We start from the raw sequence: 72,089 nt of genomic DNA on the forward strand, positions 1-72,089 counted from the left end.
AAGCTGTGGGTGGAGAGGTAGCAATGACCCCTGTCAGAAATTTTGATGGCCTAGCCCTTTTCTATCTGTTTTCCCGGTTATCGATATTGGATTAAGGTTTCCCTGAAGAAACTTTCTCAAGCCTTTCCAGCTCTGATATCCCATTTCCTTCAACATTTTTAATCCTGGGTTATCAATTTTTTTCATTTGCAAGTCTCATATCCTATGCTGTAAGTAAATCTCAGCCCCCTATATTAACAGCTATATTTGTGACATAAGGTTGAAAAGTACATGGTTGTCCATCCAGACCGAGACAGGGTAGAATCTCAGCACTGTTGAACAGCTTTGAGCTGTTCCTACTCCCACCAGGGATGTAGAGGTTAATTGCAGGGGTCAATAGGGGCCAATTGTTTTTGGATATTACTGACACATCAACTTCCATATCCATAAGCCCATAGAATTTCTTTCCTTTAATTTGCAAAGCACAGGTGAGTCAATTAGATGCTATGGGTTGTGATAGATAAAGTTCCTGCATAGCTGTACTCCAAAATCCTTGATTCCCTCGTTTCTCCTTTTGTGGAGAAGAGTGTAAGTTGCAGGGCATAAGCAATAGTTGAGCAATATATTCCCCCAGTTCAAAAACCCAAAGATCTGGCAACATTACATCTACTTGAATTTCTCCTTTATAATCAGAGTCAACAACCCTGGGAACCACGGTAATGCCCTGTAAGTTGACTTTTGCCCAAAATTAATCTCATATACCCTGTTGGTAAAGTCCCCAAATGCTGGTGGGAATCTTAGTGGGTTTTTCTCCTCAAAGTAATGTAACCCGTTCTCTGACTGAAAGATCTAGTCCTGCACTCCTGTGTGTTCCGGGGGAGAGGGAATAAATGTTCCTCCAGGAACCCACCCCTGAAGTGGGGTTGTGGCCTGGATGGGGAATGCCCTCATTGTTTGAGGGGCCCAGGTCCAGTCCCTCTTCTCATTTACCAACAGAGGCATGCCATTCTGATGAAATTCTGACCAGCATTGATTAGCCCAATGATTTTCTTTATTACAATAAGGGCAGAGTCCTGGCATTTTTTTCTGTCACGGGGTGTGGCGGGTAGGGGTACTGCATTATAAGGTCCCTTCTGCCCAGAAGTCTGAAGGCATTCTTTTTTGAAATGTCCATTTTTTCCACAACTATAACATTTTCCCACTTTAGGGCTCAACCCTTAGCCCTTTCTAGATTTCCCCACTATTAAACTAGCCATTGCTTGAGCCAACATTGTAGAATGAGGAAGTTCAGTTCCCACATCCTGACAGGCTTTGAGAAAATTTCCCAAGCTCTTCGTGGATCTCACAGGTGCCAGTGCATGTTTACAATCCACATTTGCATTTTCAAAAGCCAGAATTGAAGTAAGCACTTCTGCAGCAGCAGCAGGAGGAATCTGACATTGCACTGCCTCTTGTAACCGTGCAATAAAATGTGCATAGGGCTCGTGTGACCCTTGCGTAACATGCAGAGAAGATTGCACTGGGATCACTTCCTCAGGAATTGTGACCCAGGCATGCTTAGCAGCCAGGGCACACTGCTGGTAAGCAGCATCTGCGAGTGTCAATTGCTTCACCAGATCCGAATAAGGGCCACTACCCAATAGCATGTCCTCTGTAATGTTCCCATGTCCAAAAGTACAATTCTGCCTAGCCTGGTCTGCACATATTTCTTGCCAATTTAAGTTTCATGTCAAGTACACACTAGCGGACAAACAAGTGTGAGCTAGGTGCTTTATATCAAAGGATGGGAGATGCATAGTACTGAATACAGATTCTAGCAATCCTAAAGTAAATGGGCTCTGTATTCCATTATTAACCACACTAGTTCTTAATTATTTCAATAACTTAAATTCTCCTAGGGTGTGTCTGTGAATAAACTCCTGTGGATTGCTCTGATCAGGCCTTACAGTAATAAAAAAAAGCAGAATGTCCTAGTGGTTCCCCAGCTATGGCAGGGGCATGCAGAAATTTGGTCTCTGTTTCTGCTACTACTGAAGGAGGTGGTACAGGCCAGTTATCATCCTCTCTCTCCTATTTATCATTTTCAATGGGCACTGTTGGTGAGACAAAAGATCCTTTCAATTTTTTGAGACTTGGAACATGGCTAATGCTATCCAGCAGAATAAGAACAGGACAATAGCAGGAGGACAGTACGGACTAAACCCCAAGGAGAGAAAACAGAAGGGTCCACTTTAAGACTTTTTTGATGAGCTCGTTTCAATCCTTCTCCTACTCAGTCCCAATTTTCCACATCAAGGGTGCCTGTCTGTGGAAACCACAGGTTATGTGTAATAACCTCCTGCAGAACCTTAGTTAGTGTTTGATAACTAATCTGAGCACCAGATCGTTTAAGTAAAACTTTAAGCATCTGCAGATAATGTTGCTCCTCAATAGACAAATTCTGCTCCATGTTACCCTGATTCAGAAACTTCCCACTCCAGTACCTCTTCAGGGCACTGACTTTATATGCTCTGCTGGCAAACTTGTCCAGGGGCTCCTTGTTCATCTAATCAGTTTCACTTTCTCTGCTCCAGCAGATCTTCTTCATTCATGTCCCTACTCAGGTGCCACTTGTGGCTGTTACTTCAGGACTGAACGAAGGAGGGTGAATGCAGAAATGAAGACAAAGACAAAAGGATTTGTTTGAAAGAATGGGTCAGGGGCTCCTTGGAGACCAAGGGCCCTAAGCTTCTATAACCCTTTGTATTTATTGGGTAGGGGGAACAGGGAGGAAGGAATAACTGTCAGTCAACTATTTGATTTAACAAAGGCACACATGATTGCTTTCTGTGTTCAACAGGCTCCAGATGTTTCTGTAGATAACCTCAAGAAACATGGTGCCTGGAATGAGATTGCTCTCAGCATTCCTTCTGGTGGCAAACACACTTGTCAGCTTGTCAACATCCTGCTTTCATGAGGACAGTTTACTGTTTGCTCATATAGCCTCCAATGGTATACTCAGTTGGTCATGACCCTCATTCCTTCAGCCTCCAACAGGATTACAGGCATACACCATAACACCTGGCTAATTTTTTAGTAGAGACAGGGTTTCTACATGTTGGTCAGGATAATCTCAAACTCCTGACCTCATGTGATCCATCTGTCTTGGCCTCCCAATAATTTTTGTATTTTTAGTAGAGACATGGTTTCACTATGTTGGCCAGGCTGGTCTTGAACTCCTGACCTCAGGTGATCTGCCTGCCTCAGCCTCCCAAAGTGCTGGGATTACAGGTGTGAGCCACCAACCTGGCCTAAAATAAAATATTTCTTAATCAAACTTTACTTAAGTTTATCTCCCTCCCTCAGGCTCCTGAACTTTGAGCTACCATCAGTCTGAGTCAACATACAACCCCATTTTAAGCCCCTCCTAAGAACATGCTGATTTCAGTATAAAACATTCTCTGATCAAAGATCTGACTCTTCCACCCTCTATTCACCATTCCCCTCCCACCTCCTTTCTAATCTTGTTTGCTCCTCCCTAGGAAAGACAGTCCTTTTCTGCCTACATCTTTGCAAGCCATAAAGATCTTTTAATTAGTTGGCACTTCCTCCTGTTGCAATACATTTTTGGAATTCTTTTTTATATAAATCTAATGTTTTTATTTTACAAATTCTAGAAAGTACCTCAAAACAACAACAACTTCATCATCAGTAAGACCCTCTCAGTTTCTTTTCATCTTAACCTCCACTGTATCTGCCTGCGGAGCCTCAGTTTTCCAGGGCTCTGTGGTTTCTCTCAGGATAAAGGCTCCTTTTATGGCTGGGGTGAGCAGCCTGGGACATCTGCAGGAGCAGCTGCCCAGAAAGAACTAACTGGGCTTTTAATAATTTCCTGTTGCTGGCTTAATACTAGCCTTAGCTTGGAGTCACTAAGTTCAAGCTTTAATTTCCATGTCAGAGTTACTCACTTGGATTTTGAAACTGTTTTAAAAAACCAGGGAAATTACTCAAACACAGTGTTTACGTAAGAAAAGGAAATTTAAAGGTGAATACTTTTTTTTTTTGAGATGGAGTCTCACTCTGTCACCTAGGCTAAAGTGCAATGGCACAATCACAACTCCCTGCAACCTCTGCCTCCCAGGTTTAAGCCATTCTCCTTCCTCAGCCTCCCAAGTAGCTGGAACTACAGGCATGTGCCACCACACCTGACTCATTTTTGTATTTTTAGTAGAAATGGGATTTCACCATATTGGGCAGGCTGGTCTCGAACTCCTGACCTCAAGTGATCAATGACTGCCAGCCTCCCAAAGTACTGGGATTACAGGCATGAACCACTGCACCTGGCTAAGGTGCTTGCATTTTATACCTCCATAAGTAAAGCAAATATATCTACTTCTTTCAGACAATACATGTATTATTTAATTATTTATATTAAAAATAATGTAGTAAAAATTAGTCATATGGGAACACATCTAGAGGGTACCCATTTCATCACATATAATTTAGCATTAAACTCAGAAATCAAGACAACAGGATATAGAATCTAGATATTCATGGTCACAAATTTACCCTGCAAAAAGAGGAACTGATGTTTTGACAAATCTATGTAACTCATCAATTATCTACCACATTTTCCTGTGGAAATACATTCGTTGTCTATGGCCAAAATGGAAGAGAAATTTTCCCTATTTTTTTCCTTGGTAGCTACCATTCTTTAAGCTGAGGCTTAGAATTCTGTTTGAAATCACTCAGCGATAAAAAACCGACCTGAAAAAATTCCTAAACTCACTCTGGGAAATAAAAAGGTGAATGAGAATTATTAACAAATGGAATATATAATTAAATACTAATTTTTTTTGAAATTTATGTCCTTTGTAAATATTTTGTTACTTTCAAGCCCTACTAATAAAATGCAAATTACAGTTAAAAAAATGATGCAGCTGGGTGCAGGGGCTCACGCCTGTAATCCCAGCACTTTGGGAGGCCAAGGCAAGTGGATTACTTAAGACCAGAAATTTGGAACCAGCCTGGTATATCTCGACTAAAAATACAAAAACTAGCCAGGTGCAGTGGTGCGCACCTGTAGTCCTAGCTATTCAGGAGACTGAGGCATGGGAATCACTTGAACCCATGAAGTGGAGGTTGCAGTGAGCTGAGATCGAGTCACTGCATTCCAGCCTGTGCAACGGAGTGAGACTGTCTAAAAAACAACAAAAACAATAAAAAAACAAATAAACAAAACAAACCTGAGGTTAAAATAAGCGAACAAATCTTTTCAAGGTATAGATCCACTCAATAACCACCCTCCCAGGAGACACTGTGCTATGCCCCAGTCAATGCCTCAGGTGCATTTTACTTTGTAAGTTTTATGCCATCCCACTAGGGTCAGTATATTGTCTTTTGAAGTGTTTTTTTTCCGCAATTTTTTTACTATTTTTCTTTCACTATTTTTCTGCCCCCACCCCACATAGAATCCAGGGAGCAAAAATTATTTGTTTTTCCCTCAATACCAGCATGTGATTGACTGACTAGCAATGTGTCTCCAAGAAAAGGAAGGAGGTTGGATGAAGACAATCTTCATGTCTCAAGGGGTTAGCTTTTCAAAAAAAAGTGAACTAAAAAATGCCTTTCGGCCCCAAGGCTGCCACCCCACCTGCTCCCTTCAGAGGCTACACCCTATACTTCAGGTGGTCCTATGGGAGAAAACGATCCAAGAGCTAATGTTCACTAGACACTCTAGCAGACATAGCCATAGTGGGTATCTTAGTTTATCCCCAGAAAGTACTAAAACCCAGGACCAGAAAAAAACTGAAGGTTGGCTGAGGACACATCACCCTATTAAGTTTCCAAGGGGTAATCTTGACCCAAAAACATTCCAGTAAGTTCTCTGGAAAAATAAAAAAAGAGAGGTACAGACATTTTTTTATAATACAGCGTCAGGGGATTATTTTTTGCTTTCTTCTCAAGGGAAATATTTATGAACAGAAAACAAATCTTTTCAATCGTGTTATGCAATGCTTTTTAAAAAATGATTAATTGGCTGAGCATGGTGACTCACACCTGTAATCCCAGCATTTTGGGAGGCCAAGGTGGACAGATTACCAAGTCAAGAGATTGAGACCATCCTGGCCAACATGGTGAAACCCCATCTCTACTAAAAATACAAAAATTATCTGGGAGTGGTGATGCACACCTCTAGTCCCAGCTACTCGGAAAGCTGAGGCAGGAGAATTGCTTGAACCCGTGAGGCAGAGGTTGCAGTGAGCTGAGATCGGATCACTGCACTCCAGCCTGGCTACAGAGCGAAAGTGCGTCTCAAAAAAAAAAAAAAAAAAAAAGAATGATTAATTGAAGAACATGGGATACACTTGAGGCCCTTTTGGGACACATGTGAAAAATGCCAGGGAAAATCTGTCCCCTGTGGGGTGTGAAAATAATTAAGTGGCAGGCAAGTAGACTGAGGAGGCTCTAGTCCCTGGATTCCTACTTCTAAAAAATAAAATCTAAACTCAAGTGCATTTTTTAGCAAATTACTACACTGAGGAAACAAAATTCAGGCTTAAGCCACTATAAACTGCCAGTTAAACTCTGATTACATAACCAGGAAATTTTCACCTCGATTGTACAAATTAAGAAACTACATAACTAAACCTAACCAATTATTGAATTTGGTTTTCTTCATCATACACCTTATAAATGGTTTTCCTTCAAGCCCCTCCCATGGACCACAAACTACAAACTATAACTGGGTGCTCTATGATTCTTGAATCATACTTTGATTAAATTATTTGATAGTTTTTCAGTGAGTCCCTTTTTTTTTTTTTTTTTCCTAAGAGAGAGTCTTGCTCTGTCACCCAGGCTGGAGTGGTATAATCTCAGCTCACTGCAACCTCCATCTCCGCCTCCGGGGTTCAACCATTTCTCTCACCTCTGCCTTCCTAGAATCTGGACTACAGACATTTGCCATCACAACCAGCTAAGTTTTGTATTTTTAGTAGACATGGGTTTCCCCATTTTGCCCAGGCTTGTCTTGAACTCCCGAATTGAAATAATCCACACGCCTCAGCATCCTAAAGTGCTGGGATTACATACATGAGCGACCATGCGCGGCCCCATAAATATTTAATAGGAGAAAAGAGAAACTGCAAACACCAGGGACCAAAGCTCTTCCCATTCATGAACCCGCACCCTGAGTCAGGATTCTCCCCGATGACTCTCCCCTGGTCCCTGCACAATCTGAGTAACACCTGTGGGTGCACAGATGCACAGAGAGGGCTCCAGGCCAAGGCACAGTCACTGTGCAGGGAAGAGACAGGACACCCGGTGGCCCGGCTGTGAGCGCAGCCACCATCTTATGGCTAAAGGGGACTGAGGTCGCGCTGGGCAAGGAGAACTCCGGGCGCGGATTGTGGAGTTGACTGCAGGTAGGCCTGAGTCCCACCACAGGGGCTCCCCACCAGCTTCAACCAGCTCCTTCCCGCTCTTGGGATGGCGGACCCCGCACTCTCACCATTTCTAGGCTTCCAGGTGGTCTTAGCTGTGGATCTCCCAATACCCGCAGGACACAGGACCACAGAGGCTGGGCCTGTAGGAGAAGAGGACACAGAGCAGTGATGAGGTGACCTGGAGCTCTGGCTGCAGTGAAAGGTAAAGGCTCCGCCAAACCCGGAAGCTGTCCTGTTCGCTCCAGCTGTGTGCCTGATTGGACAATTTCCAGCCCAGCATACCTGATTGGGCAATACTTAAGGCCCTGCCCCCTCAGGCATTGAGTGACAGAAGATGTGATCAGATGCTGGGCTAAATTAAGAAAGAGTAACAGCCTATGCTGCAGCCTTTTGCAACAGGACTTCCTTATCTGACCGGAGCCGGGCCCACCCCAGAGCGTGGGAAAATTCTCTTTTCTACTCTCTCTCTTTTTGAATGTATTCAAAAGGTGAACAGAAGTATTTTGCTGTCATATTACTACATAAAATCTTCGTTCAAGAGAAAATCAATTTTATTTGATAATAGTGCATTATCAATTAAAGCTAATTTTAATAAAACCGTTTAAACAAATTTGTCATTTTTGACCACTCCAGATTTACATATGTATTTTGTAATCTCTTGTAATTTTTTAAACATTTTATATTTTATTTTTATCCACATTCTTTTTATTTTTCCATTTGAAACAACCTTCAAGTAATTTCAAACTGCTATAGAAGGTAGAAATAAATAATTTAGGGCTGAAAGGAATCAGACACACTTCTCAGCTTCCTGGGCCCAACACTAACACATTCCTCCATACATCACAACTTCCAGGGCCCAGTGTAAACATTCCAAACTTCCAGGGCCCAGTGTAAACATTCCAAACTTCCAGGGCCCAGTACAAACACCACCTGGAGAGTACCGTTTGTACTGAAAGCCCGGGAACCAATTGTAATGCTGTAACCTAAAGAATTCCCTTGTTTCTCTGTAACCTTACATATCCTGTTTTCATCGGGCTATAAAAAGCAAGTGCACGCATTGTTCGAGGCCCTCTTGTATGTTATGGAATGGAGGGACCAAGTTCGAACTTGCAATAAAGATCCTTGCTGCTTGGCTTTGACTCTGGACTCTGGTGGTCTTCTTTGGGGAATAAACGGTCTGGGCATAACAGGGCCAGGCGTGGTGGCTCACATCTGTAATCCCAACACTTTGGTGGGCGGATCACTTGAGGTCAGGAGTTCAAGACTAGCCTGGCTAACGTGGTGAAACCCCATCGCTACTAAAAATACATAAAGTTAGCCAGGAATGCTGGTGCACACCTGTAGTTGCAGCTACTCCAGAGGCTGAGGAAGAATCACTTGAACCCAAGAGGCGGAGGTTGTGTTACAGACCAAGGGGTTCACCTTGCCCTTTGCCTAGACAGAGCTGTTTTATCAAGACAGGAGAATTTGTGGAGGAAAAGTTAAATATTAAATTTGAACTCAGTTGAATGTGGACACTAACAATGGTCACCAAGTCCTGGAACAGGTTATGTGAGCCCCTTGAGGCATTTATCCAGCGCTGATTTAGAGAAATCTCTCTTTCAATCTACTCCTATACGATGGTTATTGAAAAAAAATTAGACAATCGCAGAAAAACAAGTTGACGATTTTGTGCTCCTTGAGCACAATCACAAAGGGCCCCCGTGACTGGGCCTCATGCCAAGGGACTTATTACAAAAAGAGCTAGGGTCCCAGACTGTGCCGAAGCTTCATGACACCTCTCCTCATCTGTGCACTGATGGGTGTGTGCACTGATGGGTGGCCGACTCTGGAGCCCAGGCTGTTGCTTCCCAGTCTGGTGGTGAATTCTCCATAGTCTGGTGAGCACGAATATATATATATATATATTCCCATCTCCTCTTCCCATTGCAATTTGCTTATTTAACAATCTCTATATTATATTTATTTGCTTATTGTATCATTTGCTTATTATACCTGCATTGCCATTTACATGGAATAAATGTTGTTTAACCTTAAAAATATTGTGTGTGTGTCTTTTCTTCTTTCCTCATACGTTTCCTGCACAGAACATTTTTGTCATCACAAACAAGATTAGAAAACAAAATGTGCCATTTTTTTGTCCAGAACGACTGAGCTGGAGGCTCAGGGACTTCCCATATCCCAGGATGGGGACTCCCCCAGTTCTCCCTCTTGGCGATTGAATATTCCAGGGGAACTGGCCTTTGTGAGAATTGGGAATCTAAATTAGTGCAATTTAAACCTTTGACTGTGCATGAAGTGCTGCAGGGGCTCGCAGTGAGCAAAGGACACGCTGAGGGGATCTCCCAAAGTGGATAGTGTTTTCTTACTGCTTGTAACTTAATGTATCAAGATGTGGGCTGGTTGCAAAAAGAGAAATGTAAGTTGGAAAAGGAAAATGCTAATCTGACTTCCAGACTGGCCCTGGCCCAATGCCAGGCCTATGTCTCCACTGATCAGGCTCAAAGCTATCAGCATATTGCTGAAAAAAGCAGCTGTACAATTGGCCCAATCAGGGTAAAAACTGAAGAACTAGTTAGCCGGGGCTTGGCACAGGTAAAAACCCAGCTCCTATCTCAAAAATGGGAAATTAACCCTAGTGAAATTCAAGGACCTGAACAAACTGTAAAATTCCTTGGCGTCCTATGGAATGAAGGTAAATAGTCCATTTTACCAAAGACTAAAACTAAAATACTAGAATTTGCAACCCCTACCTCTAGAAAGGAGGCCCAGAAATATATTGGCATGTTTGGATTCTGGAGACATCATATTCGCCACTTGGGTAACATTTCACAACCTCTGCATGTGGTCACTGAAAAACACTATAACTTTCACTGTGGAGAGAGAGAGAGAGAGAGCATGACTTCTGAGCAAGTTAAACAAGCAGTGCAACCGGCCCTGGATCTATGACCCATATGAGATGGGCCAGTAGAATTGCAAATAACTGTCCTAGATCAACATGCTAATTGGAGCCTTAGGCAGTTCAGAAACAAAATGGGAAGAGGGTACCTTTTGGGTTATTGTGTGATATGATGAGGTTTCTCTTCAAATAGCCTGATTAATACTTTATTCTTTAATTCATAATATCCCACTCCTTTTTTCTTTTTTCTCCTTTTCTTGCTTTCTTTCTGCCTTTGTTACATGCCCAGACACGCAACAATACCAGGTGCTATCAATACCAGCTAACATTTCTTTTCTTATTTGGAGGAAGACTAGCTCTCAAGATCGTTGCACACACCCCTTCCCCTTTCCCCTCTGTCCCTTATGTGTCCATCTTATCTAAAGAAAGTTCAAAGGTTTAGCCAACCAGGACTAGTTTAGATTGTGTGGCCTGACCCCAGCCAATGGAGAAAGGGTACAGGAGCAGGACTTGCATCGGGAATAAAGGCTATTGTGCCCCTTTGTTTAGGTGTGCTGTCGTGGTGACTGGCCAAGAAGAAGCACCCCTCCGTGCAGAAGTAAAATTGCTTTGCTAAGCATCCTTTGAATGTTCAATTTCCTTACAATTTGAGTGTTATTCCCAACAATTCTGGTGCCCAAATGTGGGCCTTGAATATTCCCCTTCAGGAAGGGGATCTTTGCTCACCTCACCCGGGGGTACGCATCCAACTGTCAAGTTATGGTGACCTGAGGGTGAGGAGGATCAGGAATCACCCATTGTGATGAATGAATCTGGGTTCTCAGCAAAGCGGGGAGGAGAGGCTTGGAAGACCATGGGAATAAGAGGACCAGGTAATTCTTGTGCACCGAATAAGGTAGGAGACTTTGCAAAGGCAACCAAGTATTGCCTTGATGGTCGGGAAAATTTAAAGATTGAGAATGTGTGGATGGGGCTAAGCATTATGGTTGTGTGGAGTGAGTGAGTCTTCTCTGTGTTTTTTTTGCTGCCATGTATCAACTAGAGGCAGGAACAGTCAGAGTAGACAAAAAGAAAGAAGGGTGCAAGGAACCTCCAGGAGGGTGAGCTATAGGATATGCAGGAAACCCCTAACGGGAGGGGCTGAGCCTCCAGAAAGGGGGAGGTAAGACACCTGTAACACGAGAGGTTGGACCCCCTCTTAAAGCTTCAGTAAGCCTCCAGAAAGGGGGCAGTAAGACATCTCTAACACGAGAGGCTGAGCCCCCTCTTAAAGCCTCAGTAGAGAGAGGTGGTTAGACTCCTCTAACAGGAGAGGTTGGAGCCCACTTATAACCCCTAAGATGGAGAATATTTCAAGTAAGACAGGAAAACTAAAGAGTCAAGAGAGTGATGAAATTCCTTCTAATAGCCCCTTGGGGCTTATGCTAAAGTATTGGAAAGATAATGAGAGAACCAAGTATAAAGGTAAACAGCAGATGATAAAATATTGTTGTTTTATTTGGGTTTGAGAACCCACCTTTAAACCCTCACTTTTCTGGCCAAAATTTGGGTCTAATGAGGAGCGGATTAGTCAGCTCTTAATCTAGCATGTTAATGATAAGAACCCTGTCTCCCAAGAAGAAATCGATTACGCCCTCTGTTGGCAGCAGATACCTGTCCTCCTTTACCCTTTAGACTCTGGAGGGAGAAAGCCAGAAGCCAACCCCTCTGGAAGGGAAAGAGTTCCCATGTCTAGACAATCCACATCCACTAACACTTGGGACCGTCTAGATCATCTTCCTCCATGCAGTGTCCCGATCCTGCCCCTCCAGTTTCCATTTCAGGTCCCTCCCCTGCTTGCATCACTCTTCCAGTTGTCCCCATGCCGCTCCTCTGGTTTTCTTCCCTCCGGCTGCGGCTGCGGTGTCAGGTTATTCCCCAGCTGTTTCAGGCCACTCCCTCACCTGCGTCACCTGCCCGTGTTCCATTCCCCCAGCTGCTGATGCAGATCCCTTCCCCACTTGTGGTGCGTCTACTCATATTGCTCCTCCTCTCTATTGTACTGACTTTGCAGAATTACCGTCTTGTGAGCCTGCCCCCAACCTGTTAAGTATCCCTCTTTAAAGGGGTTTCAACATAAGATAGAGCAATGTAAAAAAGATAATCAAAACTTTCAATTTCCCTCCACACCTAAAGAGCCAGATCCAACTTTCTTTCCTATAAGAAAGGTACCACAAGGAGAGGAAGCTATTGGCTTTTTAAATGATCCCTTAACTAGTTCTGAAGTCCAGAATTTACAAAAGAAGATTAAGCCATTAGTAGACGACCATTATGGAGTAGCGTATCAAATTGGTCAATTTCTAGGGCCTCAGATATACACTTGGGCCGAGTCAATATTCATCTTGGGCATCCTCTTTTCAGGAGAAGAACGAAGTATGATTTGTTTGCCATGGCGGTTTGGGAATGTGAGCACACTCCCAGTCAAAATGTTTCTCCTGCAAACTATAAATTTCCCACCCAAAATCCCCAGTGGGACAATAACAATGCAAATCACTGAGAAAGCATGCAGGATCTAAGGGAGATGCTTAAAAAAAAGGAATTCGAGAATCAGTACCCCAAACTCAGAATCTTTCTAAAGCATTTGATATTCAACAGGGAAAAGAGGAGGGACCTGCTAGATTCTCAAATAGGTTGAGGGAGCAAATGAGACGGTATGCAGGCCTTGATTGGAAAAATCCCTTGGACAAGGAATGTTAAAACTTCACTTTGTTACTAAAAGTTAGCCAAACATTTCAAAAGAATTAAAAAATTGGGAGGACCGTCCCCTGAGTGAACTGCTCAGGGAGGATCAAAAAGTATATGTAAGAGGAGACAAGGAAAAACAAAAACAAACGGCAAAACATATGTTATCTACCTTCCAACAGATGGCTCCAAGTCCATATATCTCTAAGCAGGGCTTTTAAGGGGCCAGAGATCATAAGGGGCCTAAACCCTCCTTTAGAGGACCCAAGCCTCCATCTGGATGATTGAGGTCCTCATTTAATAAGTCCCCTAAGTGGCAAAGGAGAGCAAGGGCAGGGAATGCTAAGACTGAGAAGGAAGAAGGACAAGATAGATGCTACAGATGTGGAAGAACAGGCCACTTTAAGAGACAATGTTCTGAACTAAAGAGGGAGAGAGAAACTTTCACACTCATGACTTTTGAAGAACAATAGGGGAGGCAGGGGCTCTGCCTCTTTTATTTTGAGTCCCACCAGGAGCCCTTGATAAATTTGGAGGTGGGACCTAAACGTGAATTTATCAGCTTTTTAGTAGATTAAGGGGTTTCACGCTCCTCTGTTTGTTTCCCTCCACCTGGTCCTTCCTGCTCTTGAGAAGAACTTTTGGTCACCAGGGAAAAAGGAGAAGGATTTAAGGCAAAATTTTAGAAAGCACAGAAGTCAGATATCAAAATCCATTTACTCATATTCATTTTTTATTAATTACTAAAGCGGGAACTAATCTATTAGGAAGTGACTGAAGGTTAAGTCTAGGCATAGGCCTTCAAGTGGGCCCTAAAGGATTCCTCACTTTACTACATTTACTCACTGCTGAGGATGAGAAACATATTCATCCTGATGTCTGGTCAAAGGAAGGAAATGTCAAAAGTCTGAAGCCCAGTCACTTGTCTGTGGCCCCAGTGTATCCAATCCATCATGGCTACAGCAGTATTAGTTGAAGAAACTATGAAGTTAACCTTTGGAGGTAAGTTAACAGTAAGCGCATCCCACCAAGTTAGAACTATTTTAAATCAGAAAGCAGGAAGGTGGATCACTGACTCAAGGATTTTAAAATATGAAGCTATCCTACTGAAAAAATATGACTTAATATTAATTACTCATAATTCACCTAATCCAGCAGGCTTTTTAACAGGGGATCCAAACTTAAAAAGAGAGCATGCATGTTTAGATCTGATTGATTACCATACAAACATTCTACCAGACATAGAAGAAGCTCCTTTCAAGACAGGGTGGCACTTATACATAGATGGGTCCTCCCAGGTAATTGAAGGAAAAAGACATAATGGGTATTCACTGATTGATGGAGAAACGCTTGAAGAAGTAGAGTCAGGAAGATTACCTAATAATTGGTCTGCCTGGAGGTGTGAATTGTTTGCACTCAGCCAAGCTTTAGAACATTAATAAAACCAAGAAGGAACTATCTATACTGACTCTCAGTATGCCTTTGGGGTGGCACATACATTTGCAAAATTTGGATGGAGAGGGGTCTTATCAATAGTAGAAGCCAAGATGTAGTTCAGAGAGAACTAATTGCTCATGTCCTCCACAATCTCCAGTTGCCCAGTTGCCGGAAGAGATAGCTACTGTACATGTCCCAGGACATCAAAAGAAATTGTCTTTCACAAGTTGGTGAAATAATTTCACAGATCAGATAGTAAAGGAAGTTGCCATTTTTTTCCAAAATGCCTGTTTTTCATTTAACTCCATGCCTTCCTTCTCCTACTGCAACCCCATTTTCTCTTCCATTGAAAAAGAGAAGCTAATAAGAATAGGAGCTAAAGAGAATGCAGAAGGGAAATGGATATTACCAGATCAAAGGGAGATGTTGTCAAAACCTCTCATTAGGGAGGTCTTGTCTCAGTTACATCAGGGGACCTACTAGGGATGCCAAGCAATGTGCGATGCAGTTTATGGGTGTATAGGAATTTACACCCTGGTGAAACAAGTTCTAGATAGTTGTTTAATATGTAGAAGACTAATAAACAGATTCTAAGGAAATCGCCACTTGGAGGAAGGAATCCAGGGCCGAGACCATTTCAAAGTGTTCAGATTGATTATATTGAAATATCCCCAATTGGTCGTTTAAAACACTGAGTAATAATAGACCACTTTACTCACTGGGTAGAGGCTATCTCGTTCTCAAGTGCAACCATCGATAATGTAGTTAAAACATTAATTGAAAACATCGTACACAGATTTGGACTAATAGAAAATATTGATTCAGACAATGGAACTTTCAGTACACATGTCATTAAGAAGTTAGCCCAGGTTCTAGATATAAATTGGGAATACCATACCCCTTGGTATCCACCCTCCTCAGGAAGAGTAAAGTGGATCAATCAGACTTAAAAAAAATCCACTTAACTAAGTTAGTTTTAGAAATTCGATCGCCATGGGCTAAATGTCTTCCTACTGCTTTGTTAAGAATCTGGACTGCCCCTAGGAGACATATTGGCCTTTCCTCTTCTGAAGTGCTCTATGGATTGCCCTACTTACACTCCACTGGTGACATTCCTACATTTGAAATAAAAGATCAGTTCCTCAAAAATTATATACTTGGTATATCCTTTACCTTCTCTTCCCTTAAGGTAAAGGTCTCCTACCACAGATGCCGCCCCTGGAGCTTCCAGCACATCAAAATCAGCCTGGAGACCATGTCCTCATCATAGAGTGGAAGGAAGGGAAACTTGAACCAGCTTGGGAAGGACCCTACCTCAGGCTCCTAACTACTGAGACTGCAGTCCAGACAGCGGAAAGAGGATGGGCTCATAACACCCAAGTCAAAAAGGCGCAACCACCTCCAGAATTATGGACTGTCACTCCAGGGCTCGGTCCCACCAAACTAACTCTAAAAAGAGCTTAATAATCACTTGTTTATTTTCTCTTTTCTTTTCAACAGGTCATCTTATCATCAGTGTAACTTGGGCTAGCCATTCTTTAACCCTTCAATTCGAAGCCTGTTCAGTCATCCCTTGCAGAGGTGAGCAAGGTCAAAAGACGCTATCCCATGTTGATAAGCATCTATGTCCATACTGCAAAGAGTCAACCAAGTATAAGTATGGAGCTTTAAAGAGGTCCTTGTAGTGACTGTGCAGATGTTTGGTGGACCACTAAGTACAAAGGGTGGACAGCCAGGCCCCCTGCTTCAAATAGCTTATAGGAACTAAAACTAAAAGTCCAACCAGAACGTGGTCTGTAAGCCATTTTACTGTATCCCGTTGTTGCTGATTATAAATAATCCCTGGACAATGGCCCAAGAACTTTCTATATTCGAATGGTATGGGTAAGAACAGACGTTGCGGACCCTATAGGAATCTTCTCCCTAAGGTTAGTTAAACCACTGGTTAACAATAATAAAGGAATTCACCAGAGTCCAGGAGACGCGTGGAAACCAATGCTCTCCCCAAGTATAGCGAGTTCAACGTCCTCCTCCCATCTCCAAAATGACCCAACCAAGGTAACTGTTGTGGAGGTAGAAAACTTCAGAAAAACTATAGCTCTAGAGGCATGATATCAAGATGCAAATGTTTGGCTGGAATGGATTAAATATTCCGTCCACACTTTAAACAAAAGTGAATGTTACACTGGTGCCCACGGTGGATCAGAGACCCAGATTGTCCCCTTTCCACTTGGATGGTCTTCCAGTTGACTGGGCATGAGCTGTAGGGTAGCTCTCTTCCAAAACCCCTCAGCCTGGGGCAATAAATCATTCCAAGCTCTTTCTCTGCTGTTCCCTGAAGTTCAACAGCCTGCGGGTCAGCCCCGGAGGGCCATTCAGTGTCCATTTCCCAATGTCAACTTTACTTCGTGTCTCTCACGACAGGGAGAAAACTTGGCATTCTTGGGAGCCTTAACGGGATGCAGTGAGCTTAAGTCCTTCCAAGAGCTTACCCATCAGTCAGTCCTTAGCCATCCTTGAGCAGATGCACAGTGGTATTGCGGTGGACCAATAATGGACACTCTGCCAAATAACTGGAGTGGAATTTGTGCTCTAATTCAATTGGCCATCCCTTTCACCCTGGCATTTCATCAATCAGAAAGGGTAGAAACCAAATATTGTCAAACAAGAGAGGAACCCCATGGGTCCTTCGATTCTCAGATTTACATAGATGCCATTGGGGTCCCAAGAGGAGTGTCAAATGAATCTAAGGCCCCAAATCAAATAACTGCCAGATTTGAATCTACATTCTTCTGGTGGTTAACTGTAAATAAAAATGTGAGTTGGATAAATTACATTTATTACAATCAACAATGGTTTATTACTTATACTAGAGATGCTATTAAAGGGATAGCTGAACAATTAGGACCCACCAGTCAAACGGCCTAGGAAAATAGGATAGCATTAGACATGATATTAGAAAAGGAGGGTGGAGTTTGTGTCATAATCGGGACCCAATCCTGTACTTATATCCATAATAATACTGCTCCCGGTGGGACCAAAACTAAAGCATTACAAAGTCTTACTGCCTTATCAAATGAGCTAGGCAAAAATTCTAGACTAAATGACCCCTTCAGAAATGTAATGGGAAATTAGTTCAGTAGATGGAAGGGACTTATGTCCTCAATCCTCATCTCTCTGGCCATCGGAATAGGGTTGCTTATTCTTGTAGGATGCTGTATTATACCCTGTGCCCGAGGACTAATACAAAGACTTATTGAAACAGCTCTCGTGAAACCTCTTATAATCCTCTTCCCCCTTATTTGAATGAACTTTTCCTTCTAGAACACCAACGGAGCCAAATTATGCTAAAAAAAATTTGAAGGAAAAGAGTTAGAAGAAGGGGAAGTCTGTGGGATATAATGAGGTTTCTCTTCAAATAGCCTGATTAATGATTTATTCTTTAATTCATAATACTCCCACCCCTTTTTCCTTTTTCTCCTTTTTTTCTTTCTTTCTGCTTTTGTTACATGCCCAGACACTCAACAGTACCAGGTGTTATCATACCAGCTCACATTCCTTTTCCTTATTTGGAAAGAAGACTATCTCTCTAGCTCATTGCAGACATCCTTTCCCCTTTCCCCTCTCTCCCTTACATGACCGCCTTATCTAAAGAAAGTTCAAATGTTTAGCCAACTGGGACTAGTTTAGATTGTGCGGCCCAACCCTGACCAATGGGGAAAGGGTACAGGGACAGGACTTGCACCAGGAATAAAGGCTCTTGTACCCCTTTGTTCAGGTGTGCTCTTATGGCGACTGTCCAAGGAGAAGCACCCCTCTGCGCAGAAGTAAAATTGCTTTGCTAAGAATCCTTTGAGTGTTCAATATACTTAGGATTTTAAGTGTTATTTCCAACATCATGGTCCCAGAAACTGCCAGAGTCTAGCAAAGCATATACCCTTTTTGAGAAGCAATTGTTAGCTTGCTATAGGGCTTTACTGGAAACAGAACACCTCTGCTACAACCATAATGTATTTATGAGGCCTGAAATTTCTGTTATGACTTGGATCATGTGTTCCCCCAAAACTCACCAGAGAGGGCATGCCCAAGTCCTTTCTGGAAATGGTACATACAAGTCCAGCTTAGTCAACACCAAAGGGGGTATCACTTTTGCATGAGCGTGTACAAAATTTGCCAGCTCATAAAACCACTGAGCAAGCTCTACAGATAGGGAAGGAAACCTCCCCTCCCACACAATGGGACAAACCTTTTAAAGAACTAAGCCCAGAGGATCAGAAACATACTTGATTTCTGATGGATCCACCAAATACATTGGTGGGACCCGATGCTGGAAGGCTGTGGCTTTTAATCCTGTTAAAAACATAAGCATTTCTGATGAAGGAAGGGGTGAGAGCAGCCAGTTAGCTGAACTACTAGCTATCCTCCGAGCTATTCAAGCAGAGGCCAAAGGAATTTGTCATTTGTATACCAAGTCTTGATCAGTAGCAAATGGTCTTATTACCTGGATACCCCAATGGTAACAAAACAAATGGTTAATTGGGAATAAAGAGGTTTGGGGAAAAAAAGTACTAGGAGGATATCTGAATCCTGGTGCACACTACCATTATCACTGTTTTCCATGTTGATGCTCATGCATCTCTGCTTTCTCTTGACAGACTGCTTAATCAACAAAAAAAGATCAACAGTCCAAAATTTCTACCGTAACTGCAAACTTGAATAAGGATGAATAGACTACAACGTGTTCAAACCTTGCAATGACAGGCATTATAATGTATGATGGTATAATTGATAGTGATTATTGGCCTAAATGATACTAATTTAGTGGCCTAAATGCTCCGCTTAAAAGATACAGAATGGCAGAATGGGTAAGAGTTTACTAGGCCAGGCGTGGTGGCTTATGCCTGTAATCCCAGCTCTTTGGGAGGCCAAACCTGGTGGCTCATGTAAGGTCGGGAGTTTGAGACCAGCCTGACCAACATGGAGAAACCCCATCTCTACTGAAAAAAAAAAAGCAAATAAATGTAGCTGGACATGATGGTGCATGCCTATAATTCCAGCTACTTAGGAGGCTGAGGTAGTAGAATTGCTTGAACCCTGGAGGTGGAGGTGGTGGTGAGCCAAGATCACACCATTGCCCTCCAGCTTGGGCAATAAGAGTTAAACATCAACTAAAAGAAAAAAAATAAAAATTTTACCAGCCAAATATCTGCTGTCTTCAAGAGATTCACCCAACACATAAGGAGTCGCATAAACTTAAGGTAAAGAGTTGGAAAAAGATATACTATACAAATGTACCCAAAAAGCAAGCAGTAGTAGCCATTCTTACATCAGATAAAATAGACTTTAAAGCAAAAACAGTTTTAAAAAATACAAAGAGTGACATTATATAATGATAAAAAGACTAGTCCAACAGGAAAATATCACAATCCTAAGTATACATGCACCTAACCCTGAAGCTCCCAAATTTATAAAACAATTACTACTAGACATAAGAAATGAGATAGGTGGCAACACAATAATAATGTGGGACTTCAATACTCTACAGGCAGCACTAGACAAGTCATCAAGACAGAAAGTCAACAATAACAACAAAAAAACACAATGGACTTAAACTATACCCTAGGACAAATGGACTTGACAAATATTTAAAGAACATTCTACCCATACATTTTATTTGTCAGCACATGGAACATTCTCCAAGATAGACATAAGATAGGCCACAAAACAAGTCACAATAAATTTTAGATGATCAAAATTATATCAACTACTCTCTCAGACTACAGTGGAATAAAGTTGAAAATCAACTCCAAATGAACCATCGAAACCATGCAAATACACGGAAATTAAATAAATTCTAGAAATTAAATAAAAACATGGAAATTAAATTAAAAAAATTTAATATCAACCTGTTTCCGACTGATCATTGGATGAAATCAAGATTGAAATTTAAAAATTCTTTGAACTGAACAATAATAAATGACACAACCTATCAAAACGCCTGGGATACAGCAAAAGCAGTGCAAAATGGAATGTTCATAGCGTCAAGTGACTACATCAAAGAGTCTGAAAGAGCATAAGTAGACAATCTAAGATAACACCTTAAGGAACTAGAGAAACAAGAACAAGCCAAACCCAAACCCAGCAGAAGAAAAGAAATAACAAAGATCAGAGCAAAACTAAATGAAACTGAAACAACAACAAAAATACAAAAGATAAATGAAATGAAAAGCTGGCTCTTAGAAAAGATAAACAAAATTGATAGACCATTACCAGCATTAGCCAAGAAGTGAGAAGATCCAAATAAGCTCAATTAGAAAAGAAACATAAGATATTGTAACCGATGCCACAGAAATACAAAACATCCTTCAGGGCTACTGTGAACACCTTTATATGCACAAATTAGAAAACGTAAAGATGAATAAATTCCTGGAAATGTACAATTCCTAGATTAAAAAACAACAACAACACTGAACAGACTATAACAAGCAGTGAGATTAAAATAATAATTTTTTAAAATTGCAAACCAATAAAAAAGTTCAGAACCAGGTAGATTCACAGCTGAATTCTATCAGACATTCAAATAAAAATTGGTGGAGGTGGGGCCAAGATGGCTGACTAGAAGCAGCATACCATAGAAAAGAACCATAATAGCATGTGAATCCTCTAACAGCACCTGAGGTACTCAGGTTCTCTCATCAGAACTAACTAGGTGGCTGACATGACCCCTGGAGAGGAAGGAAGAGCAGTGTCATGCTGGGGACCACTTGACAGCCACATGGGGCTGGGGAGCCCCCACACCCCAGCCAAGGAAGATGGTGAGTGAGCATGTTAACCATCCCAGGAACCTGTGCTTTTTCTGTGGAACTGTGCGACCCATGGATCAGAACTTTCCACTCATGAATCCACACCATGAGAGCCTAAGGTCCCAACTATTGAAAACAAGAGCTTCTTGGAATTGCAAGGAAAATGAGTGCTCAAACAAGGAAGTTCTCAGCAAGGCAAATTTACTTCTGCAGAAGGGTGCACAGGATACCAAGGCTTTTGACAGAAGGTGAGGATGGAGTTCACCTTTTGTCTGACTTGGGCAAAGATAGATTGCTTATTGTGGTCAAAGGAAGTCCAGGTTGGATTGTAAGTGTTGTTGTTGTGGCCCCATCGGTAATGACATAGCCATTCAGAAATGTTGTTGGGGTGATTCTCCAAGGTAGCCCATTCCTGGCGGCCTCTGGCAACTCAACGTATAGCCAACACTGTCTGTTGTTGGCTTCAGTGGCACCAGTGGTTACACAGTTGATAAATTTATTCTTGGCCTCAGACACAAAGACACAGGTTCTGACCATTAGTAGATTGGTTATTCCCTGTAATAACAAAAACAGAGGGGAACATAATATTGTTTCTCTTCTCTAGGAAATTGTACTCTGCCTGGATTTTCTGCTTTCATAGCTACAAGGTCACCAGCATTAGGGGCAGGGTCTGATGGATGCTGTACCCATATATTGTCTCCAGGATTTCAGCTAACTGTACCAGTGGATCTGAATTTCCCAGTCCTGTATGTAGGCTCTGTTGGGGCAGAGATTTCCTCAGGAGTTAGTTGTTGACAAGGTTCCACTAACAATTGAGCAACCCGCAACTCCGGTTTTATAACAAAAGAATCTGGAGTGGTACGGCCAGGTGCGGTAGCTCATGCCTGTAATCCTAGCACTTTGGGAGGCCGAGGCAGGTGGATCATGAGGTCAGGGGATTGGGATCATCCTGGCTAACACAGTGAAACCCCGTCTCTACTAAAAAAATACAAAATATTAACTGGGCATGGTGGTGGGCACCTGTAGTCCCAGCTACTCATGAGGCTGAGGCAGGAGAATGGCGTGAACCCAGGAGGCGGAGCTTACAGTGAGCCGAGATCATGCCACTGCACTCCAGCCTGGGTGACAGAGTGAGATTTCATCTCCAAAAAAAAAAAAAAAAAAAAAAAAGAATCTGGAGTGGTATTCCTTTAACTATCCCTAGTAATCGCTATCAATTATACCATCATATACTATGATGTCTCTCATTGCAACGCTTGAATATGTTGTAATCCATTTACCTGCACTCAAGTTTACAGTTATGGTGAAAATTTTGGCCTGTTCATCTTCCTGCTGAATAAATAGTCTGACAAGAGAAATCAGAGATGCATGAGCATCAACATGGAAAACAAGTCTGGGCACAGTGGCTCACGCCTGTAATCCAAGCACTTTGGGAGGCCAAGGTGGGTGGATCACGAGGTCAGGAGATTGAAACCATCCTGGCCAGCATGGTGAAATCCCGTCTCTACAAACATACAAAAATTTACTGGGCATGGTGGTGTGTGCCTGTAATCCCAGCTACTTGGGAGGCTGAAGAAGGAGAATTGCTTGAACCCAGGAGGGGGAGGTTGCAGTGAGCTGAGATTTTGCCACTGCACTCCAGCCTGGTGACAGAGCTAGAGAGCTAGACTCCATCTCAAAAAAAAAAAAAAAAAAAAAAAGGAAAACAGTGATAATGGTAGTGGTCACCAAGGTTCAGATATCTTCCCAGTATTGTTTTCCCCAAACCTCTTTGTTCCCAATTAACCATTTGTTTCATTGCCATTGGGGCATCCAGGTGGTAAGACCTTTTGCTACTGACCGAGAGTTGGTACACAAATTAAAAATCCCTTTGGCCTCCTCCTGAGTAGCTCAGAGCATGGCTACTAGTTCAGTTACCTGGCTACTTCCACCACTTCCTTCATCAAAAATGCTTTTTTCGTTGTTGGTGGTTTGTTTGTTTTTGAAGTGGAGTCACAGTCTGTCGCACAGGCTGGAGTGCAGTGGCACGATATCAGCTCACTACAACCTCCACCTTTCAGGATTCCACTGATTCTACTGCCTCAGCCTCCTGAGTAGCTGGGATTATAGGCACATGCCACCACACCCGGCTAATTTTCATACTTTTAGTAGAGATGGGATTCACCATGTTGTCCAAACTTGTCTTGAACTCCTGACCTGTGATCCATCCACCTTGGCCTCCCAAAGGGCTGGGATTACAGGCATGAGCCACCGCACCCAGCCAGAAATGCTTATGTTTTTAACAGGATTATAAACCACAGTCTTCCAGGATCAGGTCTCACCAATGTATTTGGCAGATCCATCTGTAAACCAAGCATGTTTCTGATCCTTGGGCTTAGTTCTTTAAAGGATTTGCCCCATTGGGTGGGGTGATGTGGTTTCCTTCCCTATCTGCAGGAGTTGCTCAATGGTGTTTCAAGCTGGCAAGTTTCGTACATTCTCATGTAAAATTGATATCCCCTTTGGTTTTGGCTTAGCCCAGTCTTGTATGTATCATTTCCATTTTATGTTGCTACTTTCTTGGGTGTGCCCTATCTGGTGGGTTTTGAGGGAAGTCATGATCCAAGTCATAATAGGAATTTCAGGCCTCATAAAAATATCATGGCTGAAGCAGAGGTGTTCTTTTTCTCACAAAGCCCAATAGCAAGCTAACAATCACTTCTCAAAAGGGGTATAAGATTTGTTGGCCTCTGGCAGTTTCTGGGTCCAAGACCAGAAAGGTACCTTCTTCCCATCTTGCTTCTGCCTAAGGCTCCAATTAGCACGTTGATTTAGGACAGTTACTTGCAGTTCTACTGGCCCATCCTGCATGGGCCATAGATCCAGGGCCAGTTGCACCACTTGTTTAGCTTGTTCAAAAGCCATGCTCTCTTTCTCTCTCTAATGAAAGTCACAGTGTTTTCTAGTGACTGCATGCAGTGGTTTTAAAATGTTACCCAAGTCGGGAGTATTATGTCTCCAGAATCCAAACAATCCGATAAGTTTCTAGGCTTCCTTTTTAGTGGTAGGGGTTGCAAGTTCTAGTATTTTAGCCTTAGTCTTTGGTAAAATGGACTATTTCTCTGCATTCCATAGGATGTCAAGGAATTTCAGTTTGTGCACGTCCTTGAATTTTACCAAGGTTAATTTCCCATCCTTGAGACAGGAGCTGGTTTTTTATCTGCTCCAAGCCCTGGCTAACTAGTTCTTCAGGTTTATCCTGACCAGGCCATTCAGACAGCTACTTTTTTCAGCAATACGCTGATAGCTTTGAGCCTGATCAGTCAAAACATAGGCCTGGCATTGGGCCAGGGCCAGTCTGGAAGTCAGATTAGCATTTTCCTTTTCCAGCTTACATTTCTCTTGTAGCAACCAGCCCCTGTCTTGACACATTAACCTATAAGCAGTAAATGAACACCATCCATTCCAGGAGATCTCCTCAGCATCTCCTTTGCTGACTGGAATCCCCTGCAGTGCTTCATGCACACTGAAAGGTTTAAACTGCACTAATTTAGATTCCCGATTCTTACAAAGGCTAGTTTCCCTTGCCCATTCAATCGCCAAGTGGAGAACTGTGGGAGTTCCCAATCCAGGATATGGGAAGCCCCAGAGCCTCCAGTCATTTCCTTGTGGCCAAAAAGTAGCACACTTTTGTTTTCAAATTCTGTTTTTGACATCAAAAATGTTCTGTGTGGGAAATACATGAGGGGAGAAGAAAAGACACACACACAATACCTTTAAGGGTAAACAAGCTTCATTCCACATAAACGGCAATGCAGATGTAATAAATAAATGATATAATGAGCAAATGATATAATAAGCAATTTGCAATGGGAAGAGGAAAAGGGAAAAGATATATATAAATATATTTACACTTATCAGACTATGGAGGATTCACCACCAGACTGGGAAGCAACAGCCTGGGCTCATAGTCGGCCACCCATCTGTGCACAAATGAGGAGAGTTCTCTGGAAGCTTCAGCGTGGTCTGGGACCCTAGCTCTTTTATAACGAGTTCTTTGAAGTGAGGCCCAGTCATGAGGGCCCTTTGCAAGTAGGCTCAAGGAACACAAAATGGTCAACTTTGTTTTTTTTTGTGATTGGCTCTTGTTTTTCAATAACTAATGTATAGGAATAGATTGAAATAGAGATTTCTCCAAAACAGCACTGGATGAATGCCTCAAGGGCTCACATAACCTGTTCCAAGACTTGGTGACCATTGTTTGTGTCCATGTTCAATTGAGTTCAAATTTACTATTCAACTTTTTCTCCATAAATTCCCATGTCTTGATGAACGGGCTCTGGCTAGGCAAAGGGCAAGGTGAATCCTTTGGTCCATTACACAAGCTCCACCTCCTGGGTTCAAGCAAATGACATAATAAGCAAATCAATATAACAAGCAGGTTGATATAATAAGCAAATTGCAATGGGAAGAGGAGAAGGGAAAAGACATATATATGTCTTTACACTCATCAGACTATGGAGGATTCACCACCAGAGTGGGAAGAAATAGCCTGGGCTCCAGAGTCAGACACTGCACTCACCAGGTTATGGACAATTTACCACCAGACTGGGAAGAAACACCCTGGGCTCCAGAGTCAGACACCCTTCTGTGCACAGATGAGGAGAGGTCTCATGAAGTTTTGGCATGGTCTGGGACCCTAGCTCTTTTGTAACAAGTTGTTTGGCATGAGGCTTAGTCACTCTCAGGCTGAAGGTCAGACATTGTAACACCTGTGACCTGCACATGTATGTTCAGATGGCCTGCAGGAGCCAAGTAGTCTGGGGCAGCTGAAGAAACACAAAAGAAGTAAATAGCTAGTTCCTGCCTTAACTGATTAACCAACATCACCCCATTCCACCATTGTGACTTCTCCATGCCCTACCTTAACTGATCAATCGACCTGGTGGCGTTCTTCTTCTGGACAGTGAGTCTTATGATCTCCCCACCATGTACCTTGTGACCCCCTCCTCTGCTAACAATAGATAATAACCACCTTTTACTGTAATTTTCCATTACCTACCCAACTCCTATAAAGCAACCTCTTCCCCATCTGCCATCACTGACTCTCTTTTCATACTCAGCCCATTTGCACCCAAGTGAATAAACAGCCTTGTTGCTCACACAAAGCCTGTTGGTGGTCTCTTCACATGGACACGTGTGACAGTTGGTGCCAAAACCTGGGACATGGGGGCTCCTTCAGAAGACCAACCTGCTGCCCTCACCCTCACTCCATGAGGAGATCCACCTATGACCTTGGGTCCTCAGACCAGCCCAAGGAATATCTCACCAATTTCAAGTCAGGTAAGTGGTCTCTTAACTCTCTTCTCCAGCCTCTCTCACTACCCTTTCAATCTCCCCGTTCTTCCAATTCCAGTTCTTTTTCCTCTTTAGTAGAGACAAAGGAGATGCATTTTATCCATGGACCCAAAACTCTGGCACTGGTCGTGGACTCTGGAAAACAGTCTTCCCTTGGTGTCTAATCACTGCAGGGACGCCTGCCTGATTATTCACTCACATTCCAGGGGTGTTCTAATGACCACAGGGATGCCTGCCTTGATCCTCCACCTTGGTGGCAAGTATCCCCTCCCCTGGGTGGCAAGTACGACCCCTCTCTTTCCATGTCTCTACCCTCTCTTTTCTCTAAACTTACCTTTTTACTATGGGCAACCTTCCACCCTCCATTCCTCCTTCTTTCCCCATAGTCTGTGTTCTCAAAAACTTAAAACCTCTTCAACTATCACCTGACCTAAAACCTAACCATCTTACAAGATCTAGATAATTTTTGTCATAAAATGGGCAAATGGTCTGAGGTGCCCTATGTCCAGGCATTTTTTACCATTTGTTCCCTCCTTAATCTCTATTCCCAATGCAACTCCTCCCAAGTCTTCCTTCTTTTCCTCCTGCCTGCCCCTTCAGTCCCAACCCCAAGCATCGCTGAGTCTTTTGAATCTTTCTTTTCTACCAACCCATCTGACCTCTCCCCTCCTCCCCAGACTGCTCCTCCTCAGGTCACTCCCCACCAGGCTGAATCAGGTTCCAACTCTTCTTTGGCCTCTGCTCCTGCACCCTATCACCTCCCCTCTTCACAATCAATCTGGCTTACAGTTTCATTCTGCGACTAGCTCTCCCCCACCTGCCCAACAATTTCCTTAGAGAGGTGGCTGGATCTGAGGGAACAGTAAGGGTTCATGTACCTTTTCTCTATCAGACCTTTCCCAAATCAGTCAGTGTCTGGGCTCCTTCTCGTCAGACCCCACTAAATATATACAGGAATTCCAGTATTTAAGCCAGTCCTACAATTTAACTGGGAGCGACTTAAATGTCATCCTAAATTCTACCCTCTCCCCAGATGAATGAGAAACAGTTTTTTTCTGTAGCCAAATCTCACACAGACACACACCCGTCAGAAGCCAGGCCTCCAGGAAGGCATTAGAGCAGTTCACTGAGAAGATCCCTAATGGCACTATCAGGCAGGCTCCCCAGGTATAGCTAGGTGAGGTTACATGATTTCCTGCCTAGTTGAAGGGCTTTAAAAGGCAGCATACAAATCTGTTAATTATAACAAACTTAAAGAAACTACCCAAGGTAAAGACAACAATCCAGCCCACTTCATGGCCCATTTGGTGGCTTCCCTTAGTAGCTTTACAGCACTAGACCCTGAAGGACCAGAAGGACGTCTTATTCTCAATATGCCTTTTATCACCCAATCAGCTCCTGACATTAGAAAAAAGCTTCAAAAATTGGAATCTGGTCCCCAAACCCCACAACATGAATTAATCAACCTCACCTTCAAGGTGTACAATTTCTGAGCTACAATTGCCAAGTGACAATGCATTTCTGAGTTACAATTGCTTGCCTCTGCTGTGAAACAAAACACAGCCACACCCCCAGCACACAAGAACTTCAAAATGCCTAAGCTGCAGTGGTCAGGCATTCCTACAGGACCTCCTCCCTCAGGATTTTGCTTCAAGTGCCAGAAATCTGACCACTGGGCCAAGGAATGCCCGCAGCCTGGGATTCCTCCCAAGCCATGTGCCATCTGTGAAGGGACTCACTGGAAATCAGACCGCCCAGCTCACCCAGCAGCCACTCACAGAGCCTGTAAAACTCCGGCCCAAGGCTCTCGGACTGACTCCTTCTCAGATCTGCTCAGCTTAGCAGCTGAAGACTGCTGCTGCCCAATCTCCTTGGAAGCCCCCTGGATCATCACAGACACCAAGCTTCAGGTAACTCTCACAGTGGAGGGTAAGTCCGTCCCCATTTTAATCAATACAGGGGCTACCCACTCCACATTACCTTCTTTTCAAGGGCCTGTTTCCCTTGCCCCTGTAACTGTTGTGGGTATTGGCAGCCAGGCTTCTAAACCTCTTAAAACTCCCCAACTTTGGTGCCAACTTGGACAACATTCTTTTATGCACTCCTTTTTAGTTATCCCCACCTGCCCAGTTCCCTTATTAGGTCGAGACATTTTAACAAAATTATCCACTACCCTGACTCTTCCTGGACTACAGCCACATTTTTGCTGCCTTTCTTCCCAACCCAAAGCCTTTTTCACATCTTCCTCTTGTATCCCCCCACCTTAGCCCACAAGTATGGGACACCTCTATTCCCTCTCTGACAACCAATCACATGCCCATTACTATCCCATTAAAACCTAATCACCCTTACCCTGCTCAATGCCAGTGTCCCATCCCACAGCAGGCTTTAAAGGACTAAAGCCTGTTATTACCTGCCTGTTACAGCATGGCCTTTTAAAGCCTACAAATTCTCCCTAAAATCCCCCTATCATACCCATCCAGAAACTGGATAAATCCTACAGGCTAGTTCAAGACCTTTGCCTCATAAATCAGATTGCCCTTTCCATCCATCCTGTTGTGCCAAGCTCCTATACTCTCATCTCCACAATAACCCCTTCCACAACTCATTATTCTGTTATCGACTTCAGAGATGTAGCTGGGATTACAGGCGATCACTACCATGCCCGGCTGATTTTTTGTATTTTTAGTAGAGATGGGGTTTCACCGTGTTAGCCAGGATGGTCTCGATCTCCTGACCTCGTGATCCGCCCATCTCGGCCTCCCAAAGTACTGGGATTACAGGTGTAAGCCACCGTGCCTGGCTATGCTCATGTTTTTCATGCTAAGAGTAGCTGTGCACATTGGGTGTTTAGAGAGAAATTTCTTTTAGGGGAATATTTTCTGGCTGACGTAATCAATCTTATATCAATCTGAGCTTTCTCTTAAGATCTGTTTAACTTTCTTCTTTCAAAATAATCTTGCTCAGATGGAGATCTGGGTTTCTCTCCAAATCTTTTTCTTTTCAGAAGCTCTATTAGTATACCATGGTGCCTGAATGAGGTGGGCTGTCACAGTGAGAACTTTTGGAGCTATTTCTATCTGGACTCATGCTGGAAACTCAGCAGTACTTTTTCCATGTCACCATTATAAGTATAAGCTGGGGCTGAAACATTGCTCCCATTCCTATTATCAGGCCACAACACATGCAGAGCCATGACCACAACTATATTTACCTTTAAAATGTGTTACTGGAGTAGAGTATTTTTGTTCTTTCTCTTACACAAGAGTTAGCAAATCAGGACAGGTGATCCAGGTTCTGGAACTCAACCAAGGCAGTTTTATTTTTTTCTTTTTCTTTTCTTTTTTTTTTTTTTGACAGTTTCAGGCCTCTTCCCCGGGCTGGAGCACAATGGCACAATCTCGGCTCACCACAACCTCCACCTCCTGGGTTCAAGTGATTGTCTTGCCTCAGTCTCCAGAATAGCTGAGATTACAGGCATGTGCTACCATGCCTGGCTAATTTTATATTTTTAGTAGAGACAGGGTTTCTCCCTGTTAGTCAGTCTGGTCTCAGACTTCTGACCTCAAGTGATCTACCCACCTTTGTTTTCCATAGTTCTGGGATTGCAGGCAGGAGCCACCACGCTCGGCCATGCAATTCCATATTTTACTCAGAATCAGCTTGAGTTTCTCCAGCCTGGCTTATTATTGAGCCATCAGCCCTGGGTCACTGGGAATTCTCTTACAATCACCTAGGTGCCTTTGAGGTATTTGAGGATGTCCAGAGAAGAATTGTGTCAGGCTGACAAGAGTGGTTAATTCTGCTTCTGTCTCAGTGTAAGAGAAGTGAGTCATCCTGTATTTGTTCATCTCCTCATACAAGAGGTATCTTTGGTTGGTACCCAGATGAGAGTTTCTCCAGTTTCCTGGTAATTGGATAATAAACAACGAAAAGATCTGGAGACCCAAATAGATAAACTAGTTGCTTCCATTTCATATGGCCATAAAAAAAAAAAAAAAAAAAAACCATGAAGCAGTCATGGTTCCTACAATCCAGAAACTTTTAATCTAGACTAGCAACAGGGTAAATAATGAAATTATGCATCATATGGTTGGTACAACAAATAGATGTGTCCAAAATCTTGGGCTTTATTTAGGCCAGTTTTGTTATATTGTTGTGACTTCTGTTGTCTACACCTGAAGGGATATTTATGAACAGAAGAATTGTTATTATATATTTTTTTCTTTTTTGAGATGGAGTCTCACTCTATCACCCAAGCTGGAGTGCAGTGGCAGAATCTCAGCTCACTGCAATCTCCATCTCCTGGGTTCAAGTGATTCTCCTGCCTCAGCCTCCTGAGTAGCTGGGATTATAGGTGGCTGCCACTGAACTTGGCTAATTTTTGTATTTTTAGTAGACATTTTGTTTCACCATCTTGGTGAGGCTGGTCTTGAACTCTTGACATCATAATCCACCTGTCTTGGCCTCTCAATGTGCTGGAATTGCAGGCATGAGCCTCTGTGCCCAGCTGTATAATTTTTATTTCTTTTACCTTGCTATGTGTACATATTTATTTTCTAATAAAATTGCCCTAGAGAGGCTGGGCACAGTGACTCATGCCTGTAATCACAGCTCTTTGGGAGGCTGAGACAGGTGGATCACGAGGTCAGGATTCAAGACCAGCCTGGCAGATGTGTGGTTTTGTAATAATACAAAAATTAGCCAGGCGTGGTGGTGCATGCCTGTAATCCCAGCTACTCAGGAGGCTGAGGCAAAAGAATTGCTTGAGCCAGGGAGGCAGAGGTTGCAATGAGCCGAGATCACACCACTGCACTCCAGCATGAGTGACAGAGCAAGACTCTGTCCCCCCCGCCAAAAAAAAATTACCCTAGAAAACCTTAAGGGATGTATGTAATTGCATATTAGCATACAGTATAAAGTTGACATGGTAGTGGCTAGAAGAGTCTAAAATTACAGAAACTCTTGGATTTAAGTTTCTTTTAGTTAAGCTTAGAAAAAGCAAAACTGTAAGTACCGTAGTGCCATAGAGAACAGAATTCTACATAGGGTCCTCCCCCATCACAGACCTGTTCAGATGCACCCTTTTTGGAGGCCTTATTTAGGTCTGACCCCACCCTGAAGTCTTGTCTCACAGAACTGACTAGAAGAGATCAGAGTTTTAGCTGGTGAATCCTGCTGCCTTTCTAGAGCTGGTGCTCACAATTTCCTTAAACCCAAAAGCAGATAAAAGGGAAAAATAAAGTATGTATTGTTGGGTCTTAGTTTTTAAATTTTCTATTAAAACCAGTGCTTGCAGAGACATTCTATTTAGTAACTTGCTTTCTATTCCTACAGACCCAGCCATTGCTACACAACTCACAAAAAAGTAAACATAAACAGAATAAAATTTTCTGTAAACTACACTAAACTCTTCCTTTCTATATGTCTTTCATCTGTCTATATTTAGCTTTTGTTCTTTACAATTTTTAAAAAGTTTGATGACAGAGAAACAGAAGAAGAAATAAAAATGCTGGGCCCTTTTTCTAAATCCTGAAAATTACTAAATGCTTACTACCAGCTCCCAGGGTGTTAGAGAATTAAATCACATAATGTGTCATGTCCAGCACGTGCTCTGTATCCTACTCTTGAGCTCATAGTACCTGCTTAATAAACATTGCATTAGTACAGGTGTACAAGTTGTTTTTAAATCCAAACTTATTGAGACATTGCTGCCTTCTATTTTCTCTGTAAACTTTAAAGAACCAGCAAAGAATATGTCTTTATGATGGAGATGGGTTGTCCTTATTTGTACCAGAACTATTTGGTTGTTACGAGAGTGCAGAGTGTAAGGGACCCTGTGCTGTGCCTGCTTCTCTAACTAATGCTAATAATGAGCCAAGGGGAAGCAACATCAGCATTGACAGGAAACTTGTTTAAAACACCCATTCATGGACCCTTTTCAAACCTGCAGAATCACATTACATAAAGTGGGGCCAAAATTACCAAGTGATTTATAAGCTCGTTAAAGCTTGAGAAGCAGTGCTCAGCTATCAGCCCAGGCTTCTCATTAGGATCACAAGGCCAATTTGCAGAATCTCTTGTGCCCTCCCCACAGCTTCTGTTCATTGTTGTGGGTGGAAGCATCCAGGTTGTTTTAATTAAGGGCCTCATGTGACTCTAAGGTGAGGCCAGAATCAAGTACGAGGGCTTCAAAATACATTCATGAGAATTAAGTTCCACTTTTGCACTAAAGGGTGGTCACAAGGCCTGTTCTGTTTGGATTTGGTAGGGACAGGTCAGTGTGGCACATCTTTGCATCACTGTAGCAGAAATTACTGGTGTCTGTGGCCGGTGATGGCACCTGAGGAAAGGAAAGGAGAAACTTATGCTATTATCTTCATGGAGCAGCACATTTTTCCTGAATCTCTTCTGTTTTAAAGGATAGAAATGGGTGGACTTTTTCTGCCAGTTGATGTCATGCTAGCAAGTAAACATGTGGTACTGACACCTTTAAAGGCATATTCTCAAGATGCAGGTGTAATTTGTTCAGAGAGTCTCATCTGAGAAGGAATTCAGAGAAGAAGGAGAAAGAAAAAATGGCTTTTCTTCAGGTAAACATGTGTCAGATGAAGAGCTGTGTCCACTCTGCCTCCTGGACTGCCATGCGTTTAGTACTCACAAACCTTTACTTCTCTACTTGTGTTTTTCCTCCCTAATGAGTTTGGTTTAAGTACTTCTTAAAGTTCTTATGATAGTCAAGGGTCTCTGAAAAATATTTCTTTCCTATATCCCAGAGCCTTTTCTACATTTTATACGTCATAGCTTCTTATATGCCATGCAGAATTCTCAGCAAGAATTTATGGTCTGAAATGTAGGACACAGTAAATATCTCTTTAATGGTTTCAGCTTGTTAATTTCCTTTAAAATCCAAGAGAGGAAAATTGTTAAGTACAATGAGTTCTGAAGTCCTCTTCAAAGAACAAATATTTCAGTATTTTCAGCTTCCCTGTTCTTTGTTCTCCATTCTAATGTTTAAATTCCTCTATCTTTATGTCTCCTTGCCCCTAGTTTCAGTAAATGAGCCCCTTCTAACTCACATATTTAGGGTCCTTACTCATCCCCAGTCACCTAATCTGTTCTGAGTCACCCATAGTCACCTGCTCTGAGTCATCCCTAGTTACCTGCTCTATTCTGACTCACCCCTAGTCTGGTGCCTTGGAACCGTACTTCCTGCTGAAACTACTCACCGGGCCCCCCTTGCTCTCTTTAAAATAGCCAATCAGAATTAGCTAAGACTGTGCAGTCTAACCCTAGCCAATAGGGGAAAGACACAGCAGTAGGGACTAGAGGTGTAAGGGATAAAACCCCCTTCCCCTCCCTTGTCCAGTTGTGCCCCTGCTATTGCTCCATCTGTGAGACGCAGCCTTCTATAGGAGTAAATGTGCCTTGCTTAGATGTTCTCTGTTTGAGTGCTCGTTTTCTCTGAGACTTCGAGTAATTGTTTCCAACACGCAATATTAAAAATGTTCCCTTTGTGGTTGTTGAACATGAAAAGATGTCGATACTCAAGATTTCTATTGGGAAAAACTGTGGTCCTTAGTAAAGATGGAAAACATGCAATGTTGAGGCTCCATCTGTGTGTTCCATTAGCTCTATGCAGAGCAGGATTAAGAAAATGGTTATGGCTGGGCGCTGTGTCTCACACCTGTAATCCTGGCACTTTGGGAGTCTGGTGGACCACAAGGTCAGGAGATTGAGACCATCCTGGCTAATATAGTGAAACCCCTTCTGTACTAAAAATGTAAAAAAAAAAAAAAAAAAAAAACCAGGATGGTGGTATGAGCCTGTAGTAACAGTAGTCGGGAGGTTGAGGCAGGAGAATCACTTGAGCCCAGGAGGTGGAGGTTGCCCTCAAAAATGTACATGCTCATGCCCTTAATTTTATACTTTGTTACCTAGAAAAATATCATGTATGAACTGATGTTGTGGATCTTATGCTGCTCTTTTTTCTCAGAGTTAAAGAATACATTAGAGAATATTTCTGTGTTGAAAATTATTTTATTGGATAATTTTAGTCAGTCCTATAAGTAAGAACCAGTTGTCTTTACTTTCCAATTTCACCTTAAGACAAAATAAAAACTCCACCCATGGCTACTTGGTAAAAATGTGTGTTTGTGTGTGTGTGTTTTAGGGGCCATTACAATTTAGAGATGTGGCCATAGAATTCTCTCTGAAGGAGTGGCATTGTCTGGATACTGCACAGCGGAATTTATATAGGGATATGATGTCAGAGAACTACAGAAACCTGGTCTTTCTTGGTGAAGATAACTTTAATACACAATTCATAATACACCCTAAAGGTTTTATTTCTTTTTTGTGGAATGTTTTTTAGTAATTTATTCTTTGCATCAAAGAGTTTCAGAATGCTTTTTTTCCAGAAAATCTTCAGAATTTGTTCATGTAGAAAAGAATTTCTTCAAGATGTTTCATCTTAATCCAAACTTTCCACATTCCTGAGTTGAGCTTTATTCTTCACTCTAAACTTGTGGTAATTCCAGGAATTTTGGCATAAAATATTGTTGCCCCCACCTGAAAATCTAACTGCCAGCACCAAGTTTTGATTCAGTAGTATCAGGTAGTAAAATTTAAAAACCTGCATGCAGGGCCTGGTGCGGTGGTTCACACCTATAATCCCAGCACTTTGTGAGGCTGAGGCAGGAAGATTACCGAAGGTCAGGAGTTTGAGATCAGCCTGACCAACATGGAGAAACTCCATCTCTACTAAAAATACAAAATTAGCCAGGCATGGTGGCGCACACCTGAAATCCCAGCTACTCCGGGGGCTAAGGCTGGGTAATTGGTAGAACCCGGGATGCAGAGGTTTCACTGAGCTGAGATCACGCCATTGCACTTCAGCCTGGACAACAAGAGCTAAACTCGGCCTTAAAAAAAAAAAAAAAAAAAAAAGGAGAGAAAAAGAAAAAGAAACCTACAAGTTGAAAGCATTTCCTAAATATTTAGAAATTTCTGTTATAACTTAGTATTTTGGTCTTAATTTACTAGAATATTTTATCACATCCTCTCTGCTGAGCACATTACTAGCTTGTAATTGGAGAATATGAGCAAGATTCATGTTATTTATTCTTAATGAAACAGGTATTGTTGTCTCTAAGCCAGACCTGATCACCCATCTGGTGTAAGAAAAAAAAACCTTTGACTATGAAGAGACATGAGATGATTGCCAAACCCCCAGGTGGGTGTGAGGGAAAATGAATACAACAGATGCCACAGATAAGAGATCCCAAGATTAAAGAGAAAGTCAGTCCTTAAAATATGTTTTGGGAAGCTGTATTCCAAAGGAAATAGTTCCTGGGTAGCTGTTTTTGTTTTTATTTTTGTTTTAATTTTTCTCTCACAAAGGGACATCTTCTGTCATATGCTTTTAAATTCTTCAAGGATTCTTCTTTTCTTTCAGTGAGCTTCCTTCAAGCTCACAGTGAGAGCCAATGTCCACTTCATAGCATAGGAGAAGCTGCATAATCTGGCTGCTTTTCCAGTGTTTTGGGGACACACAAATCTCTGCATGATTTTGAGAAACTAAAACTATTCCCAAAAGTTCTCTTTTTGCATCAGGTCTGAGTAGTAGTTTCCGTTGAATTTTTTTCTGCTCAGTTTTCTGCCCAGTCCATTCTGTTTTTATTACTATATGATATTGAAATAGAGTTCAAGAGTATAAGTATGATACCTTTCTGCTCTGTTCTTTACATCAAGATTGCTTTGGCAATTCAAAGCTTATTATAGTTTCATGTAAATTTCAGAATTGTATTTTTCATTACTGTCAGAAAGATACCACTGCAACTTTAATAGGAAGTTTATTGAATCTATAGATCACTTTGAATCATATGGCACTTTAATAATATTTATTCTTTTAATCCATAGACATAAAATATTTTAAAATTTATAACTTTTCTAATTTTTTCATTTTTTTAGTAAAGATTTTTTACTCCCTTGGTTAATATTTTTCTCATAAATTTATTATTTAATGCTATAGTAAATAAGATTTTTTCTTCCTCTATTTTATCAGATAGTTTAATTGTATAAAACCATACATATACTTTTATGTTAATTTTATATTTTGCTAATTTACTGAGTGTATTTATTAGTTTAGATAGCTTTTAATGTATTCTTTACGGGTTTTTAAATATAAGATTATATGATCTACAAGCAGCCATTTTTTATTTATTTTTCTTCAATTTTAATGGATTTTTAAAATTTCTTTGACTAATTCTTCTGCTACATACTTCCAGTGCTACATTAAAGTAGAAGCACTGACAATGGGCACAATATAGTTTTGTATTGGTGTCTGAATTTGATGGAGCAAATACCACTTTGAGTTTTCATAAACTGATTTCAGAAGGTAAAGATTTTTTTGTTGGGCCCTTAGGGTGATGAGATGCCCTCTGAATTTGTAGTGAAGAGGGGTTGTAGCTTGGTCACCAGGCTGCTGGGTCTGCACTAGGGTCCACCTTTAGTTGGCTTGTTACAGGGGCTTGGGTAGTTGTAATCCCCATTTTATTTTTGGACAGACTGAATGTCCTTCAGGACTTTGCTCCATAAGGCCAGGCACTAGGGCAAGTTTTTGCAGCTGGGCCTGCATATGGTGGGCCTTATATCAGGATGTGGATGAGTATGGTTTTCAGTGAGTACCAGAGAGCATTTCCTCAGGTAACTGTGTGAATTTCTATACAGGCAGAACTGACCATAAACTGTGGCTCAGGTAACTGAAACTGAGTCATTGAACCGCCTCAGTGACCCTAGTAAAGGCCAAAGTCTGCAGGCCTGGATGCATGACTATAAATGGGCACCTTCCTCCAGGTCTCTGGAATAGCAAGACCTCTGCCAGACTGTGGCTGGGAGGAGTTTGTGGTGGTTACAGAGTAAGTTCAGAATTCTCAGAGGAACCAAGCTGGGTGAACCCTATCCTGGTCTGTAACCAAAACAGGGGTTCTGTAGTATCCGAAGTGAATGAAAGCCTGCCTTCTGAATAGAACACTTCTCAAATTTAAGCTTTAACAGCATTTCACAACTGCAGCCCTGGATCTCAAATCTCTCTTAGAGGCACTTATTTTTGAGATGTCATCTTGCTACATAACCCAGGCTGGTCTCAAAATCCTGGCCTGAAGCAGTTCTCCAACCTTAATGTACCACGTAGCTGTCATTACAGATGTGAGCAATAATGCCCTGTTCTCTCATAAAGGCATTTTTGTCAGGGATGGCTGACATGTTTTTTTTGCTGTAAGGGAATGTGAAAATAGGGTACTTTTAACCTTTTTGTCTTGCTGATGTCACTCTCCTTACACATTTTTACTTTCTATTTTCTATTTCAAATTTGTCTCTAATTTTAGATTCAGATATTTAGGACAATATGCTAGAATTTGCATGGTATGCCAGAAGTAAATGAGATAATTAGTAGGCACCTCATATTTACTAAAATAGTTACATATATGTTTAAGTCTGATGCAGGCAAAAAAGAATTATAGGATTTTCATTTACTTGTTTCAGTCTATGTCTAAATAATAACAGTTTATTTCTTAATATTTGTTTTACATATCAGAGAGTCTAACCATATTCTGCAAAATATATATCTTTTCCTATATTTAACAATGTAAGGCTATTCTTTGCTTCTAAAGTTGGATTACAGCAGTTTTATTTTGTGTAACAATAGCATATATTTAAAACATAAAAAGCAACCCTAGTTTTTTTAAAAGGCTAATTTATTAACTTTCTCATTAGAATCTTCTGTTTATAATTATACTACATATTCTCTGAAATTTTACTGCCACACAGTGCATATCAATGATTTAAAATATTTGTATATGATGAGTACATAGTAACAGTTAAATACTGCAGTTACGTAGATACTTTCTTTTTTCTTTTCTTTTCAGAAGAGTTACACTTTCTCACCCAGGCTGGATTGCAGTCGTGTGATCTTGGCTCACTACAACATTCATCTCCTGGGTTCAAGCAATTCTCATGCCTCAGCCTCCCAAGTAGCTGGTATTGCAGGTATGTGCCACCACGCCCAGCTAATTTTTGTATTTTTAGTAGAGATGGGGTTTCACCAGTTTAGCCAGGGTGGTCTTAAACTCTTGACCTCAGATGATCTGTCCCCCTTGGCCTCCCAAAGTGCTGAGATTATAGGCGTGAGCCACCACACCCCACCTGACAAATTTTTTTTTGATGATACATCAATGTAGTATACCAGATTTTATGAATAAACATTTCTCTTATTATTGTTTTGAAATTCTGTGTTAGCAAGTTTCTTCAGTGTAGATTTATTTATTATTATTATTATTATTATTATTATTTTTTTGAGAGGGAGTCTCTCTCTGTCTCAGCTCACGGCAACTTCTGCCTTCTGAATTTAAGCCATTCTTCTGCTTCAGCCTCCTGAGTAGCTGGGACTACAGATGCATCACTAAGCCCAGATAATTTTTGTATTATTATTAGAGATGGTGTTTCACCATATTGGCCAGGCTGGTCTCAAACTCTTGACCTCGTGATATGTCTGCCTCAGCCTCCCAAAGTGCTGGGATTACAGTCATGAGCCACTGAGTCCAGCCTCGGTGTAGGTTTCCTAACATCAGTTTATTGTGTCTATTGGGTTTTACTTATGTAATATAATTTTAGACAATTTGCAATTCTGTTTGTATACTTTAAGTCAATTTAGTTTTAACTAAGAAATAAATTATGCATGTCTATCACAATCAGATTACATATGTATGCATGCTAATCTATAAATATGACCCAAATTTTAGTTATGCCTTATTTCATATTCTCTATTAGTTAATTTTCGATGGTAGTTTTACCTTGTCTGAGTAGTCATGGAGATAGTCTTACTTTCACCACGTGTTTAGTGATTAATATATATTTCTTTTTGTGAGAGAAACAGTTTTGTGATTCGAAGTTAATTTTCAAAAAGATATATAATTCTGGATTTTTAAAAAGTTTTTCTCTATAAACATTGTTTTAAAAACATATAACATAAAATTTACCATCTTAAATGTATTGATGTGTATACTTCAAGGCCAGGCATGGTTGTGGCTCTCATCTGTAATCCCAAGATTTTGGGAGGCCAAGACAGGAGGAGCCCTGGAGCCCAAAAGTTTGAGACCAGCCTGGGCAACATAGGGAGACCCCTCTCTCTCTCTCTATATATATATATATAAATTAGTAATAGCCAGGTATGGTGGTGTGCAGCTGTGGTCCCAGCTACATGGGAGGTTGAGGGGGAGTCAAAATTATGCCACTGCACTCCAGCTCAGGTGACAGAGTGAGACCTTGTCTCAAAAAAAAAAACTTTTCACTTCAGGCATATTAAGTATATTTACATTGTTATGCAAAAGACTTCTAGAAACTTTACATCTTGCAAAACTAAAACTCAATACTCATTAACTAACAACATCTAATTTTACCCTCTCTCCAGCTTTTGATAGAGAAACCTTCTATTTTCTGTTTTTATGATTTTGACTACTTAGGTTATCTAATATAGGTGTAATCATACAGTATCCATAATTTTGTTACTAGATTAATTCAGGTGATATAATATTCTCAATGTTCATCTTGAAATAGAACAAGGTTTTTTTAAGGTGGAATAATAATCTATTATATGTATATGTTACATTTTTTGATATGTTTATAAATCAAGAGACATCTGGGTGGCTTCGGCCCTTTGGCTTTTGTGAATACTGCTGCAATAGACATGGATTTTCAAATATGCCTCCCGTGTCCTGTGTGTGTTTTTTTTTTTTCAGATGGAGTCTTGCTCTGTCACCCATGCTGTAGAGCAGTGTTGCGATCTCAGTAAACTGCAACCTCTGCCTCCTAGGTTCAAGCAATTCTCCTACTTCAGCCTTTTGAGTAGCTGGGGTTACAGGTGCCCACCACCATGCCCAGCTCATTTTTTGTATTTTTAGTAGAGATGGGGTCAGGTTGGTCTCAAACTCCTGACCTCAGGTTATCTGCCCCCTTGGACTCCCAAATTGCTAGGATTATGGGTTTGAGCCACTGTGTCTGGCCTTTGTTACATATTTTGGATATAGATTTATAAATGAGGAACATTTATAACTTTTTAAAATAATGGCTGCATCCTTGTTTTCCACCAACATTTAACATCGGTTTCATTTTTATTGCATCATCAACAGATTTGCTGTTTTTAAAAAATATATAGTGGCCATTCTGATGGGTGTGAGGTGATTTTGTTTGTCAGTGTTTTTTTTATTATTATTTTTCATTTCTTTACAAGTTAGTAATTTTTTGTGTCTTTTCAAATGCTTTTTCACATTTGTGTACTTTTTAAATGAAAATTTTGTTTGTCCATTTCTAAATCAAGTTATTCAACTTTATTCTTTAGTTTTTAGAGTTGTTTGTATATTTTGAATATTAACTTATTTCACATGTAATTTGCAAATGTTTTCATCCATTTTCTAAGGGATGTTGTTACTCTTGACTTTTTTTTGATATGCAGAAATTTTGAAGTCTAGTGTAGTTAAAGTTTTCTGTTATTTCAATTGCTGCTCATGCATTTCATTTGCTGCTCATGCATTTCATTTTGTATCTAAGAAAATGATGCCAAGACCAATGTCATATCTCTTTCCTGTAGTTTTTCTAAAAGATTTGTTAGTCTTTTATGTCTAAGTATTTTATTTAAAATATATTTTAAGTCAAGGAAATAATCCAACTTTATTTTGTCAGTTTCGATATTCGGTTTTCAACATCATTTTTTGAAAAGATTATTTTTCTCTATTTTGTGCTCGTGGCAATCTTGTGGAAGATTGTTTGATCATATACAGAAGGGTTCATTTCTGAGCTCTCTATTTTGTTCTTTCATCTGTTAATCTTTGTGTCAGTATCACACTGTTTATGTTCTGTAGCTTTTAATGGTAGGTTGTATTGACATCTTTGAAAAATGACATTTTTTTGACACCACAGCAAGAATGTGTTGAAGAATGTGCTTCATATTCACATAGTTTTGAAGTTGCCAGTTTGACTTTTGCTTTTAATTCCTAGTTTCATTGAATTTTTGTTAGGAAACACACAGTGTATAATTTTAATCTTCTTAATGTAATTTGTTGTTGTTTTGAGACAAGATCTTGCATCCCAGGCTGCAGTGCAGTGGCATAATTTTGGCTCACTGTAGCTTCAGCCTCCTGGGCTCAAGTGATGCTTTCAACTCAGTTTTCTGAGTAGCTAGGACTACAGATATGCACTACCATGTCTGGCTAATTGTTTGCTTGTTTGTAGTGTTAGGATCTCACAATGTTGTCCAGGTTGGTCTCAAACATTTGGCACAATGGATCCTCTTACCATGGTCTCCCAAAGTGTTAGGATTATAGGCAAGAGCCACTGCACACAGCCAGTATTTTTAAATTTAATAAAACTTGCTATGTGTCCTAACAGAATACACCAGATGCAAATAGGAATATTGTGTATTATCTTGGTTTTCACTGGAGAGTTTTATATGTTTCTGTGAATCCTAGTTGGTCTATAATATGGTTTGGATGTTCCTGTTGTCCAAACCTCAAGCTGCAATGTAAATCCTCAGTGTTGGTTGTGGGACCTGGGGGGACATGTTTGTGTCATGGGGGCAAATTTCTCATGAATGGCTTGGTACAACCTCTTGGTAACTAAAAAGTTTACACTCTATTAATTCAAATGATAACTGGTTCGTTAAAAGAACCCAGATCCTTCACCTTACACCTGCTCTGTCTCTTATCATATAATATGTGTAGTTACTCTTTACCTTCCGCCATGATTTTAAGCTTCCTGAAATCCTCACCAGAAGCAGATGCTGGCACACACTTATACAGTCTGCCAAACTGTGAGCCAAATAAACCTTTTTTCTTTATAAATTATGCACTCTCAAGTATTCCTCTATATGCAAAACAGTTAATAAAGTCTATAATGTCTTAGTTTTCTGTTTCTTATTTTTTATCTGAATTTTATCTTTATTACTGCAAATGGGGTCTTGATGTCTGCAATTATTATGTTGCTATGTATGTCTTGCTTCATTTTGGCAATATTTGCTTCATATATTTTAAAGTCCTGATGTTATATACACATATGCAGATAGATAGATAAATATTATTGTTATAGATTCCTGCTAAATCAACTCACTTTATCATAATATAATATCAGTCATTGTCTCGTGGCTGTACTTATAGCATATTATATCTAATATTATGACCACCTTTCTCAATTGTGGCAGTATTTTCATGGAATACACTTTTTTTATTCTATTACTTTTAACCTATTTGACTCAATGCTGAAATGAGTCTTTTGTAGGGAGCATATTGTTTGCTTTATAAAAAAACCAATCAGGCATTCTATTTTTTTCTTCATATAATTGTATTTATTTATATATTCTTTTTTTTTTTTTTTTCCAGATGGAGTTTTGCTTTTGCTGCCCAGACTGGAGTGCAATGGTGAAATCTCAGCTCACTGCAACCTCTGCCTCCCAGGTTCAAGCAATGTTCCTGCCTCAGCCTCCCAGGTACCTGGGATTACAGGCACCTGCCACCATGCCTGGCTAATTTTTTTCTATTTTTAGTAGAGGCCGGGTTTCATCATGATGGCCAGGCTGCTCTTGAACTCCTGACCTCAGGTGGTCAGCCTGCCTCAGCATCTTAAAGTGCTGGGATTACAGGCATGAGCCACCACACCCAGCCTCGTGTATTTTGGAGATAGGGTCTTAGTCTGTCAACCAGGATGATTTGCTGGCTTCACTGCTGCCCGAACCTCCCAAACTCAGATGATCCTCTCATTTCAGCCTCTCAAGTAGCTGGATTACAAGTATATGCCATCACACCCAGCTACCTTCTTTGTATTCTTTGTTGAGACAGAGTTTTGCCATATTGCCCATTCTGTTCTTGAACTCCTGGGATCAACTGATCAGCCTACCTTGGCCTTACAAAGTCCTAAGATTATATTTCATTTTATTAAGTAGTTTAATTAAGTTATATTTAAAATGATTGCTTAAAGAAATGAAGTTGTTATTGCCAGTTATATTGTTCTTGTTTTATGTGTTTTTAGTAGTATATTTTTCTCAATTCCTTTTTTACTTTCTTAAATTTAATTTAATTTTGTACTGGCATGCTTTGATTATTTTTTATTTTCTTTTGCATACTTTCTATAAATATTATCTTTTTTTTTTTTTTTTTTTTTTTTGAGACGGAGTCTTGCTCTGTCGCCCAGGCTAGAGTGCAGTGGCCGGATCTCAGCTCACCGCAACCTCTGCCTCCTGGGTTCACGCCATTCTCCTGCCTCAGCCTCCCGAGTGGCTGGGACCACAGGCGCCCACCACCTTGCCCGGCTAATTTTTTGTATTTTTAGTAGAGACGGGGTTTCACCGTGTTAGCCAGGAGGGTCTCGATCTCCTGACCTCGTGATCCGCCCGTCTCGGCCTCCCAAAGTGCTGGGATTACAGGCTTGAGCCACCGCGCCCGGCTAAATATTATCTTTGTAATCATCTTGATAGCTGGAGATTACGAACATCTTAAAGCAATATAATTCTCATAACTTCAACTGAATACAAAACTATGCTTCTATATTTTTGTTATTGATATTAAAATTATTTTATATGGTGTATCTATTAACAGATTTATGCAGAGTTACATATTCTATAAAAGTACTTCAATGGTTTCAATGGTTTTATGTACCTTTTTTTTTTTTGAGATTGAATCTTGCTCTATTGATTAGGATAGAGGATAGTGGTGAAATCTTGGCTCGCTGCAACCTCTGCATCCCAGGTTCAACAATTCTCCTGCCTGAGTCTCCCAAGTAGCTGGGATTACAGATGCCTCCCACCAAGTCTGGCTAATTTTTTGTATTTTTTAGTAGAGATAAGGTGTCACCATGTTGGCCAGGCTGTTCTTGAACTCCTGAATTCAGGTAATCCACGCACCTCAGCCTTTCAAAGTGCTGGGCTTCCAGGTGTGAGCCACAGTGTCTGGCCAGAAGTTACTTTTTAACTTACTATTCACAGCCTTTCATATCAATACAAAGATTGACACATCTAGATATAAATATACATAGCAAGACAAACACTCACATAGAGAATTATATAAATATTTCTATCTAAATATTTGTATATACAAAAGATGTTCCCCAAGAGACATTTTTAATCTTTTAGCATGCTCTAAAGATGCTGATGTAGAATTACTTTTTTCTTCTTTTGCTAAATAGCATGTCAGAATGGAACATAGTTATACAATGTTGTTTATGTAAATATCAACAAAGCTCTATCTTCAAGGGCAAAGCCACAGAAATAAGCTGAAAAGAAAGTCATGTAACACATCTGTCCAGGACAGTATCTCAGCACCCTGCATGTCTGTACATGTTCTGTTCTCATGCACCATTTGGTGCCTGTCTTGACAAAGCCACAGTCACCATTTAGATAATTGGATGATTGGATCCACCTGGGTTAAGCTACCTGTCTGGTTGGGATCACCTGGGCTGTGCAAATTGGCTGATTGCAATCACCTGGTTTCTGCTAATTTGCTTATTTAATTGATCTCGGCTTCAGGGGTAAGAGGTCCTCTGACCTACTTTATTTCTGTAGCTTTTTTATTTTTGAACGTTGTATGCAGAAATAAACATTTCATAGACATACCCATGTGACTCTTTTTCTGTGTATATATTTATCTAGCCACCTATTTTGTATCTGTATGTACAGAAAGAAGCCTATAAAATAAACTTGATCAGAGGTTATTTCCATTTTCTTTCTCTACAGGTTAGGTAAATTCAATCAGCTACTGAGCTCTGAAGATTTATTCAAACCAAGCCACACACCACATCACATTTTTTAAAATAAATGTAAAAGTGTCTTTAATAATCTGGCATCTGGGTGTTTTTAATTCTGGTCTCATTAAACTAGCCCATTGAGGTTCTTTTCATCTATCTAGGAACTGCCAGAAATGCTTGACACCAGTGGGCTGAGCCTTCCTCACAAAGAAGATTTTACCTGGTAAGTAAGAGCCACCTAATGGCACTTCAGTGATTGTTCACTATCACCCATTTGAAATGTGGCCAACTACCATGTACCATATTTGCTTCCATCATCAACATCTGTCTTCTAAAAAGAGACCTAGACTAATTTTTTTGTTACCGTAAGTACCCGACTTCTGCCACAAAGACAAAAAGACAGGAGTGTGCTTTTACATCACACACTCTTGGAAATACATACAGTTCTTGTCTTGATAGAAGTTCTAAAAAGAAAGAATAAGTATTCTCATATTTAGGTTAGAACTTTTGGACTGGGGCTGGATTATCTCGACCCTATGTGCAACAATAAAAGAAAAATCAACCCTGACATGGCAGTAAATAACTCCAGTGGCCTTAGTAACTTTTCATCTTCCAGAAGTGCAAAACAAAGCCCAGTGCTTCCTTTGAATATACTAAGTGCAGCAGAATGTGTATCAGAGCATTCCTCTATTTCCGTACTATTCTAGATATAGTATTCTATAGGGAAAATATTTTTATACATGTATGGAAGCTTTTGTGTTACTGTTCACAGCAATAACTATCAATACTTTCACTTTCAACATCTTTATTCTGTTTGAATATAAATACAAAGTTTGTTACAGCTTCAGATATATATATATTTATATATACTTAGGTAAATATATGAATATATGCACACATAGTAGATAAACACTCACAAACTTATATGAATGTGTGTATGTAAATATTAATGTATACAGACAATATTTTCCCACGTTTTAAAATATAGAGCGTATACTAAGAATGCAGATGTAGAATTAATTGACTTCTGTTTTGCTCAATAGCATATCAGAATAAAACATAGCCATACAATGTTGTTTATATAAACATAAAGCTTCAGCTTCAGGTTTTAGGCCTTGTAAATAAGCTGACAGTAAAGCTGTGTGGTACATGCTGTCCAGGTTAGCATATAGGGCCCTGCATTTCTTCTTGGTGTGCATGGGCTATTTACATTTACCATTTTGGGCATACCTTAATGAATCGGTAGCTGCTATTTAGATAATTGGTTGATTGGAATCATCTGTACAGAACTAATTGGCTAATCAAATTCACCCGGATTAATTGGCTGATTGAAATCACCTGGGCTGAGCTAATTCATTGATTGAAATCACCTGGGCTGAGTGAATTGGTGGTTTAAAATCACCTATGCTAAAGTAATTGGCATATAAGATTCACATCAGCTGAGCTAACTGACTGATTAGTATCACCTGGAATAAGCTAGTTGGCTGTTAGAAATTACCTGGGCTAATCAGCTGGGATAGGCTAATTTGCTGATTGGATTCTCCTGGAGTGTGCTAATGGGCTGCTTGGAATCCCCTGAGGTAAGCTAATTGGTTGATTTAAATTATCGAGCTGAGATAATTTATTCAGAAAAGTTTAACACTTGGCCGGGCCAGTGGCTCATGCCTGTAATCCCAGCACTTTGGGAGGCTGAGGCAGGGGGATCACTTGATGTCAGGAGTTTGAGACCAGTGTGGCCAACATCGTGACATCCCATTTATAGTAAAAATACAAAAATCATCCAGGTGTGGTGGTGGGCACCTGTAATCCCAGATACTGGGGAGGCTGAGGCAGGAGAATCACTTGAACCCGGAAGGTGGAGGTTGCAATGAGCCAAGATTGTGCCATTGCACTCCAACCTGAGCAAGAGTGAAACTCTGTCTAAAAAAAGAAAAGAAAAGAAAAAAAAAAATATATATATATATATACCATCAGAGGATGATAACGAAGTATTTTAAAGATGTTCTCTAAGAATCTAAAACTACTTTTACTGTTGGTTTCTATAAATGTTTCTTAAGCATTTTTAATTTCCAAAAATCTTTTACATAAATGTTGTCTGTTTTATTTTCCTGAAGAATTTAAATAGAGTAAAATTATACACATCAAAAAACCTACTTTTCTGGTAATAGATCAGCTTAATTTTCAGAACAAATATGTTAAACTTCGCAAAACTTTATGCTGACCAATTTGATCAGTAGCCTCCTTCATACAACTGGGAGAGATGACACCAAGATGTAGCATTCATGTTTGGTGAGAGACTAAATGACTGCCAGTAGCTAGATATTTTCTGTTTTACTAACAAATGTTGATTTTCATTTCTATATTGTCTCAAGTTATGTTAATAATGAAGTAATAAACTTTGTACAGGAAATTTCAAAAAACTTATTTTTTAATCAGCCATAATAGTATGCAAAGACAGAGAAATGAAGGTTTTTCCAGTCATAAGTTATATATTAAAATTAAAATACTTCTGGAAATAAAGGAAAGGGAGAAAGAAATATACAAACAAATAAAAGGCAGCCTGGTGAACATGGTGAAAGCCTACCTCTACTAAAATTACAAAAATTAGCCTGGTGCAGTGACGCACACCTGAAATCGCAGTTACTCAGGAGGCTCAGGCGTGAGAATCACTTGAACCAGGGAGGCAGAGTTTTCAGTGAGCAGAGATCACGCCACTGCACTCCAGCATGGGCGGCAGAATGATACTCTGTCTCAAACAAAACAAAACAAAACAAAAACAAAAACAAAAACAAAAACAAAATAGAAGGAAGGAAGTGCATTATCACAATAACTAACGTATGAAATCAACCTAAATGTCCATCAATAGGGGAATGGAAAAATAAAATATGTACACAATGAAATGCTATTCAGCCCTTAAAAATAAGATAGTCTTGTTATTTGCAACAACATTCATGAACCTGAAAGATACTATGCTAAGTAAAATAAGTCAACACAGAAAAAAGTGGAAAACATAATCCTATTTTTTTTTTGAGATGGAGTTTTGCTCTTGTCACCCAAGCTGGAGTGCAGTGGCACCATCTCCACTCACTGCAACCTCCACCTCCCAGGTTCAAGTGATCCTCTTGCCTCAGCTTCCTCAGTACCTGGGATTACAGGCACATGCACCACACCCAGCAGAGTTTTATATTTTCAGTAGAGATGGGGTTTTCCCATGTTGGCCAGGCTAGTCTCAAACTCCTGACCTCAAGTGATCCACCCACCTCGGCCTCTCAAAGTGTTGGGATTACAGGCATGAGCCACTGTGTCCGACCCACATAATCCTATTTCTATGTAAAGTGTAAACAAAAAATTTAAACTCATAGAAGCAGACAGTACAATAATAAAACAAACAAACAAAAATTCCCTATGACGTTTTTTGTCTGATAAAGAGAGTTTCTTCATGATCTTTCAGGGATTATTATTATTTTTTATTTTCTGCATTCTCTTGTTCTTGAGCCTATGGATGAAAAAAGATACAGAGAAGACACATTTGCCTTTTATCCACTTCACTTCCACTTACTATTAGTCAATGTGGGTACAGCTGAGAATAGCAATTTTCTGGCAGGACAGCCACTTCTCAGCAATATTTCAATGTGTTTTTCACTTTGTATCAGTGAAAAACAGGCCAGCAAGTCCTAGGAAAGCACATGGTGCTACTGCTACTTTAACAATGATCAGGTCGAGCATGGTGGTTCACTCCTGTATTGCCAGAACTGTGAGAGGCTGAAGTGGGTGGATCACAAGGTCAGGAGTTCGAGGCCAGCCTGACCAATATAGTGAAACCCCACCTCTACTAAAAATACAAAAATTGATGAGCACAATCATTCATGTCTATAATCCCAGCAGTTTGGGAGGCAGAGGGCAGTGGATTGCTTGAGGTCAGCAGTTTGAGACCAGCCTGGGCAACATACTGAAATCCAGTCTCTACCAAAAATACAAAAAATTAGCCAGGTGTGGTGGCAGGTGCCTGTAATCCCAACTACTCAAGAGGCTGTCAGGAGAATTGGTGGAACCTGAGAGGCCAAGGTTGCAGTGAGCCATGATCGTGCTACTGCACTCCAGCCAAGGTGACAGACTGAGACTCCTCTAAAAGAAAAAAAATTAGCTGGGTGTGGTGTTGGGTGCCTGTACTCTCAGCTACTAGGGAGGCTGAGTCAGGAGAATCGCTTAAACCTGAAAGTTAGAAGTTGCAGTAAGCCAAGATCATGTCACTGCACTCCAGCCTGGGTGACATGAGACTCAAAACAAAAAACAAAAAAAAAAAAACACTAATTATATAATCATGAATAGCACTTGTTTGGTTGCTACTCATGTGTGAAACAATGTTATTTGGCTTGAGGTACTGGTTTTTAATTTTTTTTTTTTTTTTTTTAAACAGAGTTTTGCTCTTGTTGCCCAGGCTGGAGTGCAATGGCACAATCTTGGCTCACTGCAACTTCTGCCCCTAAGGTTCCAGCAATTATTCTACCTCAGCCTCCCCAGTAGCTGGGATCATAGGTGCCTGCCACCACGCCTGGCTAATTTTTGGTACTTTTAGTAGAGATGGGGTCTCACCATGTTAGCCAGGCTGGTTTTGGACTCCAGACCACAGGTGATCCACCTGCCTCAGCCTCCCAATGTGCTGAGATTACAGGCATGAGCCACTGCAGTCATCCTGGTTTTCTTTTTTTCTTTTTTCTAAATTTACCAGTAATACAAAATCCTTCACTAAGAAGACTTTATCCTATTCAAATGTTTTGAGATTTTATTGACATTTAACTGTCTGAATTATCTGGAATATTGAAATTTTCCATGAACTCAAATTGGTTACTATAGATAATCTTTTAGTAAAAGCTTTTCTGAGGCAGAGTAATATTTATGGCATTTTATTATAATATGGAAGATGTGTATTAGCCATGTTTTCAGCAATCACTCTGAACACAGCATTCTCAGTTCCCAGGGTAAAAAGTAAAGTAGAGGTTCCTCTTCAAAGAGTTTCCTCCCCATCTAATTAGGAATAGTAACTTCTCTTAGAAGCAAAGCTTATTCAAAGTCCTGTGCTAACATTCCTAAATATCTGCTAGCCATAATAAAAAAAATCAGAGGCCATTCCAAGATGGCCGAATAAGAACAGCTCCAGGCTACACCTCCCAGCATGAGCGACACAGAAGACAGGTGATTTCTGCATTTCCAACTGAGGTACTGGGTTCATCTCACTGGGGCATGTCAGACAGCAGGTGCGGGACAGTAGGTACAGCCCACCAAGTGAAAGCCAAAACAGGGCAAGGCATCACTTCACATAGGAAGTGCAAGGGGGAAGGGAATTCCCTTTCCTAGCCAAGGGAAACCGTGACACACAGCACCTGGAAAATTGGGTCACTCCCACCCTAATACTACACTTTTCCAAGGGTCTTAGCAAATGGCACACCAGTAGATTATATCCCAAGCCTGGCTTGGAGGGTCACACGCACATGGGGCCTCCCTCATTGCTAGCACAGCAGTCTGAGATTTAACTGTACAGTGGCAGTGAGGCTGGGGGAGGGGCACCCACCATTGCTGAGGCTTGAGGAGGTAAACAAAGCACTGGGAAGCTCAAACTGGGTGGAACCCACCACAGCTCAAGGAGACCTACCTGCTTCTGTAGACTCCACCTCTGGGAACAGGGCATAGCCAAACAAAAGGCAGCAGAAACCTCTGCAGATTTAAATGTCCTTGTCTGACAGCTTTGAAGAGAGTAGTGGTTCTTCCAGCATGGAGTTTGAGATCTGAGAATGGACTGACTGCCTCCTCAAGTGGGTCCCTGAACCCCAAGTAGCCTAACTGGGAGGCACACCCCAGTAGGGGCAGACTGACACCTCACACAGCTGGGTGCCCCTCTAAGACAAAGCTTCCAGAGGAATGATCAGGCAGCAACATTTGCTGTTCAGCAATATTCACTGTTCTTCAGCCTCCTCTGCTGATACCCAGGCACACAAGGTCTGGAGTGGACCTCCAGCAAACTCCAATAGACTTGCAGCTGAGGGTCCTGACTGCTAGAAGGAAAACTAATGAGCAGAAAGGACATCCACACCAAAACCCCATCTGTACGTCACCATCATTAAAGACCAAAGGTAGATAAAACCACAAAGATGGGAAAAAAACAGAGCAGAAAAGCTGAAAACTCTAAAAATCAGATCTCCTCTCCCCCTCCAACAGAACGCAGCTCCTCAACAGCACTGGAACAAAGCTGGATGGAGAATGACTTTGACGACTTGAGGGAGGAAGGCTTAAGACGACCAAACTTCTCTGAGATAAAGGAGGAAGTTCGAACCCATCGCAAAGAAGCTAAAAACCTTGAGAAAAGATTAGACAAATGGCTAACTAGAATAACCAATATAGAGAAGTCCTTAAATGACCTGATAGAGCTGGAAACCATGGCACAAGAACTATGTGACAAATGCACAAGCTTCAGTAACTGATTCGATCAACTGGAAGAAAGGGTATCAGTGATTGAAGATCAAATGAATGAAATGAAGCGAGAAGTTCAGAGAAAAAAGAGTAAACAGAAATGAACAAAGCCTCCAAGAAATATGGGATTATGTGAAAAGACCGAATCTACATCTGATTGGTGTACCTGAAAGTGATGGGGAGAATGGAACCAAGTTGGAAAACACTCTTCAGGATATTATCCAGGAGAACTTCCCCAACCTAGCAAGGCAGGCCAACATTCAAATTCAGGAAATACAGAGAACACCACAAAGATACTCCTCAAGAAGAGCAACTCCAAGACACATAATTATCAGATTCACCAAAGTTGAAATGAAGGAAAAAATGTTAAGGGCAGCCAGAGAGAAAAGTCAGGTTACCCACAAATGGAAGCCCATCAGACTAACAGTGGATCTCTCAGCAGAAACACTACAAGCCAGAAGAGAGTGGGGACCAATATTCAGCATTCTTAAAGAAAAGAATTTTCAACCCAGAATTTCATATCCAACCAAACTAAGTTTCATAAATGAAGGAGAAATAAAATCCTTTACAGACAAGCAAATGCTGAGAGATTTTGTCACCACCAGGCCTGCCCTACAAGAGCTCCTGAAGGAAGCACTAAACATGGAAAGGAACAACCGGTACCAACCACTGCAAAAACACACCAAAATGTTAAGACCATCGATGCTAGGAAGAAACTACATCAACTAACAAGCAAAATGACCAGCTAACATCATAATGACAGGATCAAGCTCACACATAACAATATTAACCTTAAATATAAATGGGCTAAATGCTCCAATTGAAAGACACAGACTGGCAAATTGGAAAAAGAGTCAAGACCCATCAGTGTGCTGTATTCAGGAGACCCATCTCACGTGCAGAGACACACGTAGGCTCAAAATCAAGGGATGGAGGAAGATCTACCAAGCAAATGGAAAACAAAAAAAAGGCAGGGGTTGCAATCCTAGTCTCTGATAAAACAGACATTAAACCAACAAAGATCAAAAGAGACAAAGAAGGCCATTACATAATGGTTAAGGGATCAATTCAATATGAAGAGCTAACTAACCTAAATAGATATGCACTGAATACAGGAGCATCCAGATTCATAAAGCAAGTCCCTAGAGACCTACAAAGAGACTTAGACTCCCACACAGTAATAATGGGAGACTTTAACACCCCACTGTTAATAATGGGAGACTTTGACACCCCACTGTCAACGTTAGACAGATCAACGAGACAGAAAGTTAACAAGGATATCCAGGAATTGAACTCAGCTCTGCACCAAGCAGACCTAATAGACATCTACAGAACTCTCCACCCCAAATCAAAAGAATATACATTCTTCTCAGCACTACATCGCACTTATTCCAAAACTGACCACACAGTTGGAAGTAAAGCACTCCTCAGCAAATGTAAAAGAACAGAAATTATAACAAACTGTCTCTCAGACCACAGTGCAATCAAATTAGAACTCAGGATTAAGAAACTCAATCAAAACTGCGGAACTACATGGAAACTGAACAACCTGCTCCTGAATGACTGCTGGGTACATAATGAAATGAAGGCAGAAATAAAGATGTTCTTTGAAACCAATGAGAACAAAGACACAACATACCAGAATCTCTGGGACACATTTAAAGCAGCATGTAGAGGGAAATTTATAGCACTAAATGCCCACAAGAGAAAGCAGGAAAGATCTAAAATTGACACCCTAACATCACAATTAAAAGAACTAGACAAGCAAGAGCAAACACATTCAAAAACTAGCAGAGGCAAGAAATAACTAAGATCAGAGCAGAACTGAAGGAGATAGAGACACAAAAAACCCTTCAAAAATTCAAATGAATCCAGCAGTTGTTTTTGAAAAGATCGACAAAATTGATAGACCGCTAGCAAGACAAATAAAGAAGAAAAGAGAGAAGAATCAAATAGATGCAATAAAAAATGATAAAGGGGATATCATCACAGACCCCACAGAAATACAAACTACCATCAGAGAATACTATAAACACCTCTATGTAAATAAACTAGAAAACCTAGAAGAAATGGATAAATTCCTGGACACATACACTAGCCCAAGACTAAACCAAAAAGAAGTTGAATCCCTGAACAGAACAATAACAGGCTCTGAAATTGAAGCAATAATTAATAGTCTACCAACCAAAAAAAGTCCAGGTCCAGACGGATTCACAGCCGAATTCTACCAAGGTACAAGGAGGAGTTGATACTATTCCTTCTGAAACTATTCCAATGAATAGAAAAAGAGGGAATCCTCCCTAACTCATTTTATGAGGCCAACATCATCCTGATACCAAAGCCTGACAGAGATACAACAAAAAAAGAGAATTTTAGACCAATATCCCTGATGAACATTGATGCAAAAATCCTCAATAAAATACTGGCAAACTGAATCCAGCAGCACATCAAAAAGCTTATCCACCATGATCAAGTGGGCTTCATCCCTGGGATGCAAGGCTGGTTCAACATATGCAAATCAGTAAATGTAATGTAGCACATAAGCAGAACCAAAGACAAAAACCACATGATTATCTCAATAGATGCAGAAAAGGTCTTTGACAAAATTCAACAGCCTTCATGCTAAAAACTCAATAAATTCGTTATTGATGGAAAGTATCTCAAAATAATAAGAGCTATTTATGACAAACCCACAGCCAATATCATACTGAATGGGCAAAAACCGTAAGCATTCCCTTTGAAAACCAGCACAAGACAAGGATGTCCTCTCTCACCACTCCTATTCAACATAGTGTTGGAAGTTCTGGCCTGGGCAACAAGGCAGGAGAAAGAAATAAAAGGTATTCAATTAGGAAATGAGGAAGTCAAATTGTCCCTGTTTGCAGATGACATGATTGTATATTTAGAAAACCCCATTGTCTCAGCCCAAACTCTCCTTAAGCTGATAAACAATTTCAGCAAAGTCTCAGGATATAAAATTAATGTGCAAAAATCAGAGCATTCTTATACACCAATAACAGACAAACAGAGAGCCAAATCATGAATGAACTCCCATTCACAATTGCTTCAAAGAGAATAAAATACCTAGGAATCCAACTTACAAGGGATGTGAAGGACCTCTTCAAGGAGAACTACAAACCACTGCTCATTGAAATACAAGAGGACACAAACAAATGGAAGAACATACCATGCTCATGGATAGCAAGATTCAGTGTCATGAAAATGGCCATATTGCCCAAGATAATTTATAGATTCAATGCCATCCCCATCAAGCTACCAATGACTTTCTTCACAGAATTGGAAAAAACTTCTTTAAAGTTCACATGGAACCAAAAAAGAGCCCACACTGCCAAGACAATCCTAAGCCAGAAGAACAAAGAGGGAGGTATCATGCTACCTGACTTCAAACTATACTACAAGGCTACAGTAACCAAAACAGCATGATACTGGTACCAAAACAGAGATATAGACCAATGGAACAGAACAGAGCCCTCAGAAATAATACCACAACTCTACAACCATCTGATCTTTGACAAACCTGAAAAAAACAAGAAATGGGGAAAGGATTCCCTATTTAATAAATGGTATTGGGAAAACTGGCTAGCCATACATAGAAAGCTGAAACTGGATCCCTTCCTTACACCTTATATGCAAATTAATTCAAGATGGATTAGAGACTTAAATGTTAGACCTAAAACCATAAAAACCCTAGAAGAAAACCTAGGCAATATCATTCAGGGCATAGGCATGGGCAAAGACTTCATGTCTAAAACACCAAAAGCAATGGCAACAAAAGCCAAAATTGACAAATGGGATCTAATTAAACTAAGGAGCTTCTGCACAGCAAAAGAAACTACCATCAGAGTGAACAGGCAACCTATAGAATGGGAGAAAATTTTTGCAATCTACTTATCTGACAGAGGGCTAATATCCAGAACCTATGAAGAACTCAAACAAATTTACAAGAAAAAAAATCAAACAACCCCATTAAAAAGTGGGCAAAGGATATGAACAGATACTTCTCAAAAGAAGACATTTATGCAGCCAACAGACACATGAAAAAATGCTCATCATTACTCACCATCAGAGAAATGCAAATCAGAACCACAATGAGATACCATCTCACACCAGTTAGAGTGGCAATCATTAAAAAGTCAGGAAACAACAGGTGCTGGAGAGGATGTGGAGAAATAGGAACACTTTTACACTCTTGGTGGGACTGTAAACTAGTTCAACCATTGCGGAAAACAGTGTGGCAATTCCTCAAGGATCTAGAACTAGCAATACCATTTGACCAGCCATCCCATTACTGGGTATATACCCAAAGAATTATAAATCGTGCTGCTATAAAAACACATGCACATGTATATTTATTGCGGCACTATTCACAATAGCAAAGACTTGGAACCTACCCAAATGTCTATCAATGACAGACTGGATTAAGAAAATGTGGCACATATACACCATGGAATACTATGCAGCCATAAAAAAGGATGAGTTCATGTCCTTTGTAGGGACATGGATGCAGCTGGAAACCGTCATTCTCAGCAAAACTATTGCAAGAACAGAAAACCAAACACTGCATGTTCTCACTCATAGTTGGGGATTGAACAATGAGAACACTTGGACACAGGGTGGGTAACATCACACACCGGGGCCTGTCATGGGTTAGGGGACGGGGGAGGGATAGCATTAGGAGATATACCTAATGTAAATGACGAGTTAATGGGTGCAGCACACCAGCATGGCACATGTATACATATGTAACAAACCTGCACGTTGAGCACATGTACCCTAGAACTTAAAGTGAAATAAAAAATAAATAAGAAATTGTAAAAAGACTTAAAAAATAAAAATAAAAATAAATCAATGTAGTTTATGTTCTTAGCCCCCAAAATTTAGCCTAAATATTTGCCCTGGCATGCTTATACTGGTCCAAGCAAGCATTAGGTCATAGCCTGTTACTCTTCCTTATTTGAAGGTGCTTTTACCTTTCTCAGCATTCCACAAGTTACTTTCTCCTTCCGTTGTTCTCCTCTGCCTTTGCTTTTTTAAAAAAGTTTTAAGTTGCTAAACAATAGGGAGAAATACAGAATGTGAGGTCCTGTTTCAGCCAATGAAAACCGGACATATCAGTAGAAAGGATGCATCAGGTTATAAACGACCCTGTCTCCTTTTTTTGGTGTATTCTTGTGGCAAAACTGCTGGCAAGTGTACCATTTCTGAAAAAAGTAAAAATGGCCTTGCTAAGAAAATTAAATTTATGTTCAAGTGTCATTTCTTTATGTCTCCAGAGAACAAGCATTTCCAACAGCAGTATGGACCCTGAGTAACTCAGGAAGAATTGGTATCTCTGTAAAGAGGCAGAAGAAAATGCTGAGTGTGGCCGGGCGCGGTGGCTCAAGCCTGTAATCCCAGCACTTTGGGAGGCCGAGACGGGCGGATCACGAGGTCAGGAGATCGAGACCATCCTGGCTAACACTGTGAAACCCCGTCTCTACTAAAAAATACAAAAAACTAGCCGGGCGAGGTGGCGGGCGCCTGTAGTCCCAGCTACTCGGGAGGCTGAGGCAGGAGAATGGCGTAAACCCAGGAGGCAGAGCTTGCAGTGAGCTGAGATCCGGCCACTGCACTCCAGCCCGGGCGACAGAGCGAGACTCCGCCTCAAAAAAAAAAAAAAAAAAAAAAAAGAAAATGCTGAGTGGAGGTGCACCACACTGCACATCGATGCTTTCCACATGCAGCTATTAGGGTCTTAACTTAATTGGACTGCTATTCGCATAGCTAGATACTTACTAAATTTAGTCATACTATTTTTTATCAGCTAATGGAATCTGTTACCCATTAATTTCATAAATTTGCTTGTTTGAAAAACAAATCTTTTGTTAATTCACTCTAAATTGAGACTACATTTACAATCTTCAATTTTTCAGTGTTGAAGTAAATCAGAGTAGAGCAATGTGTGTATATAAGGTGCATTTTCCTGCCTATCAAAATTCTTCCAGCTGGGCACAGTGGCTCAAGCCTTTAATCCAAGCACTCTGAGGTCATCAGTTCAAGATGAGCCTGGGTAACATGGTAAAATCCCATCTCTACTAAAGATACAAAAATTATCCAGGCATAATGGTGGGTGCCTGTTATCCCAGATACTTGGGAGGCTGAAGCAGAAGAATCACTTGAACCAGGGAGGCGGGGTTAGCAGTGAGCTGAGAACACACCATTCCACTGCAGCCTGGGTTACAGAGAGAGAATCCATCCTTCATTTACTTGGAAACCCTGGGAAGCCACCTATAAAATATTCCCTTTAAATAGTTTAGCCAGGATTTTTTATTTCAAAAGGTCAAAAACAATCATTGAGAAAAGCCAAAATCTTTCTGTTTCTTGTTAGTCATCTGGCCATTTCCATAAGTATGGCAATTACACCAAGCCATTGAAAACATGTGGTTTTGGTTAATTTTATCCCATTTCAAATGTTTTCTCTAGTTGTTACTTTGGTCCTGTGACTCTGAAAGAAACTATCTACATAACTAATCATGCATTCAAAAAATATTCGTATTAAGGTGTTTACAGTTTAATATTGTATTACAGTATAGTAGAATACTCTATGTTAATTATAAATTCATCGTTTTTAAGGTTTTTCAAATGTGAAAACAATTAAGTATGCTTTTTGAAGTAAGTCCAATTCTAGGACATTACCCACTGGTCTTCATGGTATTTCTGTAATGAATAGTGTAAACCTGGGTCACCAGAATGGTGCAGACATGCTGATTGAAATAGAATGAGTTCAGCATTGTTGGTATCAGTATCCCAGAGGCTGATCATTCACTACAGCTTGCTAAATATTTTTCCATAATGCCAGTAAGCACTTTTACCCAGGTTACCCTTTTCCTCCCATTAATGTGGTCCTGTTGTGGTCTCCTGTTTCTCTTAAGCTATCCCAGATGAGAGGTGATTATTTCTTACATGAATGAAAGTCCCTTTTTTACCCTCTGCCATAAGATCCTCTTATGCTCCTTACTGAAATCAACGTGTAGGAGGCAGGATGAAGACAATATACAAACATGTTTCCTGTTATGTGGCCACCATAAGCAGCTTACATGTTCCACCAAGAAGTCACTTACTTTTAGGCCAGCAGGGGTGTTTTTCTATGGTGTGTCTCTTTCTCTTAAAAGCACATCTGATTAAGTTTAGCACAATCAGGATAATCTCCATTTTGATAAAGACAAAGTCAACACATGAGTAACCTAATTTCATGAGTGATTTCCCAGCACAGTCACACGTTTCTACACTCAAGAGGAAAGTATGACACAGCAGTTGTGCAAGAGACTGGGAATCCAGGGTATTATCTTGGAACGTTGTCTACCCACCTAAATAAACTTTTAAAATAGTCTTTCGCCAGTCACAGTGGCTCATGCCTGTAATACCAGCACTGTGGGAGGCTGAGGCAGGTAGATCATGAGGTCAGAAGTTTGAGATCAGTCTGGCCAACATGATGAAATCCTGTCTCTACTAAAAATACAAAAATTAGTCAGGCGTGGTGGCACACACCTGTAATCCCAGCTACCAAAATGGCTGAGGCGTGAGAATTGCTTGAACCCAGGAGGTGGAGGTTGCAGTGAGCCTAGATCACACCACTGCACTCAGCCTGGGTGACAGAGCAAGAGTCCATCTTGAAGAAATAAAAAGTCTTTCTGCTGCTTTTGTTATCTACATAAACAAAGATATCAACTGGATATAATAATTATTTTCCAGTTTTATTCACTACAAATCTTAGCATCTGTTCTTCTCGCTCACTTTTCCTGTATGCACCATTTTATACATTCACACACACATAGAACAATAAAAATATATCCAATTATTCAATTTTGGTTGAATATTCGTGAAAATAAGTGTTAAAAATCTTTTTTTTTTTTTTTCTGTTTGAAGAGGGGTGTTACTGTTGTACTCAAGAGTGTTGTTTCTGGAGACAAAGTTGCCTGTGCTTTAATAGGGAGATTCCAGGGAGAATCCAAATCATAAGGTGTAATATTTTACATTAATAAATTGAATACAAAGCAGTAAGTATAAATTTGCTTTCAGGATTTTCAAAGTGTTTAGTTTTGTTAGTCACCTAATTAGTTTTGTTGTAATAATTGATCTTCTGAAAATACGTACAAACTTGTACTCACACAAAAACACTCACTTCATAGTTTTCATACACCTAAGGTTTATCTTCGGAGTAATATGAGTATATTTAACTCTATGTAAATTAAAACTAAAAGTCTATATGCTTGCAGGCAGAGAGACCATACATTCAAAGAAAGCTATATAACAAATTTATTAATAAATTTTCAGGACTCAGAAATATATGGACTTTGTTTCTATTTCTTTTTTTTTTTTGAGATGGAGGCTCACTCTGTCACCCATGCTGGAGTACAGTGGCGCAATCTCGACTCACTGCAACCTCCACCTCCCAGGTTTGAACAGTCTCCTGCCTCAGCTTCCAGGCGTGCACCACCACGCCTGGCTAATTTTTGTATTTTTAGTAGAGACAGGGTTTCACCATGTTGGCCAGGCTGGTCCTAAACTCCTAGCCTCAAGCATTCCACCTGCCTTGGCCTCCCAAAGTGGTGGAATTACAGGCGTGAGCCATTGCACATGGACGTATTTTATTTATATTTTTGTATAATTATTGTGACCATAAAAAAACCTGTAGTAACAATTTAATTTTACATTTTAAAATAAATGAAAGCATATAATTACACTGTTGGTAATACAAAAGATAAATGCTAGAGGTTATGGATACCATATTTACCCTAATGTAATTACTACATATTGTAGGCCTGAGTCAAAAGATGCCATATAAGGCATAAATATATACACATACTATATAACCACAAATATAAATAACAAATTTCAGTAAGAAAAGAGAGTAAAAATTTAATCTGTGGAAACAATATTCTTTAACTTATTTGCAGTTTAAAGCCATTGGCAAAGTGATTACTAGAGATGTTATTCCACTATATAACAAATCATATATTGCTACCATCTTGTAGCTGCACCCTTGAGTAAGGTGGGATAAAGTTAGTGGCATGATAATGCTTCATTAAACGCGCAATAGTCTTAACATGGTTAAAAAATAATAAAATTAACTTCACACACAATTTTTTTTTTGCGGGGGTGGGAGCACAGAGTTTTGTTCTTGTTGCCCAGTCTGGAGTGCAATGGCATGATCTCGGCTCAGCACAACCTCCATCTCCCTGGTTAAAGCAATTCTCCTGCCTCAGCCTCCTGAGTAGCTGGGATTACAGGCATGCACCACCATGGCTGGCTAATTTTTTTGTAATTTTAATAGAGACGGGGTTTCTCCATGTTGGTCAGGCTGGTCTCGAATTCACCACCTCAGGTGATCCACCCACCTCAACCTCCCAAAGTGCTGGGATTTCAGGCATCGAGCCCAGCCCTAACAATTTTTAAATGTACTACATTTTATTACATAAAAGTACAATTAGTAAAACCATATACTAATTTATTTTAACATACTTTCAACTATTTCTTTGTGACACTATAATGCAGAAAAGTATTGCTCTGAACATTTACCTTATACATTACTTAATAGAGGTTTACTACAAAGAACCTCTCCACTTATATTTTCATTATGCATCTTACATTTTTTTTTTTTTTTTTTTTTTTTGAGACAGAGTCTGGCTCTCTCTCCCAGGCTGGAGTTCAGTGGCCGGATCTCAGCTCACTGCAAGCTCCGCCTCCCGGGTTTACGCCATTCTCCTGCCTCAGCCTCCGGAGTAGCTGGGACTACAGGCGCCCGCCACCTCGCCCGGCTAGTTTTTTGTATTTTTAGTAGAGACAGGGTTTCACCGTGTTAGCCAGGATGGTCTCGATTTCCTGACCTCGTGATCCGCCCGTCTCGGCCTCCCAAAGTGCTGGGATTACAGGCTTGAACCACCGCACCCGGCTGCATCTTACATTTTAATGTCCTTACTCTTTTATAGAAAACGTCATAATGTCCAAGTAATTTTTAAATATGTCTAATATCTCTGATGTAGAAGCAATTGATCACTTGCTTTCACATGTGAATAGGAATAAAATAACAGCATAATTTGAAAGCTGTATTACATCACTATTCAGTTTTCAAAAAATTTTAAGTATACTTTCAATGTAATTACAATGCTTCAAAAATCTTTTTAAAGTTACATACAAATCATTTATCTAAAAACTGTAGTTGTGGATTAGTTTTTATACTCAAGTGTCAGTGCCTTAGTTATTCTACTGTAGATTCTGATATTTATATACATTCTATTTCGAATTAAATGTTTTTATATTTACTGCATCTGCAAAACTGTATTTTAGTATAAACTCTCTGGTGTTTTCTAAGATGTAGTTTCTGGGAAAAAAAAAAAAAAAAAAGTGTTTCTAAACGTATTACATTTACAGGACTCATCTCCAATATAAATTTCCTGATGTTGAACAAACTTGAGCAACTGCTTCAGGGTTTTCCTCTAGTACAAAATGTGTGCAATAAGATCTCTGATATAAGTAAATGTGCTATAACCCCCTTTATAGTTGTAATAGTTGTCTTCATATTTCTTCAAAGGCTTACACTTTCTGAAATATTTTTGACAGTAATTACACTCTTAATGCTTTTATTAAAAGGAACCTTTTTATGTTAAGATATGAGTAGGAGTTAATGGGTTTTCCATATTCCTTATATTTGTACAATTTTTCTCAAGAATAACAGCTTTCTTGTGAAATAAGGTGTAAGTACTGATTAAAACTTTTGCCACATTCTTCACACTTGTAGGAGTTTTGCCAGTATGAGTTATCTTACCCACAATCAAGTGTGGCCACCATATAAAGGCTGTCATATTTTATATATTTCTAGGGTTTCACACCAGAATAATTATTGTTATGTATAGAGAAGTTGGAGGGGTTGGTAAAAGCACTGTCACTTTTTTTAGGTTTGTGGAGTTCCTCTTCAGCATGAATTATCACCAAGTCTCTTAAGAATTCAGAAATGGTGGCCAGGCATCATGGTTCATGCCTGTAATCCCAGCACTTTAGGAGGCCAACGTGAGTGGATCACCTGAGGTCAGGAGTTCGAGACCACCCAGGCACACATGGTAAAATTGTATCTCTACTAAAAATATAAAAATTTAGCTGGGCATGGTGGTAGGCACTTGTAATCTCAGCTACTAGAAAAGCTGAGGCAGAAGAATGACTTGAATTCAGGAGGCGGAGGTTGCAGTCAGCCAAGATCGTGGCATTGTATTCCAGCTTGGGTGACAAGCATGAAACTTCATCTCAAAAAAAAAAAAAAATTGATTGAAAACTTGTTACAGGCTTTGCCACATTCTTCAGGGGCCACATTCTTTAAGGTTTCTGTCCAATATGAATTATGTGTAATAAGGGTTGAGAACTCCCTCTTTGTCACATTCTTTATATTTGTAGGGTTTATGTTCCATATAAATTCTCATATTTAGTAAAAGTTGATTGCTGGTTAAAAACTTTCCCACATTCATCAAACTCATAGGGTTTCTCTCCAGTATGAATTATCTTGTCTAGTAAGGGTAGAGGAGTGTTTAAGGCTTTGCCACATTTTCACATTTGTAGGGATTCTCTCCCATATGAATTATCTCATGTCTTCTAAGGTTTGAGGATGAAATAAAGGCTTTGCCACATTTATTGCACTTGTATGGTTTCCCTCCAATATGAATTTTCTTATGTGAAAAAAGGGTTGTGGGATGGTTAAAAGCTTTGCCACACTTCACATTTGTAGGGTTTCTCTCCAGTATGAATTCTCTTATGTGTAGTAAGGTGTGAGGACCAGTTGAAGGCTTTGCCACATTCTTCACATTTGTAGGGTTTCTCTCTAATATGAATTATTTTATGTGTAGAAAGGGAAGAAAGGTACTTAAAGGTTTTGCCACATTCTTCACATTCATAGGGTTTCTCCCCAGTATGAATTCTCTTATGTATAGTAAGGATAGAGGAGCGTTTAAAGGCCTTGCCACATTCTTCACATTTGTAGGGTTTCTCTCCAGTGTGAATTTTCTTATGTGTAGTAAGGTTGGAGGAGCGGTTAAAGGCTTTGCCACAGTCTTCACATTTGTAGGGCTTCTCTCCAGTATGAATTATCTTATGTGTAGTAAGAATAGAGGACCGACTGAAGGCTTTGCCACATTCTTCGCATTTGTAGGGTTTCTCTCCAGTATGAATTCTCTTATGTTTAGAAAGTGGAGAGGAGCGCTTAAACACTTTGCCACATTCTTCACATTTGTAAGGCTTCTTTCCAGTATGAATTATCTTATGTGCAGTAAGGGAACAGGAGTACTTAAAGGCTTCACCACATTCATCACATTTGTAGGGTTTCTCTCCAGTATGAATTCTCTTATGTTTAGTAACGGTAGATGAGTCGTTAAAGGCTTTGCCACATTCTTCACATTTGTAGGGTTTCTCTCCAGTATGAATTATTTTATGTGTAGAAAGGGAAGAAAGGTACTTAAAGGTTTTGCCACATTCTTCACATTCATAGGGTTTCTCCCCAGTATGAATTCTCTTATGTGTAGTAAGGACAGAGGAGCGCTTAAAGGCCTTGCCACATTCTTCACATTTGTAGGGTTTCTCTCCAGTGTGAATTTTCTTATGTGTAGTAAGGTTAGAGGAGCGGTTAAAGGCTTTGCCACAGTCTTCACATTTGTACCATTTCTCTCCAGTATGAATTATCTTATGTGTAGTAAGCTGTGAGGACCAGTTGAAGGCTTTTCCACATTCTATACATTTGTAGGGTTTCTCTCCAGTATGAATTTTCTTATGTGTAGTAAGGATTGAGGAGTGGTTAAAAGCTTTGCCACATTCTATACATTTTAAAGCTTTTTTTCCAGTATGTCTTGTCTTATGTCTGTTTGTATTTGAAAATTGATGACAGACTTTCCCATATTTATCACATTGAAATATTTTGCTCTGGGTAGTTGTCAAACGTTGGTTAAGTCCACTATAACCTCTTTTGTGCACCTTACACTCATCCACACCTTCACGGCCTTTTTTAAACTGTAAATTGTCATGTCCATATTTTTCATATCTTCTCAGTATCAGTTTTTGGAAAGAATCTTTTATGCTCTGCTCTGGCCAAAGGTCTTGGGTAAAATGAGAACACAAAACTGAAAGAAACCATAAAAACACATTACTTCAATTGCTAGACTCAGATAAATATACTTTACAAATGAAACCTATACAAGTATACATACTACATAAGCAAGATGACATAGTAAAATATCACAAGCTGTAATTTATTCCTGGACATATAAATTTAACCAAAGCATACTGCCCAAAATACACTTGTAAAAAATTTATAATTAAGTGTGTGAAGGGCCCCAGGTGAGCACAATGCAAAGAGTCACATAGAATAAAAAGAAAAGTCTGTTACTTATACCCAACAGAGCTCTTCCTGCTCTCCAGTATAACATTTTGCCTTTAAAAGTAAATTGTTGGTCAGGCATGATGGCTCACGCCAGTAATTTCAGGACATTGGGAGGTTGACATGGGTTGATCATGATGAGGTCAGGAGTTCAAAGGGAGCCTGGCCAAGATGGTGAGACCCTGTCTCTACTAAAACTACAAAAAATTAGAAAGGTGTGGTGGCAGGCACTTGTAATCTCAGCTACTGAGGAGGGTGAGGCAGAATATTGTTTGAACTCAGGAGGCAGAGGTTGCAGTGAGCCGACATCATGCCACTGCACTCCAATCTGGGTGACAGGGTGAGACTCTCTAATGGCAGATATTGTAGTGACCAGGATCACGCCTCTGAATTCCACCATAGGTAACAGGGTGAGACACTCTCTCTCTCTCTCTCTCACACACACACACACACAAATGTAAATTGCCAAATCCTGGTTTCTTTTTTAAAAAACAAGAAAAATATTGGCACATACATCTTTATTTTTGGCTTTTAGGGGTTTTTCTAGACACTGGTAAATGTCTCCCATGACATAAAATGCTGAAGGAAATGGTGATATAAGTTGGATTAACAGTTTGAGTCTGCTGCGTCTAAAGATAAATGTTACAGAAGCAGAGATACTGCCCTACCCCAAAGAGGGAATAGGTATAGCAAGTAATTACTATTAAGAAGAAATATGACTAAGCCAATTTAACTAAACAATAAACACAAAATTTTAGACAAGACACATCCTAAAAACGTATTTGAGAAATTCCCAAAATCTCTAGCCATGACAACTGATTTCAGACTATGTCAGGATAGTTATATTTTAAAGATCCTAACAGGTAGCTTTTTGTTAATGTCCAAATCTTGGATAGTTATATTTTAAAGATTCTAACAGGTAGCTTTTTGTTAATGTCCAAATCTCAATCAAAGATTACAGTGAATACAAAATATTAGAGCAACATGGCCCCATCAGTGAGTGAAGATTATACCTCTGCACTCCAGCCCGGGCAACAGAGGAAGACTGTCTGAAAAATATAATAAAATAGGGCCAGCATGGTGGCTCACGCCTGTAATCCCAGCACTTTGGGAGGCTGAGGTGAGTGGATCATTTGAGGTCAGGAGTTCAAGATTAGCCTGGCCAACATGGTGAAACCTTATATGTACTAAAAATACATAAAATTAGCCGAGTGTGGTTGCAGGCACCTATAATCCCAGCTACTTGAGAGGCTGAGGCAAGAGAATTGCTTGAACCTGGGAGATGGAGGTTGCAGTGAACAAAGATCGCACGACTGCACTCCAGCCATGGCGACAGAGAGAGACTCCGTCTCAGAAAAATAAATAAATAAATAAAATAAGTTGAATATTCAGCAAGTTAAGTAGGAACACAGACAACTACCAAAGATCAGAAAAATGAGAATAACAACCAGAAACATTTAAATAGCAAAAAACAAAAATTGTGGATATAAAAAATATTTAAAAACTGGAAAATTTCTTTAAAAATGAGGTAAACATGAGAAAGCTGAATAAACAAACTAGGATACACACAAAGATATTTATAACAAACATACATATAAGCAAAATTCCTTTTTTTTTTTTTTTTGAGACGGAGTCTTGCTCTGTCACCCAGGCTGGAGTGCAGTGGCCGGATCTCAGCTCACTGCAAGCTCCGCCTCCTGGGTTCACGCCATTCTCCTGCCTCAGCCTCCGAAGTAGCTGGGACTACAGACGCCCGCCACCTCGCCCGGCTAGTTTTTTGTATTTTTAATAGAGACGGGGTTTCACCGTGTTAGCCAGGATGGTCTCGATCTCCTGACCTTGTGATCCGCCCGTCTCAGCCTCCCAAAGTGCTGGGATTACAGGCTTGAGCCACCGCGCCCGGCTCGCAAAATTTCAAAAATCACAGATTAGAGAATTTTGGGAGCTGTAAGATAAAAATGATGTGTCATTTATAAGCATAGTCTCATGAGATAACAAGACAATTTAGAAAAATATTTTTTGCAGGTGAGAAGGAAACTGTGATATTGTTAAAGTTAAAATAATAATAATAATAAAAAAAGCTGTCAAGTGAGAATAATACCATCACCTCAATTGTACTACCAAATAAAAATAAGTACTTCTGGCCGGGCGCGGTGGCTCAAGCCTGTAATTCCAGCACTTTGGGAGGCCGAGACGGGCGGATCACGAGGTCAGGAGATCGAGACCATCCTGACAAACATGGTGAAACCCCGTCTCTACTAAAAAATACAAAAACTAGCCGGGCGAGGTGGGGGGCGCCTGTAGTCCCCGCTACTCGGGAGGCTGAGGCAGGAGAATGGCGTAAACCCAGGAGGCGGAGCTTGCAGTGAGCTGAGATCCGGCCACTGCACTCCAGCCTGGGCGACAGAGCGAGACTCCGTCTAAAAAAAAAAAAATAAGTACTTCCAAAATAACCAAATCCTGAGAACCTACATTGGCACTGCATATGCCCTATATATCAAAGATACTGAAAGGAGTTTCTTCCACTGAAAACAACGTAATGCAAGAAAACAACACATAATCATAAGAAAATATGTAACTTTCTGGGAAAGATATGCACATACACAAAAATGGAATTTCTCAACATTACCATAATGGTGCAGAAAACATTTTTAATTATTAATTAAAAAAAGAGAAATTATTATAAACATCTGTTAATGAATATACAAACATAAAAAATATAATTAGCCAAATCAATAACAAAGTGAAGGCAGATGTAATGATGAAAATATTTTGTATGAAACTTAAGTTGATTTTTTACCACATTTAAATATATTGTTGGATCTTTTAGAGGTTTTATGTAAACTCAGAAGGTATCACTTAGAAAATGTCTATACAGATACACAAAAGAAAATAAGAAAGAAACTGAAAGCATGTCAATACAAAAATAAAAAAAACAAAAAAGAAAAAGAAAATGAGAGACAAAGACACAAGAATCAAATAAAACAATAAAATAACTTAAGTTTTTCTTTTGCAGAAAACTATTTAAATATATATATAATTATCTCTCCAATTAAGAGACACACTTTAAATAAAAAGGATTATTAAAAATTTTTAAAAATCAAGATTCAACTTGCCTTTTTACAAGAGTCAGTTGAGATCTAATGATAAAAAAAGACTGAAAGTGCCGGGCGTGGTGGCTCAAGCCTGTAATCCCAGCACTTTGGGAGGCTGAGACGGGTGGATCACGAGGTCAGGAGATCGAGACCATCCTGGCTAACATGGTGAAACCCCGTCTCTACTAAAAAAGTACAAAAAACTAGCCGGGCAAGGTGGCGGGCGCCTGTAGTCCCAGCTACTCCGGAGGCTGAGGCAGGAGAACAGCGTAAACCCGGGTGGCAGAGCTTGCAGTGAGCTGAGATCCGGCCACTGCACTCCAGCCTGGGCGACAGAGCAAGACTCCGTCTCAAAAAAAAAAAAAAAAGACTGAAAGTGGCAAGATGGAAGTAGAAATTTCATGTAAATATTAACCAAATGAGAGCAGAAGGGCTCAAAATAATATTACACAAGCTACATCTTAACTAAGAAACTGTCATATTTTATAAAACGTACTTTAAGTCAAAACTTCAAGAAGACAAAGAAGGCATTAAACAATACATGCATTCTTTCACTGGGAATCTATGACAAATTTGTTTATACATGTGTGTATTTGCATGTATGCATCTCATATTAGAGTTTCAAATAAATAAAGCAAATACAAAATTCAATACACACAGACAGCAATATAGTAGGATATTTCAATCCTTCATTTTCTGTAATAATAATAAAACAAGACAGAATATTAATAAGGGAACAGAGGACTAGAAGGCAGTAAAAAAACCATTATTTCTAATGAAGATAAAGAGAACACTCCTCAACAACATCAGGATACACAGCCTTCTCAATAGCTCATAGAGAATTCTCCTATATAGACCACCTCTTAGACCAAAAACAAAGCCTTAACACATTTTTTAAAACTGAAATTTTATAGACTACTTTCTATGACAAAAATGGAATTACAGTGTAAAACAATAATATAAATAATTGATAAATTTACAAATATATAGAAATGATAAAACACACTCTTGAGCATGCACTTGTTCAAAAAACTGAGCTGTGTGCAGTGGCTCACACCTGTAATCCCAGCACTTTGGGAAGCTGACGTGGGTGAATTTAACTCCATCTCAAAAACAAACAATTGAAAAAGAAATAATTAATATTGTGAAGATGTCTGTACTGCTCAATTTAATCTACAGATTTAATGCAATGTTTTTAAAATGTCTCATTGCATTTTTGAAGAAATACAAACAACAAATCCAAAAGTATATGGAATCTAAAGAGACAAGAAACTACCCAACAATCTACAAAAAAAGGAACAATGTTGAAGGCATTACCATTTCTGATTTCAAAACACATCAAAAAGCTACAGAATTAAAATAATTTGTTATGAGTAAAAAGTTGAAAAAGTAGACTAATGAAACAGAAGGTAGCACATTCATTAACTTTTGCATAATTATTGCAGCATTGTTACTGAAAGGTAACAGGTAAAAGCAATGCAAATTTCTGTCACCAAATCATTCAGTAGATACAAAAACACAGAACTCTCATTAAGCTATTTAATGAAATGAAACGTAATCTTAGGACTTTGGACGGCCAAGGTGGGCCAATTACTTGATCCCACAAGTTCAAGATCAGCCTGGGCAACATGGCAAAACTCTGTCTCTACAAAAAAATACAAAAAGAGCTAGCTGGGTGTGCAGGCACATTCATGTAACCCAGCTACTTAAGAGGCTGAATGGAGAGGATCATCTGATTTTGGGAGGTTCAAGCAGCCGTGAGCCATGCAAATATGCCTGGTTGATAGAGTGAGACCCTATCTCAAAAATACATGAGGCCAGGCACAGTGGCTGACACCTCTAATCCCAACACTTTGGGAGGCCAACGCAGGCAGATTACCTGAGGTCAGGAGTTCAAGATGAGCCTGGCCATCATGGGAAAACCCCATCTCTACTAAAATACAAGAAATTATCCAGGTGTGGTGGCATGCGCCTGTAATCCCAGCTACTTGGGAGGCTGAGGCAGAAGAATCGCTTGAACCCAGGAGGTGAAGGTTGCAGTGAGTTGAGATTGCACCATCGTACTCCAGCCCGGGTAACGAGAGCGAAACGCTATCTCAAAAAATAAAATGAATAAATAAATAAATATATAAGTAAATAAAATTATATTAAAAAAAGATATAGAATGCCTGAGTGGTTTTTTTTTTAAAAGCATATACTATGCTTCCTTCAAGAGACTCATTTTAGCATTGAGTCAAATAGGCTGAAAGTAACAGAATGAAACAAAGTTATATTCCATGAAAATAGTAACAACAATTAAGATAATCATAATTATATTAGACAGAATATGCTTTAAGTCAACTACTACCATGGGACAATGATTGATATTATATTATGATAAAGTAAATTGATTTAGCAGGAATCTAAAATATTTATCTATCTATATGTATATGGGTATATAGCATCAAGGCTCCAAAATATATAAGCAAATATTGACAAAAGTGAAGGGGGACACATAGCAACATAATAATTGTAGACATCAAAAACCCATTTGCAATAATAAACAGAAAATTCAGACAAAAAATAAGAGAAAACTGAGACAATAGTATAGACCATATTAATTATTTTACATATAGAGGAATACTTGAGAGTGCATAATTTATAAAGAAAAAAGGTTTATTTGGCTCACAGCTCATCAGACTGTACAAGAAGTACATGTCAGCATCTGCTTCTAATGAGGATTTCAAGAAGCTTAAAATCATGGTGGAAGGTAAGAAGTAACTGCATATATTATATGATAAGACACAGAGCAAGTGTGAGGTGAAGAAGCCACATTCTTTTAACGAACCAGCTCTTATTTGAATTGATAGAGTCTAATCTTTTTGGTTACCAAGAGTATGTACCAAGCTATTCATGAGAAATTCACCCCCATGACCCAAACATGTCCCACCAGGTCCCATATCCAACACTGAGGATTTATATTACAGCCTGATGTTTGGACAACAGGAACATCCAAACCATATTATAGACCAACTAGGCTTCACAGACACATAAAAAACTCTCAAAACCAAGATAATACACAATATTCTTATTTGCATCTGTTATATTCTGTTAGGACACATACCAAGCTTTATTAAATTTAAAAATACCTGCTGGGTGTCATGGCTCTTGCCTATAATCCTAACACTTTGGGAGATCCACTGAGGCCAAGTTTGAGACCAGCCTGGGCAAAACAGTGAGGTCCTAACACTAAAAACAAGCAACCAATTAGCCAGACGTGGTAGTACATGTCTACAGTCCTAGCTACTCAAAAAACTGAGGTGAAATAATAATCACTTGAGCCCAGGAGGCTGAGGCTACAGTGAGCCACAATTATGCCACTGCACTGCAGCCTGGGTGACGATAAGATCTTGTCTCAAAACAGCAACAACCAATCACTTTAAAAACACTAAAATTATACACTGTGTGTTTTCTAACAAAAACTGAATGAAACTAGGAATTAAAAGCAAAAGTCAAACTGGTAAATTCACAAATATGTGAATATGGATCACACTCTTCAACATATTCTTGCTCAGGGGACAAAAAAAAATTATTTTTATTTTTATTATTATTATTATTTTGAGATGGAGTCTCGCTCTGTTGCCCAGGCTGGAGTGCAGTGGCGTGATCTCTGCTCACTGCAAGCTCCACCTCCCAGGTTCACGCCATTCTCCTGCCTCAGCCTCCTGAGTAGCTGGGACTATAGGCGCCTGCCAC

General features: G+C 40.1%; 1 protein-coding gene and 1 pseudogene across 1 annotated transcript in view; one reads left to right on the forward strand and one right to left on the reverse strand.

Annotated features, from left to right (window-relative positions):
* Positions 1-12,163: 12,163 nt before the first annotated feature.
* On the forward strand, positions 12,164-35,815 carry LOC111524817 (annotated as a pseudogene).
* Positions 35,816-62,471: 26,656 nt separating this feature from the next.
* LOC111524848 (zinc finger protein 737-like) overlaps positions 62,472-72,089 on the reverse strand; it is a 21,420-nt gene continuing 11,802 nt past the window's right edge. The window contains 3 exon segments of the mRNA XM_023190136.3: positions 62,472-63,442; positions 63,445-63,611; positions 63,613-65,002. Coding sequence (XP_023045904.2) covers positions 63,297-63,442; positions 63,445-63,611; positions 63,613-65,002 — 1,703 coding nt within the window. The 3' untranslated portion in view covers positions 62,472-63,296.

Source organism: Piliocolobus tephrosceles, chromosome 21 (assembly GCF_002776525.5).
Source record: "Piliocolobus tephrosceles isolate RC106 chromosome 21, ASM277652v3, whole genome shotgun sequence".
NCBI lineage: Eukaryota > Metazoa > Chordata > Mammalia > Primates > Cercopithecidae > Piliocolobus > Piliocolobus tephrosceles.